The following is a 57,191-nucleotide window of genomic DNA, read 5'->3' on the forward strand; positions in this document are numbered from 1 at the left end:
GATCATTACATAATCTTCTTGTTACTATGTACAATGTTCTTTTGGTTCTGCTCATTTCACTCAGCATCAGTTCGAGCTTTTCTGAAATCAGCCTACTCATCATTTCTTATAGAACAAAATATTCCATTACATTCATAAACCATTAGATATTCAGCCATTCCCCAAGTAAGGGACATCCACTATATTTCAAGCTCCTTGTCACTACAAAAAGGGTTGCTACAAATATTTATGCACATGTGGGTCCTTTCCCCCTTTTTATGATCTCTTTGGGAATACAGATCCAGTAGAAACATTGCTGGATCAAAGGGTATGCACAGCTTTATAGCCTTTTGGGAGATTTGCTATTTTATTACGTGAATAGCACATAGACTCAACCAACCATATCAAAGCAAGGCAGGGTCTTAGTTGATTGAGCAATTTATTTTTGGGGGGTCATGACTTTTTAAAGTAGAGGAGTGGAGAGTAGACATAATAAGAATATGTATTGAGTTGCTGGGACTGTCGTAAAGATAGTCTGAGAAAAACAAGTTCCCATCAAAGCTGTCTCAAATATGCTAATCAAGACAGTCTAGGAAAACTTGAGGTCCCATCATGATTGACCATAGGAACAGAATGGGCTTGATGAGGTCCTAAATGGTGTGTTGAGCAGAGAGAAATTAAAGAATTGGTCCCTGAGGCAAGAAGGGAAAAGGCACTGATGAAAATCAATTTAGCTCCATGGTCCTTCCCTCTGGGGAGTTTATCCAGTCAGAAATCCAAGTTAAGTCAAACCCCAGAGACCCACCCTCTATAGGGGTCTCCAGAAGTCTCCCCTTGCCTGCCCTATCAGAAATCCTCCAACCTCATTTCCTTTCTACTGGGTAATTGTGAGTTCCACTGAAGAACTTGTCTTTCATATGCTCTCCCATTGTTTCATACTTACCATTCCTGGTGTCTATTTTATCCCTTTATTTTGTCTATAGTCTGTTTTCCTAAATAAATCTACCTTTTGTCAGAGAGAATGGCCATTGTGGATTCTTCACATGAACAAACCCCAACTTTTGGTACCTCTCATCATCAGGTATCTACATCACCCACATCAGGCTCTTTTAGCAATTCCTGAGAATAAACTGGGCCAGCCCACAAGCTGGTCCAGAGCTCCCATCAGCATTACTCCCTAATCACTTCACTATTTTGATTTTTCCATGGGGATTAGAGGGGTTCAAAAGAGTCAAGCCAACTCCATACCCAAAAAAATAGAGGTTTGACTAAGCAATGTTGCATCTAGAGAAGACTTGAGGATTTGAGAAGACTGCATCTTAAATGCTATGCTCTGTTCCTCTCTTGCACCCAGCCCCAGTATCCAATCTGTTGCCAAATCTTGTCCTTTCTACTCTCGCACCATTTCTTTTTACTTGCCAAGGTAACAGTCTCATTTTGGGCAGCTCATTATTAGTTTTTACAGATCTCAGGGCTAAATTTGCCTCCTGACAGCTTCCCTTCACTTCTCCTGAGTCTGGCCTCTGGAGCTAAAGGGAACTGAACAAGGCTGATCCATCTTCTAAGATCCAACCCTTCAGATACTGGAAGGTTTTCTCAGTCCCTATCTGTGCTTTCTTTCTCCTGGCTACCCGTGGCTAACCCCTTCACTGAATGGCTCCCTGACCTGGTCTCTAGTATCATTGCTTGCCTGCTCTCATTCCTTGACCAACTGCTGAGACTGAAATAGAATCCTGAGGTTCAATTGAGGAGAATAATAACCGGATTCCTTCAATAGTCATCCTGATATAATGGTGGGAACCAGGCTCTTACTTCCTCTGGGGGAGAGGACCATTGTTCTCATATAACTGGGGTTCCCTGCCCCCACCCCTCACTACAGATATATTCAGCTTTTGCCTCTAGCAGAGCTGTAGAGTCTCCCTCACATCTGGGCACAGCTGTTTACCTGGAAGCTAAAGTCAGGTGGCTGGGAGAGACTGGGAAATTCCAGGAACCCAACCACTTGCAGCTTGGAAAAGAGCCAGCCACTATGAGGTCCCCAGGGCTGAGAGGCACCTGTCCAGGAAAGGGCAGTTCCTCTAGTATTTCCCCACCTCCTCTGCTATCCCCACTTCCAATGGAACTCCAAAGTGCCCTCCCTTACCTGCCAACTGAACTTCTGTAAATGTATTTTAGTCTTTCCATGGCCCATCCCCCACAATTCCTAGGGAATTAACCTCCCCCCTACCCCCAGGTTACTCTCTGTAACTTTCCAGAATGGTTTTCTGGATAACAATTTGGAATTATATATATATATATATATATATATCAACAACTATAATTGTCCATATCCTTTGACTCGGCAATCCTATGGCTCAGAATATGCCCCAAGGAGGTCAAAGACAAAAACAAAAGTCTAGCATATACCAAAATGTTCAGGACAGCTTTCTTTGCCATAATAAAGAATGGGGGGAGAGTAGCTAGTTGGTGCAGTGGATAGAACACCAGTCCTGAAATCAGGAGGACCTGAGTTCAAATCTGGCCTCAGACACTTAACACTTTCTAGGTGTGTGACCTTGGGCAAGTCACTTAACTCAATTGCCTCAGAAAGAAAAGAAAAAATAATGGGGGGAATGATGTCCATTCATTGGGGAATGGGTATGAAAATTGTAAAATATTACATTAATGGAACATTTTGCCATAAGAAATAGTAGCTAGCTATCATTTATCTAGGAGCAGTTAGGTGGTAGAGTGGATAGAGCACCAGATCTGAAGTCAGAAAGATTCATCTTCCTAAGTTCAAATTTGGTCTCAAATACTTAACAGTTGTGTGACCACGGATCACATCACCCTGTTTTCCCCAGTTTCCTCATCTGTAAAATGAGTTGAAGGAAATGGCCAACCCCTCTAGTATCTCTGCCAACAAAACCCCAAATTGGATCACAGAGAATCCAATACAGTTGGACAATAAAAATCATTTATGTAGCACTTTAAAGTTAACAAAGCATTTTATATACAGTATCTTATTTAATCTTCACAAGCCTGGGAGGTGGATACTGTTATTTCAGCCATTTTACAGGTGAAGAAACTTCACAGGTGAAGAAGACAAGCAGAGGTGACGTGCAGGGCTACACAGCTTCTATGGATCCGAGACTGAAATTGAACTCAGCTCTACTGCACAATCTAAATGCCTTTTAAAAAGGAACCCTCTCTGAGCCCCTTCCCACAATTCAGCATTTGGAGATTACAGACTGGGTCCCTAGGGCCAACTACCACCTCAGACTCCAGGAGTTTTGTGGCACTGTGCTTTTAAAAATGGAAATCATTATGCTAGACTTAATTTTTCTCAGCAATACAGTGATTCAAGAGAATTCCAGTAGACTAGGGATAGAAAATGCCATCTGCATCCAAAGGGGGAACTGTGGAGACTGAATGTGGATCAAAGCATACTATTTTCACCTTTTTTGTTTGCTTTTTCTTTCTCGTGATTTTCCCATTTTGTTCTGGCTTTTCTTTCACAATATGACAAATATGGAAATATGTTTAAAAGGATTGTACATGTATAACCTATATCAGATTGTTTGCTATCTTGGGAAGAAGAGAGGTAAGGGAGGAAGGAAGAAAAACAAATGTTGAAAACTACTTGTACATGTAATTAGAAAAATAAAATATTATTGAAATTTTAAAAATAAAAATGAGCAGGACCAGGAGATCATTATATACTTCAATCACAATACTGTATGAGGATGTATTCTAATGGAAGTAGATCTCTTTGACAAAGAGATCTAACTCAGTTTCAAATGATCAAGGATGGACAGAAGCAGCTACACCCAAAGAAAGAACACTGGGAAATGAATGTAAACTATTTGCATTTTTGTTTTTCTTCCCGGGTTATTTCTACCTTCTGAATCCAATTCTCCCTGTGCAACAAGAGAACTGTTCGGTTCTGCACACATAGATTGTATCTAGGATATACTGTAGCCTATTTAACATGTATAGGACTGCTTGCCATCTGAGGGAGGGGGTGGAAGGAGGGAGGGGAAAAATCGGAATAGAAGCGAGTGCAAGGGATAATGTTGTAAAAAATTACCCTGGCATGGATTCTGTCAATAAAAAGTTATTAAAATTTTAAAAAAAGAAATTTTAAAAATAAGAGTGAAGTTCATGAAAGGGCAGTAAATAGAGAATGGAGAAAAACAAGACAGAAGGGGTAATGAGTAGTGTTCAGAAAGTCTTTGGCAGAATGTTTTCCCATTGGCTCTGCTGGCAACTGGGGGCGGTAGCTGGGTCAGGCTGGTGATCCTGTCTGGATCTGTTCATGGGGCAAAGCCTTTTTTCTCCTGGGCGGGGAGGGGGGTCAGGGGGTGAGTTGAGCAGCTGGTCAGTGTTAGAGAAAGAGGGCTGGAAGGCAAGGGAGGCTGCTGCCAGCTGCCTGGGATGGCCAATACACTAGCTAGATGATGGACTCAGCCACAGGTTAAAGGCCTGAGTTTGCCCAACACCATAGATTTGCAGTCTACACCAGCTGCTGGGGGGTCAGTGCTAGTGACCCAGTTTTGATAGCATCTGGAAACAGAGAAGCTTTGGTTTGATTCCCAGCTGGGCTACTTTATACCCACAGGACCTGGGCAAATCCCAGAGCTTCAATTTACTCAGCTGTAAAATGGATCCAGGGATAGGATGATATTTAATGATTAAACCAGCAACAAGCACTTATTAACACCTACTTAATGCCTGGGGAAGCACTGTGCTCAGCTTGCCCAAGCAAAGGCAAAGAGGAAATAGCCTCAGCCCTCAAGAGGCTTACTTTGTAACTGAGGAGACAATGGGTGCAACCCCCTTAGGGGGTTTCCCTCCATCCTCCCTGGAGGCAAACTCGCCACTCAGGGCCGGGGGATCAGTTTGGGGAAAGGGCCATAGCCTGGGCTGGGGCTGGCATCCTCTGAGCTAGGCCGTTTGCCTGCTGGGGGCCTAAACCCGAGGTGGTGCCGGGAGCTGTGGGGAGGAGCCGTTCCCTCTGGGGTGGGGGCCGTGGTGATGGGTCAGGTGAGCCGGAGCTGGGTCGGAAAAGGAGCCGAGTCTCCCGGGAAGCCCCCCCCCCCCCCCCCACTACAGCTGGTTTTATTTTCATACTTCGCATTTCCTGCTTCCCTGGGACGTAATTATGACCACAGAGACAGCAATGACAAAACTCTGAGGACACGTGACTTTGACAGCAGGGAGGCGGCCTCTGGGAGACACTTAGCCACTGATCCCGCGCTGCCCCGGAACCAGCGTCGGGCCCTCCTCAGGGCGTCTGCCACTGGCCTGGACATCAGGGCGGTCCGGGGCTGCCTCCGACAAGGACCGTTTCTGTCCTGTCCCTGCCTCGGGGGACGCGGCCACTGAGATAATAGCAGGTTTTCTTCCCCAGCGCGTCCTGCTCTTATTTTCCCTCCTCAGCCCACTCCCTGTCCTCTGATGAATTGGGTCATTGGAATGAAGTCATCCTAGGGATTCTGAAGCCAAGATGCTGCAGGCTGGGAGTCGGGACCCTTTCCGGCGGGGGGGCCTCAGGCTTTCCCGTCTCTGGCTCTCTCTGAAAGCTCTCTGGCTGACAGCAGTGACGGAGCTCTTCTGCGGAGTCCCTGGGCCAGGCTGGGGGAGGGGCGCAGGAGACCCCTGCCAGCGCTCGCCTTTTCGCGCTCCGCCCCTCTGCTCTCTCAGTCCCGGAGTCCCCCCGTTAGGAGGGCTCGCCTTCCCCTGCGTGCCCGGGGGCCGAGGCCAGTGCCAGGCACATGCACCCTAGAGCTTCGTCAGGGACCCCCGGCTCCTTTAGAGCACTTGGGGTACAGAGGTGGAAACCGAGCTGAGGCCGGAAGCCGGACGGATCGGTGCGGGAAAAAGCCGGGAGGTGGGGTCTCCTTCAGTGGGAGCTCATTTCCCCAAGTGCGCGGTGGAATGGACTCGAGGTCGCTTCCTCCCCTGCCCTGAGAATTCTCGGCACCGTGGGCCTCAGTTTCCCCATCTGTATCACGTGTATGGACACGGCCTCTTCCAGCCCAGAATAGAGGGTTGGGCTCCCGGAGAGCTCAGCGCAGTGTCTGGCACAAAGTAGGAGCCACAAACGCTGGCTTCTTTCTCCTTACGTAGCTCCCAGTGTCAGGTCCAGGAGCGCTTGGGGTTCAGGAACGGGATACGCGGACCCTTTAAGAAAGCTCCGCCCGCGCGCTCGCACCCGAGTGACGTCACGACAGGCGACCAATAGGGTTGCTTGTTGCTGGCAGGAGGGCTGGACACCGCGGGCCTGGGGGAGGAGCGTCGGGGCCGGGCCAGGGCCGGGGCCATGGGCTGGAAGCGGAGCCCGCGGCCGCCCGAGGCCGAACGCGAGCCGGAGCCGCAGCCGGAGGCGCCGAGGGAGCAGAGCGGCTGAGCGGCCCCCGGAACGCCCGCCCGCGCCGTCCCTCCGCGTCCCCCCGGCCGGGCCGCACTGGAGCCCGGCGGCTGCTGCTCGGCCCCCGGCGGCCCCCTCACGCCGCCCAAGAAGATGAAGAAGCGCAAGGAGCTGAACGCGCTCATCGGCCTGGGCCCCGGAGACGGGCGCGGCCGCAGCCGCCGCAGCCGCCGGGCCTGGAAGGGCGCCGCCGGCCACCGGCTGCTGCGCACCGAGCCACCCGCCTCAGGCTCCGCGTCCAGCTCGGAGGACGAGGACGAGGACGACGAGGACGAGGACGAGCGCGGCGCCGGCGGCGGCGGAGGGAGTGCCCGCGCGCGCTTCGCCAGGTGGGAAGGGGCGCCGCGCAGCGGGAGGGGAGGGGGTGTGACCCTCAGCGGGGGGCGGAGGAGGCTGCGGTGAGAGACCCGAGGGAGACACCACCTCCCAGCCCGGCGAAGGTCCGTCCCTAAGGGCACGTTTGGGACTTCACGGGTCTGGAAGGGGGTGCGGGATGTGGCTTGGGATCACAGCGGCGGGAAGGGGGGACACGGAGGCCGCATCCCGCCCCAGGTCACGGAGCTAAGGCTTTTTCAGGCAAGATTTGAACCTGGGTCTTTGGCAACCCCCAGGTCGCCCATCCCCTCTCGCAAAGGTGTTGTCCCGAAGCTTTTTACGTTGCAGGGGCCCAGCCCCACGCAGGACCCCCGCCCGGTGGGTTCTTGAGCAGGTGGACGCTGGCCGGGCTGGTGGACGCTGGCCGGGCTGGTGGACGCTGGCCGGGCTGACCGTTCCTCTGGGCTCCTTTTCAGAGGGGACTATTTCCGCTGCTGCAAGGTCTGCTACCCCCTGTGCGCCTTCGTGATCCTGGCCGCCTGCGTGGTAGCCTGCGTGGGCCTGGTGTGGATGCAGGTGGCCCTGAAGGAGGACCTGGACGCCCTCAAAGATCAGTTCCGAAGCCGTAAGTATGGGCGGCGGCAGCAGAGACCGGCGCCCCGGGCCGCCCTCTGAGGACAGGGTCCGAGCCTCTGTCCCCTGCCTCACCTTGGAAACCAAGGGAGCAGAAACGCCCTGGCGGCCGGAGAGCTTTGGGGCTTCCTGGGGTGGAGGAGGGGTGGCTTGGGGCTCCTGTTATAGAGCATCCCGGGAGGATGAGGAGACCGCAGCAGAGCACTGGGAGGAAGGGTCTTCTCTGACCTTGGGCAAGGTCCTCCCCACCTATAAAGGGGCACCTTTACCAGCCTTACAAGGATCTTTGAGAGACCCACTGTGAATGACTTTGAGCCCCATGAGAAAATCCATAGAGAAATACAGGAACTTTTCAGAGCTTCTCAGGAGATCCCGCCCCGGGCATTTTCCAGTGTGAGAGCCTAGCGGTGGGCTGTGGGCGCAGGAGGCGGGTGCACCAGATGGTCCGTGTGTTTGCCGCACTCCCTGTGTGCATTATAAGAGAGCACTCTGTTGGGTGGAAATGGAGATTAGGACATGAAGGACAGCTCTGTGTGTGTGTGTGTGTGAACAAGGAAACTTTTAAAACAAATGAGCTCCGTGGCCCAAACAAGGGAAACAACATTTGTCACTTTCTTCTGAGTAGGTCAGTGATTTTGGTTCCTTAGGTCCACCTCCATCCACCTACCTTCCCAGTCTCCTCCCAACCCTTTTAGACTGTGTTTTTATTCATGATGATCTTTTACAAGTTGTAATTAGCTTGTGGATGACACTTGTGGATGTTGACAGGCCATTTCAAAAAATAAGGAGCATATTTTAGTGGAAAACAGTTCAGTTTATTACTAATTTATTTATTGAGGGTCCTGCTAGGGGCTGGAAGGACAGGATCGTTGCTGGAAACGCAGATAGCCGTGGCCACATTTCTTTGGGAATCACAGGATGCACCCCGGGGCCTTGTCCTTGCTGATGCTCCTTTGGGAGGAAATCGAGGGCTTGTCTGGCAGAAGAGAGCAATCCCATGAGAAAGGCAGGCTGTGAGTGGGCTCCGTCATGTTTGAGGGGATCTGAAGGTGGCCTGGCCTTGAAAGCCTTCAAAAAGTGGTACAGCTCAAGTTGGACTTAGCCAAAATATCCCCTCAGTAACTCATCTGAGTTAAAGTTCTTGAGGACTGGGGACTTGCAGCAGATGGGCCTTCAGCCTATTACCAAATGGTCTAGAAATGGACTTGGGAACATAACCCTTTAAGTATTTAGGCTAACTAGTCCGGTGTGAGCTGGCCCCCTGGCCATGAGTGATCAATAGGCACACTACTACCCTCGACAACTTCCTCGTAGAAGGAAGCCACAAGAGCCGAACTTACCTGCAGGCATCAAGGACCAGGAGACGCCTCCTGCCTTCCTGTCCCACGCCTGGCGGGTCCTGCCATCTGCAGTGCTTCTATCTCGAAGCTTTTTTCTTGTTTGCTGTCCACAATCATCAGGCTCCCAGACTGTCCCAAGAAAAGCTAGCCCTGAATGAAACAACAAAGGTCCTTCCTGAAGGAGAGAATGCTGAGGGTGGCTCTGGCCCTTCCTGGCAAGGGACTTGGGGGACTTGTTGCTATTTGCTTGAGAGTCTGTATCCATCTGACCCATTCTCCTCATCTCTTTGTAGAATAATTTATGAGGGAGAGGGCTTTATGTTTGAATTAATTATCATTTTTAGACCCTTTCACTCTGAGTACCTTGTGGAGTATGATGAGCAATTGCTAGTGGTTCTGATGTGCATCAGTCTAACAATGGGAGCCCTGATCTCAACGGCAGAGGGTGTTTTTCGAAACTTCCCGAACCGTGATTACGGGGTGCGTGCTGGTGAAGTGGTGGGCATTACTGAAGGAGCTTCGGCGGGTGTTTTGTTTGTAAGTGAATATATTCATCTTTGGGTTGTTTTCCTTCTTGGAGGTGAGTAGGGAAAAACCCAAGCCTGCAGTTGTGGCCTTGGGATGGGAAGGAAGTGGATTGGGAAGCTTTAGAATCTCCCCGGTGCCTGTCCAGCTGGGGCTTCTACAAAAACCTCCAGACCAGACTCCACACAGGGCTGTTTTCCCCCACTTCTCTGGGGCCTCACGCTGCTTTGCACATAGTAGGTACCTAATCAGTGACTGTTGACTTAAACTGCAGGAGAAAGGAGAGAGCAATCAGAGCCAGAGCTTAAGGTTCCAGGAAATCCTGCTAGTCCTTCTTCTGCAACCCCTCCTTAGTCTTAAACCATCATCTTTAAAACTTTTGCTTTTGATTTTAAGTCTACTTCAATAATTAGTTTCATCTAAGTTTCAATACAGACATTTTGCTGTGGATCCTAAGTAAGAGGAGTTGTTTGTCTCTCCTCAGGACCTTCTGAGAAGCCAAAACCTCTCCCTGTCCACATATCATTAAAAAAAAAAAAAAACAGTTGATAAGCTTGTATTAAGCACCTGCTGTGTGCTGGGCACCCTCCTGAGTGATAGGGATACAAAGAAAGGCAGAAGCCCTCTGGGAGCTTACAACCTCATGCAACCAGATAAGCCACAGACATTCTAAGTTGGAAGTGGTCAGTTAAAAGGGGAATGGAGAAAGGCCTCTTAGAGATGGTGGGATTTTCGGCGGGGTTCCCTGGTCCTGCCTCTGCCCCTCGGCGGTCGGTCACTCCTCAGCTAGAAGCTGACAACTCTTTCTGTAGGGCTCACCGCCAGCCTGGAACGGCACGAGGCACAGCCTGTGACAGATGTCCCACAGGGGCAGAGAGGTCTGACGTAGGGAGCCTCCTTGGACTCCTCCTCAGGCAAGAGACCAGCCCTCGGGCCCTCTCAGGGTCCCCTCCCCAGGACCTCCCCAGCAGGTGCTTAGATGGCAGACTGGGGCTTCCTGGAGCGTCCTTAAATAGCATTTACTCAGACGAAGGGTGGGGTTGTTTGCCTGAAAGAGCCTCTGGATTGCCGGTCTCCCCAGCATGCCCAGGGATTACTGGTGGTCAAGGAGGACTCCGCAGTGGGCTGCTGGAAATCTTCCCTGCAGCTGGTCATCAATGTTGCATGAGGTGCTCTTGGTGTTGAAACCTCATGAATTAGTCATTGGGGATTGTTGCTTGCACTTCCTCCTGTGTACTTAGCCAGAGAAACTGCTCCTGCTTCCTTAGGAGGCCACACTGAGGGTCCTGCAGGGCCTGCCATGGTCCTGGGCTCAGCTTCTCCCAGGAAAGCCCCAAACTGGGAGGACTCCTTTGGTTGTCTCACTCTTCCGGTGAAGATGGGGAGATGGGGACCCAGTAATTAAGTCAGGTGGGTTCAGAAATGGTGAGGTGTCTTTACTCAAAGAACAGCTGTACACGCAATGGTAGTTCTCTGGTGAAGAACTCCAGAGACCTGTCTGGGGACCTGTGCTGCCGTTTATCAGTGACAGGGATAAAGGCATAGGTGTCCTGCTCCTAGGACTTGCAGATGACTCAGAGCTGGGAGGGAGCTAACCAACCCACTGGATGACTGGGTCAGGATCCAAAATGACTGTGACAGACCTTAGAAGCTTGCCCACAAATTCAATAAAATGAAATATCATGGGCATGAGTATTAAAGTCAGCTTCATAGTATAAAGTAGGGGAGGCACAGGTAGCAGTGATTGTTCTGAAAACGATCTGGGGTTTTCAGTGGATAGTAAGGTCTACAAGAATCATCTAGGAAGATATGGCAGCCAAAAGAACTAATGCATTAAGGCAGGTGGAGCTTCCAGGAACAGGGAAGTGGGCGTCTCTCTGTCCTGTGTCCTAACCAGATGGCATTAAAGGATTATATTCAAGCTAAAACATTTCCATAGATGGGCAAACAGGTTGGTGAAGGGCCCTCAGTCTGTGATGATGGGAATTGGTTAGAAGAAATTGGGGCATTTGACCTGGAAGAGAGATGGGGCTTGATAACTCTGCAAGTATCTAAAGAGCCGTCCTAGTCTGCCCGGCTTGGGGGAGAGTGAGCCCAGGAACCATAGAGTGGGGTCCAGCAGGCCGGGGGGCAGGAAAGTCACCTACCAGTGAGAACTATCCAGAAGTAGAAGAGGCTGCCTTGAGACAAATGAGCCTCTCCCCTAGAAGTCCAAAGTCCCTATGTGTAATATGTTCTAGTGGAGATTCTTTCGGTGATGACTTGGAACAAGGGCCACCGATGCCCCTTCCTAGTCTCAGATTCTGTGGTTTAGAGCCTTCCTTTGGCATGGCCCGAAAAGAGAGTGTCTTTGGCCCACAGAAACCCCTGTTCCCTCAAGATCAGGGTCAGCGTGGCCTCGCTAGCCCCCACCCAGCCAGGCAGTTATCCGTGTGCCTGCACGTGATACCCTCAAAGTGGGCAGCATGGGACAAAGGAAAGAAATGGTGGCCCCGGGCTCCATCTCACCTCGGATACGGACTCCTCTGTTACTTTGGGCACTTTCATTTCCCTGCCAGATGAGGAGGATGGTGTCTGCTGAGAGCCCTCCTGGCTCCAAACCAAGGATCCTGAGCCCATCTCAGAGATAGCTGGGGAGCCTTGGGCAGGCACACATCCAGGTTAATGTGAAAGAAAGGAGCTTGGCTGGTTTAATTCAGAAGGTAACTTGTGTGGGATAATATTAGCACGTCATTTTCATTGGGATTTTGTACCGTGGCATGAAAGATAAGGAATGAGCATACCAGTGCTTTTTATCATTAGTGGAAATAAACACCGTGAACCCTGTTCTGACTCTCTGTATACCTTTCCCCACCCCCACCCCATTCCCAGGTACTCATGCCTCGTTTCGCTTGGACACACACAGACACCTGTGTCTCCTGGCCCCTTCTATGGAGGGTGAGCTCCTGGAGAGCAGAGAATGTTCTTCTTTTGGTGAGGGTTCCCTTCACATAGCCCAGTGCTTGACACACAGTCAGTGCTTAATTTGTTTATTGATTTTTACTCACCTGTGTTTAAAATGAAGCTGCCTGAGAGTGCTGGTGATAGAAGGAGCGAAAGGCTGCATTGCTTTAGGGCAACTAACTTGAGCCACGGCTTCTCCAAGGTGGAAGTGACCCTTGTACTCATACTGCTCAGGGCCTGCATGTTAGAGATGAGAAACCAAGACTGGAGGGTGGGGGAGAACTTGCCCAGAGAAACAGCTGCTTCGTGCCCGAGCTGGGCGAGGCTCCCCCGTCGGCTGCCAGCCCGGTCCTTTGCTGCTGTACCGAGCTGCCTGTGTGGAGCCCTCACCTGATGTGGCTTATTAAAGGATGCTGGTAATGAAAAGCAGGGATGCACCCCCCCCCCTCCCCATCCCCTGGGCTTTCTTTAGTTTCCCTGAAGACTTTCAACTCCCTTCTCTACTGAGAGAAATGATTGTTTTTTATTATATTAATTAGGATCCAGGCTTTTTATTTCCTTATTCAGAGACCAGCCTTTATAGGTCAGTCAGTCAAGTCTCCGAAGAGCATGACAGGTAGAGGAGATTGCCCTAAACCTTGGGACATGGTCCTCAATCTTGGGTAGGATCCCACCCAACTAGGAGACCTTCTTTCTCCTTTGAGGATGCTACTTTGAAGTATAAACAGAATCTAATCTAGATAAATTCTCTGAGAATAAGCCCGTGTCCTTGCACATGCCTCTCTCTCTCCCCCTCAAATGGGGTTTAAGATGACTGAGCTCCTGAAGGAGAGATGGATGCCCTTGGCCAGAGGCCTGGAAGCACTAAGTCAAGTTTTCAGCAGAAGCCGAATCCTTTTGGCCCACCACCACCTCATTCAAACGTCTACCAATCAGGATTGATTTCTCCTGTTGGGAATTCCCTTTCAGAAAAGTCTTTAAGGTATCCTCTATTAGAGGTGAGCGAGAGAAACCGCTGACCACCAATTTTTTGATTATTAGCTAACCTAATCGATTATTACCCAGAAACTCTGTCTCTTAAATGTGTTCACTTATCACACTACCTGACCATTTGCTCCAACTCCCCATGAAGGTTTAGGAAGGTGTTTCCTCAAGTACATTAATGGCTGGTTCTTTATAGCAGTTAAGAGCTAATGTAATAATGAATGTTCAAGCAGCATCGGCATATGAGAAGGGGGTGGGGATATGTGGATTTGTGTGTTTCGTATGTCTTAGCTATTATGAGTGTCATTTGGGTAGAATGTTGTCACTTAAAGTTATAGAAACTATAGGTTCTCCAGGGCTCCTACTAGCCCAGGAATCTTGAAGGTCTCTTAAAAGAGAGAGCTCTGTATAACTGCAGCTCATAGCCTATCTTCATTGTGTAGATTGTCCAGGCCCCAAATCCTTTATGAACAGATGAATAAAGAGGACTTTAGTGTCATAACTCCCAAGCCCAAGGCCCTACCAACTGGCCTGTGTGACTCTTATAACCTGATGCCTAAGCTAAATCCTTCCCTCCCCTCCCCCAGCCAGGCCCAAATCTTCTCTGAGCTGGTCTGAGTTCTCAGTGTGCACTTTCTCAATCCCCTCCCTGTATAATTAGGGACCAGTGTGGCTGGTGAACAGACAGATTACAGTAGAGGCTTAAGGTTTTAGAGAGGAAAAGATTAGAAATGTTTAGCTTAGTCATGTGGTAAAGGGTTGGCGCTCCCCACCTTTGTTCTGAACTTAAGTGCAGTGTGATATAAAATGCCAAATGTGAATAGTGCACCTTTGAAGGCCTGGAGGGTTGAACTGTTTCCAGCTAATATCTGTGTGGTACTTTGGGGCACACAGGGTGCTTCTATAGATGTCAGATCAGTGCCCAGCAGGGCAAAGGTTTTTATCTCCCTTAACACATTAGAAAGTTGGGGCTCTAAGAGGGGATATGTGGACTAGATGCCCCCAGGGAGGAGGTAGCAGAGTTGAGACCAGAACCCCCCAGTTTAAAGACTTGGACTCTTCCCCCTCCTCTTTATAAGTCCTGCTGTCCTCCCAAATATAGATGTTCTTCACGCTGTGTTTGATGAGAACAGAACAGTACGTGTCCTTCCCCTACTTAGGTAGTTGGACATTCACTCATTTTTGGGTCACAGAGATTACTGGCTGCTGTTGCTGATCTTCTTGTTTTTGGTTTTAGTGGAATCTAATCAGAAAAGCTCATTCCAAGAGATCCCCAAACTAAATGAAGAACTCCTCCGCAAACAAAAGCAGCTGGAGAAGATTGAATCTGGAGACCTGGGCTTGAGCAAAGTCTGGATAAACATCACAGAAATGGCCAAACAGGTAGAAGGGGTTTGGATCCACTGCTCTAGAGTTCCCTGCCTATAACTAAGAGAAGGCCCAGGCCATGGAGATAGCCTTTATCTGGATAGTTCAGGAAATGCAGATGAAATTAGGTAATAGGGTGTGGTCATCTGACTTAACCCAGCTCATTTGGCAGTTGAGCCATCAGCCTGAAGTTGCCATAGGCTTGTCCTTTCTGAAGACAGGAGACAGGAATGTCCTTCACAGGCACAGGGGGTTGAGGTGAGTGCCAAAAGGCACCCCCTTCCTCAGAGGACCAATGTCTGAAGTGCCGCCTTGAGATGGACCTGCCCCAGGGTCACAGAAACAAGAATCTTGTTTGAAACGGGACAGCCAAAATCCAAAGGTGAAATAGCAAACTGAAAAGGCTTCCACTCCCCAAGTCCTCCTAGATTTACCAGGATCTGTCTTCTGAGATCAGTGTTCTTGTGATTTCTAAGATTTTACCAAAGAGCCATATGGTCTCCTATCCAAACGTCTTACCTGAAATTTAGCAGCTCTTGACTTATAGGTGCTTTCTTGAAGCAATTTAATTACCAAATAAAAGTAAATCATTAAAATTCTAGATGCCCTGCAAATGTTGAATACTAGGGTCAGACCTTTTTTTAATGATATCTTATTCTATTGCATGGACTTTCAAAAACTGCCTTTTACTAAAATAGCCTCAGGTCCCAGCCTGGACTATGGTCTCTGCAGTCTCTTCCAAATCAAAGATTCAGTGGTTCTGGCATGAAATATTAAAATGCTGGGCTCAAGCGCAGCCAAAGCTGTCCTGCCCTGCACCCCTTCCCTCAAGCTGAGATGCTGCTTCTGGCCTAGAGTGGGGAGGTGGGGCAGGAGAGGGCAGTACTCTGATTTGTTTTGTCAGAAGGGGCTGGCACCTTGTACCTGAGGGTGGGATGCAGAGCCAGCAGCTGCGGCCCGGCAGCAGGGGCTCCAGAGCAAGGGATGCCGGGTTCCATCCGGTTCCCAGGTTGGAGAATGGCATTGCCCAGGGTCAGCCCCAGGTTTGGGGAGTGGGTGGTGCTCACTGGGTCCTCAGAAGGTGACTTTCCTTGCTGACAATTCACTAAGGAAAGAAGCTTCTGTGAGGGAGGGGAGCATCCAGGTGTGTCTAACTTAGGTTTATTTGGTGCCCCCGGAGCTGAGCAGAGTCTGACATTTGGGCACTAGCGCAGGCCTGGAGTGCCAGACTAGGAGTGGGCCCCGAGGGGACAAGCCCTCCCTGTCAGCTGTCCTCCCCCGAGATTGTCCTCTAGACGAGGAATGGTTGGGGAAACTCGGGCCTCAGCCGAGCTTCAGGGAGGAACTTCTCTGCTCCTCAGTCTGGCCTTCTCGGCCCCACTATTCACGGGCACTGGGGCCTGGTCACGGAGTCAGGGCAGCCCCTCTGCCCCAGGACTTCTCTCCCCTGGGGCCAGGGCAGTCTTTGACCTCAAACAGAGCCAGCCCAGAGTTGGGAGGCCTGATGGCTCTGGGTATGGCTGGGAGAGGGTCTCCCTCTGGAGACCTGGGGTCCCTGTGCTTTTGCCTCCTCTCTGAAGCTTCCCCTGCTGTTCTGTAGGGCCTGGCTCCCCCTCGAGTCTCTCAGAGGCCGGGTTTGGAGTCACGCCACTGCTGTCCTTTACCTTCTGCCCGAGGAGCCTCAGGCCGGTTACTTCACCTTGCTGGTTTCAGTTTTCTCATCTATAAAATGAGGGACTAAGTCCAGGGGTTTTCACTTTTTCTCTGCCATGGACTTCCTTGGTGAAACCTATTGGCTCCTGAACCATGTTTTTCATGAGTAAAACAAAGTAAATGGGATTACAAGGAGAAAAGTTCGATTCAGACTCCCTGGGCTGCGGGCTGTCAGAGGTCCCTTCCCCAGCACGAGCCCAGGGTCGGCTCCACGGGCTCCCACTCCTGGCCATTTCTGAGCCTCCGGAGCAGGGAAAGGCAGCGACTCTTGGGGGCGGGCCCCTCGGGGCTTCCTCGGCCGGAAGGAGCAGAAGGCCGAAAACAGCCGCTGGCGTACGAGGAGGGCTGGCACGGGGCACAGGGTCGCCCACAGTGGCTATTTTTAGTCCTGCTCATTTCGAGCTGCCTCCTTGTGAGTGCAGCCCTTTTCTTTTAGGCAGCTCTGGCTGACTCATCCCCAGCTCAGGCTGTGGGAGCCTTCCCTCTTTCAGTTCTCAATGAGCTGCGCTTCTTAAGCCCTCCCATTCGTGGAGCTGTCGAGCAGTCGTAGCAGAAGGTGGCAGCAGGCCCCATCTTGTCCCTCCCGGCCTGCCTCAGAGTGGCACCCTGGCGGGAGACACCGGGGGCTGGCGCCGTTCTGTGGCATGCCCTGCTTCCTTAGAGGCTCTGCTGTCAGTCCTGCCCAGCAGCTGCCCTCTGTCTGCTGGAGACGCCACAGCCTTCTGCAGGCCGGGCCTGCCTTATTCCCAGGCCTCATATTTCCCCGGGGGAGGAAATGTTCCCTGTGATTGGCTGGGTTTGTGGACTAACCACATTCTGTCCCTCTCCGTTGGCACCTTTCCTCTGCTTCCTGTTTCTCCTTGGCCCAGATTTCCTTCTTGCCAACTCCGCTTCCTTCAGTTTCTCCCAGTCTTGCTCCCTCCAAGTCCCACTCAGGTCGTCCCCCCCGCATTCAGCCCGCAGTTGGGGCTCATCGTCATTGGGGGGTCTTCAGCCAGACTTTCTCCGGGCCCGCTTGGGCAGTAGTTCTGTCCTGGCTTGGCGAAGGCAGACTTGTTCCTAGTGTGTTGTAGCTCCCTCCCCGTCCCTCCTGAGCCCCTGCTCGGAAAGACCTGAGAAAGAAGGCAGAGGAAACAGGAAGGGCAGAGGCTGGTCCTGACTCAGCTCTTCTGCGTCCCCAGGGGGAGGGGCTGCTGATGGGGCAATGAAGGCTCGGAGGGACTTTCCCCTGGTCCCATAGCTAAAAGTGGGAACCTGTCTCCCCAGAGCCATCTTCAGCCCACTGAAACAAAGGGGAAAATGGGCCCTGCGTTTAAGGAGCTGACCTGCAGGGGGAGGCAGCACACACACAAGCTTCTACGCTGTCATCCACTGCATATGGACACTTAGAGGGGAGCACTAGCCACCAGGAGGTCGGGCAGCGGGATGCATCCGGAAGGGCTTTGTGCAGGCACTGGTGTTTGCCCTGGGGTGGGGAGGGGAGCGCTCCAGTTAGCATCTTGTGGGGGAGGAACAGCAAGGGGCCTTTGGGCTAAACCAGAAATAATGGGAAACTAGGTAGGGGAGCCCATGGAGGGGGCTTTAAAAGCTAGACCTGTACTTTGTATTTGGTCTTGGAGCTAATAGGCAGCCTCTGCAACTCCAGGAGAGGGGGACCAGAACCCTAACAGGCTGCCGGCCACGTCAGTGTAGAGGATGCGTAAGAAACAGGGGAGGAGGAGGGGAGCATGATTCTGAAAGGGCAGGCCTGAGTGGGCAGAAGCATGGTGCTAGCCTGGCCAGAGACGGGGGACACCAGGGCCGAGGGCTCATTCCACCCAGCCATAGCTCTGAGCAGAGGAAGGGTCTCCTTAACTAGACCCAAATTCACCTCTGCAGCTTTATCTTTTCTCCAAATTCAACCAAATTCATTCAAGATGAATCCCTCTTCTCTGTAACGGTCCTTCAGATGCCAGAAAATAGCTTTCATATGGGCTCCTCCTGCGGCTCCACGCCCCAAACCAGAGTCTTCTCTTCTCCATCCTAAACGTCCCTCCTTCCTTCAGCCAGTACTTAGCCTTCCAGGTAGCACTTCTCTGCATCGGTTCTAGTTCACGGCCTTCTTGAAGTAAAGGCCTGGAAGTGAACCCCGTCCTCCATATGGAATCTGGTGTCCCACAGACCAGAGAGGACGCTGCCTTTTATTTTGAGCCCAGCGCCTGCCCCTCAGCTCAGGAAGCTCCTTGGCAGCCTGCAGGCACATTTGTTTGAGCCACAAGGTGTTGTCAGCAGCTCCCATTGCCTTAGACTTCCAGTTTTCTCCTGCGGAGTGCAAGGGCGGCTTCGGCCGCCCGGACACCGAGCACACGTAGATCAGCGAATGGCCCGGGTGCGATTCTATGCCAGCATCGCATCTCCACCTTGCCTTGAGGCCGCACTGTGGAGACCCACTGCACCTTTGTGCTCAAGGACTGGGGGGGAAGCCTGAGAGACCCACAGCCTCTAAACTCTCAGGCCTGGGCAGCCCCACCAAGGAGGGAGCAAGTGCCCCCTGAGAGCAGGCCCTGGCAGTGGGGTCTAAGGCCAGGAATTCTTGAGAAGATCATGATTTCCAAAAGGGGCTTTCCCATCTTTTTTTTTTTTTTTTTTCAGATTGCTTCATTGACTTCTACAGTGAATCACCTCAAAGCTAACATCAAATCGGCTTCAGATTTGATTAGCCTGCCTGCCACTGTGGAGGGCCTTCAGAAGGTAAGGGCTGTGAGCCTGGGCCCTGGCTTTGCAGCACAAACTTCGGTCTGGGCACCGGAAGCTCCTGCCTCTTGGGTTTGCTGGCTGTCTGTCACCTCAGGGTCACCCCCCCCAGTAGGGGCGAGCTTCTCGTCTCTGGCATTTTTATTGAGGAGGTTGAGGGTCATCCATTGGAAAGCCGCCCAACCGCACATCAAGGAGACCTTCCAACTTCTTGAGCTTCTAGAAATGGCAGCGGTGCGATTTCCCAAAGGCTGCAGGGCACAAGCACTCAGCTGACCCCACGCCTAGTACCCAGTGCCTGGCCGAGGCTCTGCCCGCTCCTGGTCCCTCAGCAGGCACTCTTGCACCAGTTAAGGGTAGGGAAGTAGAAGGACACGGTCCCGGTCTTCCCAGAGCTCACAGTCTGCAAGGGGGAGGGGAGCCAGGTAGAAGTTCGGACATAGCTCGTTCCACGGCATCTTGCCATCGGGCTGTAACCAGCCACCATATTCTGCAGATAATTATAGCTTTGAACAGGGCATGTTTGAACACCAGGTTTGTTCTTTGTTCCAATGGGATGTGACTGGCGAGTATGTGGACAGCAGATAAGGGCCTGTGTCCCCTGAGGGGACAAGGAAAGCTTGTAGAGACAGTCGTGTCAGAACCTTCCGAAGGGGCAGGAGGGAGGCAGGGAGGCCCTCCAGGATGGGGGAACAGCCTGGGCTTTTTTAGGAGCCGGCTCATCCATTTACGGAAACGGGCACAGAGTGGCTTAAGTGCCTTGGCCACAGTCACCTCGGCAGTGAGTGGGCAGAGCCTAGACTAGCAGCCCAGGTCCCCTGACTCCACATCCAGTGCCCGGTCTTGTCTCAGAGGAAGCAGAGCTGCCAGCCAGTTTACAGGCAATAAGAGTTCAGAATGATGGTGACGGGGGCTAGAAAGGAAGGCAGGGAGGAGCAGCGGAGTTGGGGGAGGGGGGGTCAAAGCCCCTGGCCCTTCTGCTTCCCCTATCTTTGCCCGGCTGGCAGCCACATTCTCATAGACAGAAGCTGCTTTGGCATTTTCCTAGCAAGAGGTCAGGCCCTGAGGGCGAATGCAGGTGAAAGGCCCATCTCACAGACAGTCACTTGTGTGGGTTTCTGGGGATGCTTCCACCATTCTTCATGGGCCGGGCCTGGCCGCCCAGGAGCAGATGGGGAGGCTGAGGCGCGGTGGAGCCGCATGGGCTTTGGCCGAGGTCCGCATCATGCTCCATGACAGTCCTCCAGAGGTTCAGATAATACCCGATGGCGATGAAAGAGGCTGAGCACTCGGAGGTCTGTGGGCTTTCTGGTTCCGCTGTCAGAGCAGGGTTCTGAACCAAGACATCGACGGTGTCCTCTCCTGGTCCCTCAGCAGGCACTCTTGCACCAGTTCGGGGCAGGGAAGTAGGACGCAGTGTCGGTCTTCCGAGGCTATCCAGGTTATCCGGCCTCGGGCTCACCAATGCTAGACTGCAGGCTTCCTGAGCACGGGCACTTGTCTTTTTTGTCTTTATTTGTATACTCAGTGCTTGGCAGAGAGCCTGGCACAATGGGCACGTTGGCCAACTGTGGCCCTGTTTGATGAAGATGAGTGAATGGATGAATTCAATCCATGAAACTCTAGTTCTTTCTGACCAAACCTCTGCTCAATGCCATTGCTACCCCTTCCTCAGAGCACCAGGAAAAGGAGTCCTACCTCCTGCTCTCCAGCCACGAGAGGGAAGTTTGGGGGAGAAGCCGAGGCTTGGGAATTCTGGGGGTGCAGAGCAGGCAGGGAAGGCTTGTGCAGCCACGCACCCTCAGGATCCATATTGACGCTTCCCTGGCCCCGGGCTCCTGCACCCCTGGGCACTCTCTGATCCGGGCACTGGGTCCTTCCTGCAGATATGCCCAGCCATCAAGTAGGGATGGTGCCCACACAGGGTTTTAACAGGACTCCCTCCTGAAACCCTTGTCCTTGGCTAAACCAGCCACAGCCAAGTAGCTCCTGAGCTGGGAAGCCTCATCTCCCCTGGACTCGTCCAGCAGGGAGAGTCTGGGCCGGTCACTTCACTCTGTCTGCCTCAGTTTCCTCATTTGTAAAAGGAACTGGAGAAGGAAATGGCAAGTCCCTCCAGTATCTCTACTAAGAAAACCCCCAATGGGGTCATGGAGAGTCAGACCCAGTTGAACAACAAAATCAGCCACAAGCTATCATCCCTGCACGTATTCCCCAGCCATGCTGTGAGGTCTGTGCTGCTTGTGGTCCCCAATTTACATTTGAGGCAAAGCTGAGGCATCCAGAGGTCACTTGTCCAGGGCCACCAGCTGGAAGTGTCTGACTTCCCGACTCCTTTAGAGGTGGGTGCCAGGGCTGGCACGGGCAGGGATGACCAAGGGCAGCTTCTTCCCTGAGGACCCACTATCAGGCTGAGCTCTGTCCAGCTGGTTGGCAATGGTAGTGGGCCGTGCCCGTGATCCTCCGGCAGCGCCTGGCTTCAAAGAGCCACGTAGTAATTGATAAGTTGACATCATAGATTTGGAGCAGCAAGGAGCCTGAGAGTCCAAGGCCCTCGTTCCTAAAGGAAGAAGTGACCTCCTCGGGTTAGACAATTGAGTTCGTCTTTCCTGGAGAAAAGCCCCTGCTCCCTGCTCTCTTCAGGGGTCGGAAAGCCCGAGACATCGCTCGATGCTCATGATTTCCTGCCATCTGTGGGAGGCTGAACTCTGGGGTCTCTGTGGGGTTTACTCTGCTTGTGACCTCACTCCCTGGGCCTCTCTCTTCAGAGCGTGGCCTCCATCGGGAGCACCTTAAACAGCGTCCGTCTGGCTGTGGAGGCCGTACAGAAAACAGTGGATGAGCACAAGAAAACCATCGAGACCCTGCAGAGTGACCTGGTAAGGAAATCCTGCCCCAGCGGAGGCGGGCAGCCCTCCCGGCCCGGCCCTCCGGTCAGTCTCCGTATCGGCCACGCTGCCTGCCCTCAGAGCCGGCCTCTCAGCCAAACCAGGAGGCCGGCACCCTCCCCATTCCCGCAGGAGCGTCGGGCTCTGTCCAGAGCACGCCTAGATCCCTGATTAAGCCCCACGGAGCAGGCGCCCACAGATAGGATCCCGGCGAGTGCCAGTGGCCCACCTGAGGTTGGGAGGAAGGGGAAAGGGGCAGCCTTGGCTACCGGGGGTCACGCTGTCCCAGGGTCGTCACCCTGCATGGGGCTGGGAGGCCGGGTGGGCCAGCCCAGTGCCCAGTGCAGGAGGGGTCATGGAGAGGGCCTGCTGCTGAGAGCCAGGGTGGTTAGGAAGCGCCAGGGAAAGCTCCCATTCCTGTACCACCTGAAGCTTTGCAAAATGTCGTCCTCGAAGGCTGAAGGGGTGATCGTGACACTGAACATGTTGAGACCGAGGCTCAGAGCTGGGCTTGGGATGTGCTGTGCCCATAAACCACAGGAAAGCAGAAACTGGGGGAGGGAGAACTGGAGGATGGTCCAAAGGACAAGCGTAGAATGGCAAAAGGAGGAAGGCGAGAAGGAAGAGACACTTACTTAGCACCAAGTGTGTGAGCCAGACACTGCTGAGGACTTCGCATCCTCTAATCCTCGGGGCAGCTGCGGTCGTTATCTCACTGTACAGTTGAGGAAACTAAGGCAGGCATCTGTTAAGTGACTGGCTAATAAGGGTCTCCCTGCCTCCGGGCCCAGCGCGCTCCCCTCTGCCCAGCCCGGAATCCCCAGCCCCCCATCTCCCAGCACTTGCCCCCCCCCACCCCGCTTGACTGCAGTAAACTCCCTGCAGACATCGTCTGTCCCCAAACCCCACTCAGCTTCTCTCTCCCTTTTGAGGAGGCTCATGAGACAGACCAGAAAGGGGCTTGCCCCACAATGCCCCCGGCTCTTCCCTCGCAGAGGAGTCAGTGGCGGGTTCTTTGGTGTCCTGGGGGCCTCGGCCACCTCCTCCAGGCAGGCCCTCAGCCACGTCTCTCTGAAACCCTGACTTCATTATCCTTATCAAAGCAGAGGCCGAACGAATGCCCCACAGAGAGCCCCAGATTTCGGAATCCACTGGCTGCTGCCGGGTGTGTTGTAATAATTTAGTCTCTCCATCTTGGACCTGCCTGGCCATCCCTCCTTTCTCCCGGCCCTGAAGGAGGGAGGGGTGATGGATCCCCAGGGTGCCGGTGCTTGCAGAGAGGGGCCTGGGCTGGGAGAGGGGGCGCACAGAGAAGCTGGAGCCCCGGGGACCCGGAGATCGCACAGCTGGTTCGGGGACAGAGGTTAAGCAATGGCATGAGGTGCTGCCCCGGGAACAGTAAACATTGACTCAGGCCTAGGTGTGGACTGAGCCTGGCGCAGGGCCCGAGAGGAGGCGGGTTAGGGAGGGGAGGGAGCGGGGATGCCCCACCCCCACCCATGGCTGCCTAGGGTGGGCAAGGCCCAAGCTGGGACTGAAAAGTGGGCTGGAGGGGCAGGGTTCTGAGCCGGAGGAGGCCGGGCTTCTCCAGACCAAGTGGTGGCTCCATGTGCGCCCAGCTTCTCCTGATTCCCAGTCCTTGCTTGCTTTCGGGTTGTGAGCAGAAGCTCAGAATGGGGAGAGCATGGCAGGGCTGGGCATCTGGGTGCTCCTGGAAGGCAAGGTCTCTGTGCCCCTAGCCCTGGGCACAAGGCCTGGCACAGTGCCCCCTTTGACTAGAGAGGAATGAGTGAGGTCCAGTGCCCAGCCTGGGCATGGGGCGTGCTGCTGTTGGGCTGCCCCCCTGCGGTGTCCGGGGAGAGCCGTGACGATACGGCTTCAGTCGTGGCTTCTCTCTTCTCGTCCCTCCTAATAGATCCAACACCTCTCGAAAGAGAGCGGGACGGTCACTCCCTCACCCTCTGCGGCCCCAGACCTGGGCAGGAAAAACCTGAGAGAGAGCTTGCAGCAGGTACTTGTTGCGCCTCCCTGTGGGTCCCGTCGGTGGCGCCGGGCCGGCCTCGGCCCGCAAGCCGAGGACCTTTTCCTTTCGGGCGCGGGGCAGGCGTCGGAGGGTGCCCTGGAATCGCCACCACAAATGAAAGGGGTTTGTTGTGCTTAACAACTCGAGCAGGACGACGGACGGGCCCATTCAGAAATCGGAGCTTCCAGCGTGAGGCAAAGTTAACTCGGGCCTCTCTAGAACTTTGAGTTATTTTAAAAAAAGCTGAGGCTGGCAATGGGCTGAGGAAAGAAATCTGACAAATGTTGGGTTCAGAACCCAAGGGAAAGGCCGGTCTGCTCATTAGATACAGTCACATCCTCCGATTCAGTGTATTTTTTTTTCCTTTCTTTTTCCTTTCTTTTCTTTTCTTTTCTTTTCTTTTTTTTTGGTTTCAATGTATTCTTAAGCCTAGACTGCCCATCTCACAAATAGCAAGCAGTACCAGAGGCTGTCCATAAAAACGTTGGCTCTTGTGCTAAATAACGCACAGCTTATCACAGGGTGTTCCATGTCCGGTTCAGTGATTATTCTCATTCCTAGGGTGGGATCGTTCCCATAAATTAACACCCGTGGCCTCTTCATGAGCCTGCGAGCTTTGCCGCCCACCAGCAGGTGGGGCAGACGCTGAGAAATCTGTTCCCAGGCACTCTGCTCCCCGGGCTCCAAGGACTTACAAATGAGCCTCTTCCCTGGTCAGAGCCACCTGGCGAGAGGAGCCGGGCCAGAGCCAGGGGAAGGGCGGGCGGCCCCGGCCACGGCCTCCAGGGAGGTTCCTCAGCCGCACGGAGTCCGAAGCATGCTCTGTTTCTGCTCTAGGACGTGCTCCACCTTCAGAGCTCCTTAGAAGAGGTCAGCAGTACCCTCGTGGGGTATCAGAGGCAGAATGACCTCAAGCTTCTGGGGATGGACGGGACAGTCAGGAATCTGACCCAGAGAGTCAGCTCGGTAGAAAGCGGACTGGCGGCTCTGAACAAGTTAGGGAAGAGAGACAACCTGTCCTTCACCATGGTAAGAACGTCCTGGGCCCCGTGACCCCCTACGTCACGTGCTCTGCCCCCGCCGTGTGCCGTGTCCGCGTGGCTGCCCACGGGCTTCTCCCAGATGAGATGGTCACTCGAGCGTGGCAGGCGCACGGCGCTTCCCATCCATGGTCTCATCAGGTCTCGTGATGTGCTGAAGTGGGTGGAACAGGAGAAAAGGCCCCCACGTAGGCCCTAAGGTGGAAGACGCCAGCCTGCCCCTTGTGCTCCTCAGTCTGGGCTCCTGCCTGGCGTGGGCAGAGGGTGGAAGGCTAGAAGTCTTAACCATTCCCTAGACTTTGTTTGGATTTAGAACTAGGAGGAAGCGTGTTTGCCAGTGAGGAAACTGGGGCCCAGAACTCAGACTTCCTCCCCTCGGGGACCAAAGGGGTGTTCATGGCACTGAGGTAGGAAGGCGACTGTCGGCACTCCGTGTCTGACCGCCAGAGTCACCAGGGCAGTGCCCACCCAGGGAGCTGCCCAGGGTCCAAGAAGCCCGGAAAGCTCTCAGCGGCAGGTCCTGGTCCCCCTCCTCTCCACTGTGCCTCCCTTCTGAGAGGACTGCAGTCTTAAGGTGGAATGAGCTTCCTGATCCCATCCCTGGGAGGCCAGAGGGCCGTGTCCCATCCTTCCCATTCTACAGAGCAGAAAACCGGGGACAGACAGCTAGTTACTATGCTCTTCTAAGACTGGCCTCCTCCTAGTGCACCATGTTGTCTTCATCCTAGGGCATATGTTGTGCTAGGTTCAATGTTGTCATCAGTGTGTCCCCCTCTCGTCACCCGCATGTACATGGTTCTGCAGCAGGCCCATGGCTTTCAGGAAACTCCACAGACATGCCCTTTCCTGCAGCACCCAGGCTTGGCCAGTGGCCTAATCAGGCTCCTCTTCCTCTGTGAATTTGGGGGTACCCAGGTACCCACTTCTGTCCATCAGATAGAGCAGGGAAGATAAAGAGGCTCCCCTTGGGACTCCTCAAGGCATCCTGGGTATTGTGTTCTCTGGGCCTTGGTATATCCCATAGAGGTTTGGTAATGGGGCCCAGCTGCACAGCCCACCTTTAAAACAAAGTGGAGTTTTTCAGACTCCCGTGGAAGCTGCCCCTGTTACAGGCTTCCTTGTGGCCTTGCTCCTTTTCTCCTCCCACTCTCCTCTTACCCCTGCTATCCACATAACGAGTTCTCCAGCCTTCTGGTTACGTAGCTGAGATTCAAAAGGGCACGATGTTTGGGAGGCTTTGATGTTTGTCTTACAGAAATTTCTCCTCCTCATTCTCCTTCTCCACCTCTCTCTCCTCTCCCCCGTCTTCTACCTCTGTCCTTCCCCCTTCTCCCTCTCTTCATGTTCAAGATGACTGATGGAGCTTCTTCTCTGAAAAGAGACTCTCATAGGACAGATGGGGAACAAGCTCAGATCCTAAAGGTAAGGGAGAAAAGGAAACAGGCAGGCAGCACCAGACCTTCCCCGGGCAACGGCTCTGCCCCATCCTCCATTACAGCAGTCCGTGAAGGCCTCTGAAACCATGTCATCTCACCTTAATGTGCATGCTCACACACCAGCTTCCCGCAGTCCTCCACCCGTTCCTTCTGCTGGTCTTCCCAAAAAGCGGTCAGAGACCTCAGACGCACTCTGTCCATTTGGGGAGTTCAGAGGGAACGAATGTGGATGAATGCGCCTTGAAGGCAGCCATGGAGGGGTCTGTGCCGAGAATCCTGTGTCTGAAATCGGGTCCTGGTGCTGGAAAGCTTCCGGACTCGGCTTCTGTTGCCCTTTCCCTCGGCTTCTCTCCCTCTGTCTACACCGACATGGACACAGAGGCCTCCCCTTCCCCCCCGCTTGGGAAGGCGACCACTCTTGCTCCTCTGAAGCCCAGGATGCCTTTGCCTGAATTAGGGAGCAATTGGCCGTTCCCTGCGTTGTGCTTGTCTAAGTGCAATGAAGGACGAATCTGCAAGGGCAGAAGGAATCTGCTCATCATCAGCTGTTTGCTGCCCAGGAGAGGAGTGCTGCCATCGAAGGCATCGAGGCGGGGGGAGGGTGGCGATGCAGCAGAGAGGGAAGGCTGTGGAGGAGTCCAGGCTGCAGACTGGACATTGAAGGTGCCTGTCCTGGGCTGGGCACCTGCTGGGCAGTGGGGGGGAGAGGCCTCAAAGAACTGGGCAAGGTTGGGGAGGTGTGGGCGACCTCCAAGCCCTTCCTGAGACGCCCTGCCCCTGGGGCTTCCAAGCGGGGTGAGATCCTCTGCCAAGAACCCTGGTGGTCACTGCCCTCTGATCCCATCTGCTACAAGAGTCTTGGAAGTTGCTGGAGGTAGCGAGCTCGCCAACTTCAACCGTCACCAGAATGATGGCACTCTCGGCCCAGCCAGTTTGGCCTTCCACGCCGCCTTCCCCTGGCCCAGAATGAGACATTCACTCACCGCCACTAGCAGGGGCTACACGTGACGGCCTTCAGCCTTCTGGGCTTCTCAGACCAAGGTTCTGCTGCCCGAGAGATACAGGAAGTCCTAGGCCAGGTCATCCTCAGGTGGCTAGTCCACGCTCTAGAGCATGATCCCTTCCACTGTCTGAAAAACATCCTGGTGTTCCACTTTACTCTGGCCCCAGAGGAGCTGAAGCACCTCATGCCCATGATCAAGGTGGATGGAAATCAGGTCCTGCAAGATTTAGGGCGTCCTCTGTACTTCTGCAATAAGCCCTTTTAGGGCCTTGCCCTCTTGGAGTTCATCCAGCCCAGAGAGTAACCAGTTTTAATGTATACTTCATAGCACATAGGGAGGGAAGGAGGAAGGGAAGGTTTGGCCATTGTAAGTGCTTAATAAATGCTTAAGGAAGGAAACTGAGAGCACAGAGGGAAAAAGCTACTCATGTGGCCCAAATGTGTCCAGAGGCCGTGTGTGCTAGAAGTCATGCTGGAAGTCAGGAGGAATCATCTCTCAGGAGGAAGATACCTGGGGCCTCTCGCCAGGAGAGTGCTGACCAACATTTTCCACTCTAAATTTGGCTTTCATGGAGACCACAGCTTTATAGAGCAGACAAGCTCCCACTTCACTCAGCGTTTGATCATTACAAACTTCAATTTTGACTTCAATTCAGTCGAGTCAATTAAGCGATTTTTCCCTGTATGTAGCAACATTTTATTAGAATCTTAAATCGACATTACAGAAAGGATCCTGTGTAAGAACCCAGGCTTGCTTAAGGTGTTTTGTGGAGAAGATCCCTTACAGAGTCCCAAGGACCAAGAAGATGAAGCTCCTCTTCTCAGATGGCCTCCAAAATGAAATCCATAATCTTGGAGAAACATGGACTAACTTTCCACACAGGAAAAATCAACTAGATGAATAATGTCTGTGTTCTAGACTCTGGTGTGTATTTAGAGGGCAAAAATGGATCAGTGTCCATCAGTGTTTATGTGTAGTTGTTCATCTACTATAAATGGAAAAGGAATTGGACCAGAAATCCATCATTTGAGAGAAGGGGGCATAGTAGGAGTAAACAAGCATTTATTAAGCTCTGACTGTATTCTAAGAACTAAACCTACAAAAGTAGGGATGTTCTCAACAACATGCAAAAGTGTAAGCATAGACTAATATGGAGGTGAGGCATTGGTACTTGAGGGGCTCAGCAAAGACTTCTCAGGGGTTACTCTTTTGGGGAGTCTACAGAGAGCAGTTATTAAGCACATACTGTGTACTAGGCACTATGCTCTGCTGGGGATACAAAAAAGGCAAAGTACATCTGCCCTTAAACAGCTCATATGTTAATGAGCCAGGCACTGGAGGGGAAGAAGAGTGCATTTCAGAGACAGATAGGTAGGAGCTGGAGTGCTGTGTGCGAGAAGCAGCAAGAAGACCAGACCAGAGGGAATTGGGGGGGGGGGAGAAGGGGGCAAAGCAGCCAGCTTGTGTGTGGATGTGCCCAGTAAGCTGACCTCTGCTTTAGGAATATGATGGTGGCTGGATGGGAGGCAGATGAGAGGGCAGAGGCCAGTCAGAAGACTGGTGACAGATGATGGCCTGAGTAGGGATGGGGGAATGGTAGCTGCAGAAATGAAGAGCTTGGGACAAGTGGGAGAAAGGGGGGCAGAGCCCGCAGAGTTACTGCTAACCGGGTCAGGGAAGAAGCATCAAGGTGACTCGGAGTATGGTGGAGTCCTCAGCCATAACCGGAAATGAGGGAAAGGGGCATGTTGGAGAGCAAAGATGGCGGCTCTTGGACACAGAGTTTGACTGCAGATGAGGCAGGAAATGCTAGTTGGCTGTGGAACCTGGTTCAGGACAGAGAAGTGGCTGGCGGTGCAAGAGGCATCATGCAGAGCTGGCTCCCCAGGAGCTTGAGAGAGGCCCCCGTGGAAGCGGATGTCACCAGAGAAGAAACCCAGAGGATGCAGGGCACTTGGGGACTGACATGGAAGCAGACCCGAGAACCAAAGACCCCGTCTCCTTCCTGAGAACAAAATCTGCCTCCCTGGTGCTTCTGCAGAAGCCCTGGCAGTGGAGAAGCCCCCAGTGGGGCACGCCCCGCAGAGCAGGAAGTACAAAGGAGGACTTGTCAGGAATGGAAAGGCAGGCTGAGAGGTACCTGAGCACAGCCCCGGAGTCCTGCTGCCCCCAGGGCCAAGAGAACTTGGGGGACCCCCAGGGGGTGGTGAAGGGGCTGGGGAGAGCGAATTTGGATGGCAGCTGGACGCAGTCTGCTCGTTGCCAGGAATGCCTTCCTCCAGGAGAGCCCAACGGGTCCCTTTGAGATCCATGTCTATCTCAGCCCAGACATGGACTCTCCTAATGTCAACAGACCTTGTGTGCACATGGCCCCTAACAGGTTACAGATGGACCCTTTCACATCCAGGTTATTGTGAGGGTTAGGGGATGATGGGAGAGAGGCAGGAGGCGCGGGGTGTCTCTGCTTGATAAAGATGCAAAGTGTCCAGGACCACAGCCTGGTCTGGGAAGTACCAAGCAAAGTTCTTGAGCAGAACTCATTGTGCGGAGGTGTGACCACGTGTCTGTGCGTGTGCTGTGGGCGTGGCGTGTTAGCTGAGTGATGCCCTCCTTGGGACAGGTGGATCTCCTTTCAGGTTCTGAGAGCTGCCATTATGGCCTCCGAGGCTCTGGTCACTTATTCCCACAACCCTGTTTTGGTCTTTTTTGGAACAGAAAGAAGAAAGTTCAGTCTCTAAGCTGAGGGAGAAGCTCCAGCTGATCACTGCTCTCACAAGCAAGCCGGAGGCCTCCAAGGAAGGTGGGTGAGCTCTCCAACTCTGAGGGCTTCCTTCCTCAAAGGACTAGGGAGAGTTCTGGGCTTGGGGGCTCCCCAGTGCTCCGTCCTGCCCAACCCCGTCCTTCAGAGCTTCTGGGGATGAGACTCCTTCTGCTTTTCTTGTAAAGCTGGCATCTCCATAAATGCCCGGGGAGCTTCAGGGGCCACACAGTTTTGTTCTCCGGGAAGGCCCCTCAGACTCTGCCCACGGGTTGGACCTGAGAGCCCTGAGGAGAGACAGAAGTAGGTTTTTCTGGTGCCATTCAGCCTTCTGGCCCTATGAGCATGTGCAGTGATGGCTGCTCCTGCCAGCTTCCTAGCTGACTCCCCGTTGCCCATGTCACCAGCATGTTTGTCACTCCCCCCAAGCCCTAGCTCATGCTCAGCACTTAGATCCATATGAGACTTCCCAGCCCCTCTCTGAGAGTGCAAGGGACTCTTGGCCCTTTTATAGAGGAGGGAACTACAGCCCAAGGACCCTGCCACCCTTGTCATCAGCCTGCTGGGGGTTAGAGATGTATGTGAAACAGCTCCCGTGCCATCAGGGGGGACAGCAAGGGTGAACGTGACTGCAGAGTAAATGAGAAAATGGGGGGGGGGGAGGCTGAACAAGTCTGGAGAGAAGCCGAGGCCCAGCTGTGTACGGTTTTAAGTGTCTAACTGTATTTTGTGTTGGATTTGGTGGGCAACAGGGAGCCGAGAGGTGGGCAGCCAAGAAGTGGGCATGCCAGCCTCCGAGTGAAATCACGTTGGCCATTGGCCAGTGAGGCAATTTGTTTTGCCTGATTGTGTTTATTTGGGGGGAGGGGGAGTTCCCCCCATGGGGAAGGGGCAGAGTTGTAGAAGGGAGAAAAATAAATGCTTGCTATTTGCAAAAAAAAAAAAAAGTATTAAATAAATAGTAATAATAATTAAATCCATGGGGCCTGAGGAGATCATCAATGTGAGGGCAACAGTGAGAGGTTGTGGTCAGAAAAGAGGGCCCAGGCCAGCGCCTCGGGTGTCACCCGGGCTTAGTGCACTTGGTGTTGATGAAGATCAGGGAAGGAAGCCCAAGGAGAATTGGGGGGGGGGGGGGAGCATCGGGAGCAAAGGGACCTGAGGAGGAGCCCTCGGGAAGCGCTGGTCTTGGGATGCAGTTGTACTCCCCCAACATCGTCAGTCCTATTCTTTGGGCCCAGTCCCTTGGTAGCTTCCAAATCCACCAGATTGTGCTCTCCTTGATCCTGCCTCCAGGAGAGACTATCGGGAGACCTTTGCCAGGTGCCCTAATACAGCCTTTACTCCCTGTCCAGAAAAGGGCCATCCGTCTGGCGGCTTGTTCTTAAGGAACCTTTTCACAGTGGGCTTCAGGATGGAGGCCGACTGTCAGCCGGCACCTGGAAAGCTCTATCCGGCTGTCCCTTACCCACACGCCACAGGCAGCGGCAGCCCCCCCCCCCCCACGCCAGCATCCTTCGGAGCTCTTCTCCCCGCTCCCCAAGTCGCTGTGCCTAGGGTTCCCTAACCCCAGGGGAGGCAGGAAGCAGGATGAAGGCCGGGGTCACTGTGCCCCCGACCCTCGGAGCCCTTTTGGCCCTTCTGATCCAGCCCAGCCGTAGGCATGTGCCCTTCGGTGCCCTGCTTGCTGCCGCACCTCCATTTGCAGGTGACTTCAGAGGGGGCCCTTCATGCCGGCTTAATCCTCCTGTGTGTGTTACAGAGAAAAAGCAGAGCGCTGCTTCAGAGCCAGCGATGTTCTCCAGAATTTCCTCACGATCGCTTGGAAACCAGGTAGAGGCGGCTAAACACCTGAAACCCGTCATCATCCCCGAAATTTCCAGCCTGGCAGGTGAGTGGGGGGAGGCGAGGGCAGAGTGGGGGTAAGGAGGGGGCTGAAACTGCCCTTTGCAGTTGGTCAGGAGTTTATGAAGGGATCTCAGGGGAGCCTTGGAACAGTCCTGTCAGAGGACCTAGATTCAGATCCACTTTGGGACTCCCAACTCCGGCTCCTTGGAGCCTCGGAGCTGGCTCAGGGGCCTGTAGGCCGAGGGAACCGCTACCTCTGGAAGCTCTCACTGTGGGTTAAAGAACCTCCTCTCAGGCCTTTAACCCTCTCCTCGTTCCTATTCTGCCCGCTGAGGGGCAGCGTGGTTCAGTGGAAAGAGCTTGGCTCAGACATCAGAGCACCTGGGATCAAATTCTGCTGCTGTGGAAGCTTTCTGTGGGAGCTGGGCGGCCTCTGAGGTCCCTTCCTCCTCCTCAGGACACTCCAGCCGGTCAGTGTCCTTCCCAAACCGTGTTGCCCAGAAGAGGATGCCTTCCTCCAGAGTCCTGCCCAGGAGAGCAGTGGCTCCCGCTTGTCCTCACCACCACACGGCTCTTGATGCAGCCCAGGATTCCACGAGCTTTAAAGCTACCCCCATCCTGGTCACTCCCTGAGCTTGTGGTCCACTCTGACCCCCAGGTCCTTTCCAGAACAGCTGCTCTCTAGCTGGACCTCCCTGTCACCTCCTTGCCTTGGGAAGGACCCAAGTGTGAGACTACAGTTACTCCCATTGCATCGGTTATATGAGTCTTTTGTGTTACCCACTCATCTAGCTGGCAGGCAGTGGGCATTTTAAAAGTTTTTTTCGGTGCTGGGCTTTGTGCTAAGTGCTAGAGACACCACAAGAGCAAAAAGCCCCAGTCCCTGCCCCCTGGGAACCTCCAGTCTAGGAAAAGACACCACAAAAGGGGCAGGAGGGGCTGGGGGACACAGTGGATAGGGATGAAGCTCCATCTGTCCCCAGAGAGCCAGGAAAGGACTCACTGGTGGGCGAAGGGGGCCGGACAGCCAGGCCTAGGAGGCCTCTCTGTGTCCACAGTGCAGGGGACAGAGCTCAGGGGGCTCTCTCGGTCCCAGCACCCCCCCCCCCCGGGGCAGACGTCAAGCCTACATCCGCCAGCCCAGTGGGAAGAGCCTCCTGCTGGCGGACAGGGATAAAAAGGGGGAACATGCAACATCACCCCAGTTGTTGATGAGTGTGGGTGAGAAGCGTCAGCTCTGGGCTAGCTTCACCAGCTTCGGGGATCTAAGGGAGCTGCGGCCTCTGGAAGATGCTCCGTGTCAGGGGACTCGCTCCCTCCCGAGGCTGGCCTCTCTATTTCTGGGGCCTCTGCCTTCTGCCTTCCTCCAGTGTCCTCCCATTGCTCCCAGTTGGAACCAGCCCACCCAGGGCGCTTGGTCTTTTGGATGGGGGTCCCTGCTCTTGCTGTGCCAGTGGGCAGTGTGGTCCGCGTTTCCGGAGAAGGGCTCTGGACCCGCATCCTCACTTTGCATTGAGATCTGGAACGAAGTGGGATTCGTTTGGGAATCACTGGGCCCGTTCCCGCCCCTTCTGCCTGCCAGGAAGCACGCTGCCAGGCTTGGGCAACTGGGGCGGGGGGGGGGAGACACAAAAAGCTTTACATATATTTGCTTTGACCCCCACAGCAGCCCTGTGAGTGAGGGAGGTGTTCTTGTTCCGTTTTACACATGAGGGGACTGAGGCAGGTGGGTTAAGGGCATTGCCCAGGGTCCCACTGGCAGCATCTGAAGGGACCCAGCAGCTTTCTCGTTCCTCCCCTTGGGCAGATAGGAAAGCCTCCAGTGCAGGGAGCTAGGCAGAGGGCCCAGAGGGGCCCATACGGTCCCCATCGCCTCCACCAAACGGGCTTGGCTCCAAACCTTAGCCAGTGACTGGCACTTGAGCCAAGGGGAACGTAAAACCCTGCGTCCCCATCCTCGGGAGCCAGGGTGAAGAAAAGGGAGCTCTGGTGTCTTGTCCCCCCACCCCCTTTGGTGGGGCTTTGGTAAGGGAGGCGCCCTGGCCGACGGCCCCCGCTTCTCTGCTGTGAAACAGCGGGAGCCGCACAGGCCCCTCTGCTCTCCCACGGCCGCTGCTCCCCCCCGCAGTTTGCCCAGAAGTGAACTGGTCATAACCGAGTGCCTTATTTTAACAGATCTCCTGGATTTGTTCCAAAGGACGGGCCAGGGGCCCGAGGGAAAGCTCTCCTACCAGGATCTCCGGAACCTGCTTGGCTCTGCCCTCCCACCTGCCCAGAGCATGGCAGAGTTTGATGTGGACAGAGATGGGACGTACTCCTTTCCGGAGCTGAGACTGGCTTTAGGCATTGAGCACATGGAGCAGAATTAGAATTGGGAGCCCAGCCCCGGCCTTCAGCTAGCCATCGCCTGCCGCGTCAGCCCTCCCTCAGCCCAGCAGCCCCCGCGTCGTGAAAGCTGCGTAGCCCCCCTCATTTGGAGAATCTAGATAACGGTTATTTTTTTAAAGAGGAGAACATTTCCTTCTGGAAAGTAACTGCTTTCAGGGCACCCACGGAACGTCGCTTTTGAAACGCCCGCCAATCCAGGGAGTCTTCCTAACTCCGGTCCCTCTCAAGAGGCAAGACCATGTCTTTAAACTGAAAACCGTGTACATAGAGAGAAACCCCTATTTTCTATTTTACATAAATTTGCCTTAAATTAGCTGCACTTTATAGAAACCCAGAAAAATCTTGTCTTTTCTGTCCAAGAGAGGCCTTTTCCAAGCATTTATCAGTTGACATTGAACGGGGAATTATGCGCATTGGGGAGATGTGAGAAAACAGTTCTGCATCGGCCACTGGTGTCCAGACCCTTCACGCAGGACTCAGGCGGGAGGGCTGCTGCCTCTCCGGGGTTTTCTCACTAAGCTGTCACCCCGCTCCCATCTCCGTCCTGACCAGCAGGTCAGAAAAAGGGCCTCGTGGGCCCCTCCAACCTCGTTGGAGGCTCTTCAGGTTGTCGAGCTTAGCTAAAGTGTTTGCAGGAAAGGATGGTGTGAAACCCTGGAGCCCAGCTTTTGTGGCTTCTCCTCTTCCTGAGATGTTGCCTTTCCCTCCCTGCCTGCCCCCTCCTCCCGCCGATGGGACAGACACAGACTCATCCCCTCCGTGTGGTCTCTGCTTGGTCACCGGGGCCGCCAGCCAGTGTCAGAGCCTCCCCCGGGAGGTTTCCATGGGCAACAGAGTGAAAATGAAATGTCAGACATGCCGGGCCCTTGCATGACACAAGAGGCCAGAAAACTCCAGAATCTTAGCAAGTGCAATAGCTTTCTTTCTCCTCCCCCCCACAGTGGGGCTGGTGGTGGGCGTTCGGGGCAATCAGCTCCAGCCACGTCCGGAAGCGTCTGAGGAGGAAGCCTCTGCAGAGTCATCTGTGGGGACAGGGAGCCGGAGAAGTCATGGGGCAAACGCCTTTATTTAGCGGGGTTTGGCTGTTGGCCCCTTGGCAGCCTGGCAGTAAAGCATCGCCCCTGCTTGAGTGGGGGCTGTTCTTTGGCGCGATCCTTAAGTTAGATTCACAAAACCCGTCGAGGCAGGTAAAGGTCAGCGGGGGACGGGGGGGCCAGCGCCCCGGGAATGTGTCCAGTCTGCGCGACGAAGGCTTCTCCCTGCATCCCCCCTCCAGCCGCACCATGTCCCAGTGGGAGGACATGATCCGCTGACCACTGTCCCGGCCTTGCCTGTGACCCTCTTTGGTACAACTGTCCCTGTCAGTACTCTAACAACCAAATAAAATTCTAGCAATAAAACTGACCACTCTAAGAGCTGTATATATTGTCCCATGAGGCTTATGTCTACATCTGTGAGGGTTTTTTTGGTTTGATTTTTTTTTTGAAAATTTTTCCGTGAAACAGCGAAGGGGACGGGCCGGCCGCCCTTTTTAACTTCAGAGCAGTTCGGAGATCTTGGAGAGCCTTTGGGCCATTTTAGTTAAAAAGTCTGTTTCTTTTCAAGTTTGGTTTAGGTGCTTACTCAGGAGGAATCCCAGTGGCACGGGCTAGGCCGGGGCCAGCCAGGTCATGAGGTTTTTTTTTGCTGGCCAACTCCCAAGGGTCCCGGGATCGAGGCACCTGCCTGACTCCCTGAAGCACAACGCACTGACTGGCGGTGCTGCCCGGGCACTCGAGGCCCGAGTGACTGTGCCTCCTCCAGGCCCAGCGGCCTGGGACGGCCCTCCCAGGGATGGCTTTCTCCCAGCCTCTCTGGCCCCGAGCAGCCAACCCTGCTGGGCTCCTCAGTCATTTCACCTGCTCTCTGTGGCCCCGCTCTAACTCCTGGGACTTTCTTGCTTTCAGTTCCCTGGTTGTGGGGGCGGGAGTTGGCCAGGGAGCCCCCCAGGATCTTGCCCAAAACCGGCCAACAGCTTCCAGTGCCCAGAGTGTGGCCCAGAGGAGAGGTGGGGGCGGGGCATCAGAGGGAGGTGTAATGAGAACCTAAGGGAGAGGGGATCCCTTCTTCATTAGCTGTGAACCAGCCCCTCCCAGTTCAGGGTCAGAGCATCTGTGTCTAGGGACTGAATCAGGAGCTGACCTCCCCCATCGGTCCTTTGTCTCTTGTCTCCCTCCTCATTTCTGTCTGTCTGTCTCTGCATCTCCCTTTCTCTCCCCCTCCTCCGCTCCCCCTGTTTTTCTCTGTCTTTCCCCCTACTTCTCCATCTCTCTCCCTTTATCTTTTCTCCCCGACCCGTGTCTCTGTCTCTCCCACCCTTCACCTGGAGATGCTCCCTTACCCTCCTGTTGAACTACATTTTGTAGAGCATGAGCCATCTTGTCCTTGGTCATCTACCTTGTCGCTGTCTCATCCTGAGGCAATAGGTGGATCTGTCCTGTCCTGGGACCCGATTGGTCCACACCCAGAGAGGGGATGGATGTCTCCTGCCTGAGAGGAGCTTTGCACTTTATTAACATGTAACAAGTTTGAATTTCTCTAAATAAAAATTTCCTCTTTTTTTCTGATTGTGTCTGTGATTAAAGCTTATTGATGTGGGTCAAGGGATACAGCAGAGAGGAAAAGGCTTCCTTCTGGGAGATGGGGGGGGGGGGGGGCGAGATGAGTGGAACAGAAGCACCACGTGAAAAAAAGTGGGGAAGAGACCCAGCACATTGGCAGAGGAGTTTGGTCTGGGAAGGGACAATTAAGGACAGTCTGCAGCCAGGCCTGAGAGCATGGAAAGGTTTCCCAGGGGCTTGGGACAGGGTCATGGTTCTCACGCCTATCTCTGTCTCTCTTTGTCTGTCTCTCTCCTTTTGCTAAGTGGGCAAAATAAGAGTTGCCTCCACTTCCTTCCCTCCCAGTCAGCCACTGGGAAAGAACTTTCCAAGATTTAAGGGTTAAACTTTGTTGTATGATTATTATTGCAGCTGAAGCCTCTAGCAAATCCTCCTCTTCACCCTAAGTTAGGATGTACTGAAAGGATGAGAGAAGCAGGGAGGGAAGGATCGTTGATTTGGGTCTGAGTTTAGGGCTCTGACCTGCTGTGATCCCGGGTACTGACTACTTGGGGAAGGAGAAGCCATATTCCCCTGGGGGGAAAGTGGTCACAAGTAGTCTCAGTAACAGGATGACTTGGAGAAGCTTGGGCCCATCGTCTCGGGGTACCCTGGGAGCATGAGATTGAGAGCCAGAAGGAAAGTTGGAGATTGTGGAACCAACCCAAGTCCTGGCTCTTCCGACGAGGAAGCAGGCCCTGAAGGGAAGTAACCGTGGCTGCCCCTCACCCCGAGATGAGGGACGCTGCCTCCCGCATCTGTCATCTCTGTAACTGGGCAAATGACGACTTAGGCGTGGTCCCGGGCTCAGTTCCTTTGTTTGCCACAGCCCTCAGCCCACCCTCCATCTCCAAGACCAGTGGGTTGGGTTTGTTTTTAACATTTATTTTAAAAGTCTAATATCAGACTTGTTTGCCAAAGGTGATTTGGCTGGGGATGGGCAACTAAGGCGATTGAGAAGACAGAAGCCACGAACTTTAAGAAAAAAGATCGTCGCATGGGTGTGAGTCCAAAGCAGGCCCTCCAGGTCCCCTGCCCCACACCCCTCCCCATGCCTACATCATAGCTCATAGGCCAGGCCCTTAGGGTTGAAGCAATAGTCCCGACGGGCCAGAGCTGGCAGAGAATGAAACTGGACACTCCTCTGAGGGCAAGCGGCGAAAGGGTAAGAGGCCGAGTGGTTCACCATGGGGGGCACGTTGCCCAGAGAAGGGGCAAAGGCCACCTCCTGAAAGACGGGGTTGTGGGGCGCTGGGGTGGGGTAGCAGACCAAGGGTGGCGCAGAGGCCGGGCACATGAGGAATCTGGCTTGGGGCGCGTCACTCTTTCCTTCCGGGATGCTAGTCAGGGGCTTGGGGACCTCTGGCTTGGGGCTGGACACTGGAAGGTCCACCTTGACTCCGGTGTTCATGCCGTACTGCCGACGCTTGTTGATCCAGTAGAGGAGGGGGCTGTAGGTGAAGGTGGCCGCCTGCATCACCTCCACCCACTCCTGAGCCTGCTCTTCCCTTCGAACCTTCTTCCTCCAGTGGAGAAAGACCATGCAGCCGCCAGTAGCCACAGAGCACAGCCCCAAGACCCCAAAGTATAGTGGGAGCCAGACTTGGGAAAGGAGATAATAGGGCTAGCATTAACCAGCGCCCGGAGATGGAAGCATCCCACCCACCTGACCCCCAGCAAGCCTCCCTCCCCCTCTCTGGGAAACTCACAGGAAGCACAATCCCCACTTGAGGACTCAAAACCCTCAGACTGGCCCTCAGGGAGCCTCGGGGCCAAGGTGGAAACTGCCCCCCCCTCCCACCACTCAGCCCCCATGCCAGGGCCCCCACGCTCTCCTCTGACTGCTGTTTGTCCTCCGTTCTCAGAGAGCACCCTGACGTCAGGGAGGGGCCATGGCATGTGGGCGAGTTGGACAGAAGTGGGGGAGGGCTGCGCAGTCACCAGCCCCCCTCCCCCCCATTTTCTAGAGCCATCAGGCTCGGGGCCAGATCGTGGGACGACCGGAGACGGCCCTGGATGCAGTGGGAGGCCTTGGCCTTTTCCTCGCTTGAGGGAGGAGACAAGAGGCACCTACCACCAGGGATGCTCAGCCGTTCTCCTCGGGAGTCCATAAGGGCAGAGGGCTGGTGGTGCTGGGCGAGCCTCAGGAGGCTCTCCAAGGGAAGGGCCTCTGTCCCGCCCTCCTCCAACAAGATCAGAACCCAGCATTATTGCTCCTCAAGGTTGCCAGGTTCCAGAATCTGAACATTCTAGAGGATGGGGTATCCCTGAGGGCAGGGGCGAGGGCAGGGACAGCCCTCCCGAGACATTTGGGGCTCCACGGGGAGAAAGGTACCTTCTCTCCAGCCTTCCCCTTCCTCCCTGCCCCCCACCCCCTAGAACAATGCTTTTCACATCATAGGCCTCGTAAATGTTTCCAGGATAAGAGAATGAGAGAGTAAATGGACAAGAACTTCCATTCGGGTTTCAGGGGGGTTCTACCCGCACCTTCACTTCTCTTAAATAGCCCAGTTTCCCACCTCTATTTCTTGAACTTGTGATTTCCTGTTGACAGCTGCCATTTTCCCCATACTGGGGACATCTGTCTGGGAGACCAGAGTCCAGCAGCCTCTTGGCTCCCAGCAGGGCCTGAAGATCCAAGCCCACCGTGCGCTCCCTTGTTAAGTGTAGCTGTGTTTTATCCCCCCTGCCTCTGAGCTCCCCAGGCAGAGTGGATTCGGGCAGAGCCAAGCCCCATGCCCTGAAAATGCATCAATAAATGCAGAGTTAAGCTTCTAAAATAGAGGCCTGGAAGGAGGACGTAAGGGCCTTCAGGAAAATCAGTGAGAAACACTGCAGACAAAACCTCCTGGGGCTTCCCTGGGCACCTGAGAGTGATCCTGAGCCTCCGTTTCCTCCTGTAGGAAAGACGCCCTTTAAAAGTTCCTCTAAAACTGTTTTCATGTGTCATCCTCGCCGAGGGCCTCTGCTTCTGGCCCAACCCTCTTCTAAACCCGGGCCCACAGCAGGCCGTGCATAGATGCTCCTTTCCTTTCCTTCCCCAGCCCGCCTCCATCTGGTGCGCACGCACTCAGGGTGCTCTCCGGTCAGACCGGGGGCTCCCTGAGGGCAGGGACCCCGTTTTTGCCCTCTCTGTATCCCCTGCAGTGCCTGGCACAGTCGGCGCTTAATAAATGCTTGCTGATTTAGTCTGACCTCTACGTTTTAGAAATAAGAAAACAGGCTCAACTCCCCGAAGGCGCAGGGGTCAGGGCAGGATTCAAACCCAGGTCCTTACACTCCAGCTGCCGGTCCTCGGACTGGCCAGACAGCTGTGCGGGAGAGCTAGGGTTGCCTCGATAGGTAGAGAGTTTCCCATTCGAGGAAAGACTCTTCGGGGGCCGGGAGTCGGCCTCGAGTTCTAATTCTACAGGTGTCCCCGGGTTCGGAGCATCCCAAGGCCCCTCCTCTCTCGAGGCTGCGCAGAAGAGGCCCCGCCCGTTAGGCAGGAACGTTGCTGCGGCGGAACCTTGGACGCGGGGGCGGGGCGGAAGCAGCGGCTCCAGGGGAGGGGGATGGAGGGGCGCGCGACGGCTGCGGCGGAAGCGGCGGCGGCGGAAGCAACTGTGGGGGCGGGCGCACAGGTGGAGGACGAGGAGGAAAAAACTATGGCGGCGGCCATGGCTGCCATGGCAGCGGGAGGCGCGGGCCCAGCCGTGCTGCAGGTGGCCGGCCTCTACCGGGGCCTGTGCGCCGTGCGCAGTCGCGCTCTGAGTCCGGGCCTCGGCCTAGGCCTTGTGGGGACCGAGCAGCTGCGGCTTTTCTCCGTGCGCCGGGGCGCCGGGAGCGGCGAGGCCGAGCTCGAGACTAACCCCTACTATGACAAGTACCGGGACAAGATCCAGCAACTGCGCAGGTGCGGAAGGACGGGGTGGGGCAAGGAGGAGGCGGAGCTTCTCCCGCTAATAGAGATCATTGCGCGGGTGCCAAGGGGCGGGAACGGAAAGGCGTCTCCCACTGACTGCGCAGGTGCCGAGGGGCAGTCGCAGGGCTAGGAAGCTGACATTGAGCAAAGGTCTCAAAAACTGCGCAGCACCGGGAGGCTGGAGTAGAGGAGGCGGGGATACCAGAATTAGATCCTGCGCCTGCGCAGTGGGAACCTAGAGTGGGGTGTTCGAATCCCGACCCGCCGCTGAGAGTCCGTTTTCCCGTGTGGGATTAGAATTACAGCGGCATTGGCTCCCGATCCCCATGTCCCCAGGCTGTTATTGGGCTTCGCCCTCCAATCTCCCCGCGTTCACTTCCTGTGTCTCCAGCCAGGGAGGAAAAGTGCTTGGCTAGCTTGCCCGTCTGTAAAGTGAGGTTGGATGGCCCCCGATCCAGACCTCCGATCCTCTTTAACCGGCTGAGGCCGGATTAGGATTCCATCACTGAGCCTCCCCAACCCTGGGCTCAGAATTCAACGCCCTGTAGCCTCACAATGCCAGGTACATAGTAGGTGATTAATAAATGCTGGCTGGCTCCTTGGGTCAGAATTCTGCGTCCCTGTAACACTATGATGCCAGATATGTAGAATTTGATTAATAAATGCTGATCAGAATCCAGTGTCCCTATAACTTTACAGTGTCAGGTATCTAGTAGGTGACTAATCAATGCTGGCTGACTGACTTGGGTCAGAATCCAATGACCCTGTAGCCTGATGATGCCAAGTATATAGTAGGTGATTAATAAGTGCTGGCTGGCTGAGGTTGGAGACCAACCCCTCCTTTGTCTCAGAGGCCCGGGCACATGACACAGGAGTTTCTGTTTTTCAGTCATCGGGCCCTGGTGGCTCCCATGGACAGGCCCATTCTCGCCTGGCCTGGTCACAGAGCCCAGTGTTTGGCCCCTACAGGGAGATTGCCCCAGAGCCCCGAACTTCCTGCCCTGGGAAGGAACGAACAGGGGCTGCCCTACAAATATCCTCCAGACCAGCCTGTGAGGGCCTGCTGCAATAACCCCCCTTTTACAGTTGGGGAAACTGAGGCACAAGGTCACAGCTGGGAAGCCGCTGAGGCAGGATTAGGATTCTGAGCTGCAATTGGAGGCCTTTTCTCCCCGCCCCTTGCCGGACCTCACAGGGGGCAAAACAGGCAACCCGGCCCTCCCTCCCCTCCCACAGGTCCGACCCCGCGGCCTTCGAGTCCCGCCTGGAGAAGCGGCACGAGCTGCGCAAGCAGCCCGTGGGACACTCCAAGCAAGCCGACTTTATCAAGTGTGTGGAGCAGAAGGCAAGCGAGCTGTGGGGGGCTGCTGTGGCAGGGCTGGCCACGGCCTGGGGGTGGGGCCTCTGCCGGGGTGAGGAGGCCCTTGCCAGGCCAGGCTGCACCACCTTTTGGACTCCTCCCTCGGCAGAGATCGGAGCTCCCTTGTCTCCCTGCAGGCTTCTTTGCCAGTACCCAGGACCCCCGACATCCCTGCCTCTCATCCCCTCACCACCCCCTCCCCTCCCTGAAGTTCTGGTTCGCCAGCTGGGGGGGCCAGAGCAGAGTGGGCTCGGGGTTCTGGGGGTCCCCAGGCCCCGAGCAGGGCCTTACCAAGGGATCAGGGAAGGGCTCGGGTGGATGGAGACGCGGCGAGTCTGCTTGGTCACGGGGAACTCCCTGACCGCTCCTTGCCTTCCGGTAAAGCCGAGACCAAATGACTGATTTCTTTCCGTAGGAAGCCCTGGGGAAGCAGTCTTCAAAGAGAGGATTCACTAAAGACAAGGTAGGTCTGGGGCCCGGGATCGGGGGGCGCCTCCTTCCCCACCCAGAGGGCCCGTCCCCGTCTCGGTGGGTCCCCTCCCCTCCCCCCACCGCACGCACAGCCTGTCACTCAGACGCCTCCCCGACCCTCCGCATCCCAGAGCAGCTCCCGTTGGTCCTGGAGGGAGGGGAGAGCAGAACCTGAGGGTCCAGAGGGCTGGGGTCACTTGGCTACTCCCAGAAACCGGGGGCCAGAAGGGGAAAACGAAGAGCAGCCCAAGTTCCTTCCTGAGGAAATGGAGGCCAGAGGCCCCCGGTACCTCAAGCTTCCTTGTCTATAAAACGATGAAGGGCCGTGAGCCTGGGGTTCATGTGGGCGAACCTCAGGGCGTCTGCGAGCCTCTGCTGTCGCTTCATTCTGACCAATATTTGGCATTTGCTTCCTCTGGTTTGTTTACGCGTCTGTCAGAGGGGCTCCGGGGGCGTCCCCAGAGGGGTCCAGACTCCTGGCCTCGATGCCCCCCCAGCGCCGCGGGTCTGTGGGTCCCTGGCTGCGAGCCCAGACTTTGTCCGGCCCTGCTTGGCCCCTCACCCCCAGCCCCACCCCAGGGCTGAGCCCCGAGGCCTTGGTGACAGGCCCGGTAGGAGCCCCCCAGCCCTCCTGGTCACCCGGGCCGGGGCCTTCCCTGAGCTTCGCTTCCCCTCGGGGACGGCTTCGGGAAAGGAGCCCACGCCGGCCCTTCCTCCCCTCCCAGGGCCCGGAGCTGGCGGCGGGGGGGGGGGGGGGGGCGGGGAGGGGGTCCTTCCTCTTGACCGCCCTCGTTTCCCATTTCAGACGCTCAGCTCATTCTTCAACCTCGAGATGGTGAAAGATAAAACTGGAGAAGAAATCCGGCAGGTAGCGCATCTCCCCTCCCCCCGCGGGGGGCGCCACAGGCCCAGCAGGAAGGGCTCCAGGTGTTGCTGGGGGGGAGGGGTCCCTGATTGGTCACCACTGGGGGGGTCCCTGGTCCTGCGATGTCTGCCCCGACGCAGCCTGTCTTTGGGGTTTCTTGTCCCTTCCAGCAGCTTCAGGGCAGGATCTCTGCCCACCCCCGGCCCGCCACGTTCTAGCTGCAGGCCCAGGCAACCTTGCGGAAGCCCCGCTCCCAGCCTGTCCCAGGCCTGCTCCGGGTACACTGCTCAGCTTATTGGGAATCGGAATGACTTCCCTGGAGCACTGTGGAACTGGGGGGGGGGACCCCCGGGCCTGGGCTCAGCTGCCCCTCAGACACTGACTGGCTGCGTCACCCGGGCAGGTCACGTCCCTCTGCCTCAGTAACACAAACTCCTGCCTGCCGGCCTCAGGAGGGCCAGCGAGGATGTCCGCAAAGCATTTGCTCGCTTTAAAATGTTGTACAAAGGCTAGCTAGGAGGAGGAGCACCAGGTGGAGGAGGAGGAGTGCCAGGAGGAGGAGGAGCAGTACCAGGAGGAGGAGGAGGAGTGCTAGGAGGAGGAGGAGCAGTACCAGGAGGAGGAGGAGCACCAGGTGGAGGAGGAGGAATACTAGGAGGAGGAGGAGCCCCAGGTGGAGGAGGAGGAGTGCCAGGAGGAGGAGGAGCACCAGGTGGAGGAGGAGGAGTGCTAGGGGGAGGAGGAGCACCAGGTGGAGGAGGAGGAGTGCTAGGAGGAGGAGGAGCACCAGGTGGAGGAGGAGGAGTGCTAGGAGGAAGAGCAGTACCAGGAGGAGGAATACTAGTAGTAATGTCCAGAGTCTTTGTTCTGGCATTTGGAGCCCCCCCAGTCTGGCCTCCAGCTCGGCCTCAGCGGCCGCTGCTGCCACATTCGTGCTCCGTGTGCAGTGAAGCTGGGCCCCAGAAATGGGGGTCACGAAGCTGTAACGAGGATCCTGCAGGTGCAGGAGACTTAGGAGGCTCCGTGGTAACACGCTTCCTTTTGTTAGACTTGCTCGGGAAAGATTTAACAAATAAAAAACGGAGAGTCTCGCGGTCCAGAGGCCAGTCAGGAGGCGCTGGCGCAGGAGGGGAGACCAAGCCGGGGCCTGGACGGTTCCCGTCACGGAGAGAGCCCTGTTCACCCCCAGACCTTTGCCCTTTTGAGAGGAGCCTCTGCCCTGGGGGCCCAGTGACCCTCCCCAGCTGCTGTTGTGCCATTCTTGGGAGCGGGGTTCTAGAGCTCTGGGTGCCCTGGTGAGCCTCTGCCCCATGGAGCGAGGCCCTGCTTGGGCTTGCCGTCCCTTCCTCCCCCGGGCCCAAGGGCTTTGCTCATCATGAGATGTAATTGTGCTGCCCCGGGAGCACTGGTGGCGAGTCTGACTCGGGGCTGGCGAGGACTCCCCCCGGGGCCCCCGTGACTCCCCCTGGTCCTTCTCATCCCTCCCCAGATTTGGCAGCAGTATTTCTCTACAAAAGACACCGTCTATGCCGTTATCCCAGTAAGTAGTTCGGGAGGAGGAAGGAGGGGCAGTGGGATGTCTGGCCCTGAGCTCCCGCGCCCGGACCCCATCCCTGGGGGGCTTCCCGCTCCTGCCCAGCTGAGCACCCCTTCGCCCTTGTGCCCTTCCCCTTCCCCCATCCCGAGACCTCCGTGTGCCGGGTCCCGGGCCGAGGCCGCCACGGCTTCCCAGAGCGTCCCCTCGGTTTGTTCTCTAACGGGAGCTGGGAGGCCTTGGGCTCTCGCGATGCTGGGGGAGGTAAAGGGGCTTCAGGCCCAGTGACTGCTGGGAGGGGGAGCCCAGGGACTGGCCCGGCCGGAACGTTGGGGGAACCTCCTTTGATGCCGAGGGAGGCGTTCCCAGGTGGGGCTCGGAGAGGTGCCTGGGGGCAGCGTGTAAGGGTCTGGGCTTCCCAAGAACGGAGGGGGGGTGGGCTCCGTCTCCTGGTGTTGGAGGGCCGGCAGCCTCGCCCCCGGGGGAGGGGGTCTCACTTGGAGGAGGCCCCTGGCGGTGGATGCTGGCGGGGCTGGAGGCTCTGGGTGCCCTGGTCTGTCCTGGCTCCTCTGGCACTTGGGAGCCGCTTCCTGGGGATGATGCGGGTCACAGGGGGCGACTTCAGGGGAGAAGGGCGGTTTTCCCTTGGACGGTCAGTGTTTTCTTGTTTCCCACCTGCAGGCGGAGAAGTTCGACTTGATCTGGAGCCGGGCCCAGAAGTGTCCGTCTGTAAGCGCGGCTCTCTGCCTGGGGGGGCGGGGCGCGGGGGCGGCCAGAGGGACGAGTCGCAGTGCACCGCGGGAGGGGGCGGGGCCGAGTCCCCCAAAAGGGGCAAAGCCTTTCCCCAAGGCAGGGACCCTTTCCTTGGCCCCCAAGAGCCCAGAGAGCCAGCTCGGAGACCCGCAGACCCGGGTCTGCCCCCGGGGTCAGTCGGCAAATACCCGGCACCTGGCACGGGCGGGCACTGTGGGGTGCCAGGGACGAAAGGAAGGCAGGAGTCGGTCCCTGTCCCCCAGGGGCTCCCATTCATTGGGCAAGAAAGCAGAGCCCCGTGTGCCCCCGAGCTGGGGACCAGAAGAATTCCCTGCAGGAGGAGGCACCGGCACTAGGGGGCGCTAGGAGGGAAAGGCCGGGACGCGAAGCGGCTCCCAGGCCCGGGAGGGGGCGCCCGCTGAGGACACAGCAGCCCCCGCAGAGGGAGGCCACGGTCGGACCCGGGCCCCAGGAAGGTCATTTCCACAACCGAGTGGGAGGGGGCCTAGAGCCGGGGAGGACTGAGCAGGCCCCCCAAGGCTGCAGGGATGAACCACGGGGGGGGGGCGCAGCAGGGAGGCTGGGCAGGAGAGAGTGCTCTGAGAATTCTGGCGGCTCCCCCAGTGAGAGAGCAGGGGGAGAGAAGGGGCCGGGACGGAGCCCGGGGGGGGGAGACGGGCCGCGGCCTGGCCCACATCCCGCCCTCCCGGCGCGCTCCTGGCAACAGTCACCATAGCCCGACCCCATTCCCGAGGCCAGGGTGAGAGGGAGGCCCTTAGCGGTCTGCGCGGGTGGTCCCTTCTCGGGGGAGGCCCCGCTCAGCCCCTGTGCTCCCTCCTGCAGTTCCTGTGTGCGCTGCCCAGGAGGGAAGGTTACGAGTTCTTTGTGGGACAGTGGTCAGGGCCCGAGCTCCACTTCACTGCCCTGATAAACATCCAGGTAGGTGAGGCCCAGGGCGGGGCTCCCGGCCACGGGGGCGGGGCTTCAGGGGGCGGTCAGTGGCCGGGGTGTCTGCCCCCGGAGGCGGGGCTCTTCCCAGAAACAGGCAGGGAGGCCCCAGAGAGGGAGTCTCTGAAATGTCCGCCTCCTCCAGGGGTCCTCCCTGACCCTCTGCCTCTGGATGCTCACGTGCTTGGACAGAGAGCACTTGTGAGGGGCTGGGCGTCGGCGACCTCGGGTCTGAGTTGCCTGTTTATGGCTCCTCAGCACAAGCGCTTCCCGCGCTCCCACTCGGGCGCACGTGGCTGTGCCCCGGCTCGGAGCAGGCGCACCAGGGGCCGTTCAGGGTCTTGGACGGGGTGGGCGCGTTCCCGTGGGTCAGGCGGCATTTGGGGGCGTCCCGCGCCGGGCCTGGACGGTGCCGTTCTCTTTGCAGACTCGGGGGGAGGCGGCGTCGAGCCAGCTCGTCTTATACCACTTCCCTGAGCTCAAGGAGGAGAAGGGCATCGTGCTGATGACGGCAGAAATGGACTCCACGTTCCTGGTAAGCAGCAGCTGGGCCGGCCCGCCTTGACTGAGTGCCGGGGCTGCGGTTCCCCGTAGGGCCCTGCGACCCCCGCCGGCCCGTGACTCCCACCCGGGCCGGCCTGGCTCCTCCCCCTCGAGGTCCCGGTTTCCATTTGTTAAAACAAAGGGGAGATGGGACGATTTGCTGTGGAGCCATTGGACGTGCTGAGGGTCCTGGGGCAGCTGCTGCTGATTGTGAACGGGAGGAGCCACACCGCGCAGCGGCTCGGGATGCTAGAACCAAGGGACTGATGCTCTTAGTCTGGTCAGAAAGTGAAATTTCCTCGGCAACCCTAGGCGGGGATGGGCACGGTGGGAGAAACAGAGGAAGCAGGAGAAATAGAGGCGGGAAGATGGAACCCGAACCAGCAGTGGGAGGGCGGAGGCGTGGGGGGGGGGGGTCACTGGGGGAGGGCGGAGGCGCTGGCGGGGGGAGGGGGGTCACTGGGGGAGGGCGGAGGCCGCTGGCGGGGGGAGGGGGGTCACTGGGGGAGGGCGGAGGCCGCTGGCGGGGGGAGGGGGGTCACTGGGGGAGGGCGGAGGCTGCTGGCGGGGGGAGGGGGGTCACTGGGGGAGGGCGGAGGCGCTGGCGGGGGGAGGGGGGTCACTGGGGGAGGGCAGAGGCCGCTGGCGGGGGGAGGGGGGTCACTGGGGGAGGGCGGAGGCCACGGGGGTCACTGGGGGAGGGCGGAGGCTGCTGGCGGGGGGAGGGGGGTCACTGGGGGAGGGCGGAGGCCGCTGGCGGGGGGAGGGGGGGGGTCACTGGGGGAGGGCGGAGGCCACGGGGGTCACTGGGGGAGGGCGGAGGCCATGGCTGGTGGACCCACTGCAGGGGAGGTTTCCCAAAGCCACCTGAGACACGGAGCCCAGCCGCTGACCAGCAGAGCAAGGCTGTTTCACGGACAGTTGACGGAGCGTGTGTAGTTCCACATGCGAGTCATCCGGCGGGAGTGTATTTGGAGCTGGGAGATGTTAGCATTCGCGCACTTTTCTAAACTGTTTTCCTTGGAGTCAGTCAGGGTGAGGGGACTGCCGAGTGTCTGGGGCCGGGTCTGAGCCCCGCCCCCGTGCGGCCTCGCTGCCCCTCCGGGCACTTCCAACACTGTGGGCACTTGTAGTGTTGTTGTTCCTTTGCCTCACGGCCAGGAAGTGGTCGCGCTTCCCATCCGTCCCCACTATGCGGCGCTGGGCCTTTATTGGGGGCACATTGGGGGGGCCCATGGGGACATGGAGCCTCCTACCCAAGGGTTGCCCCTCGGGCCCCAGGGGGGTTGGCTAGCATGGGAGGGGGCGGGTTCTGCCCTGAGAGCGCCCGGCGCAGGGGCGGGGGGGGGGGGGGGGGGGGGGGGGGCGGGGGGGGGGCCACTCCACACGCAGCGCAGAAGGATCGCGGACATGTCAGACTTGCCCAAAATCACACAGGCAGCTCACAGGCGGAACTTGAAGCCGGGACCTCCGGCTCCAGACCTGCCGCTTGCTCCACCACATCCCTGAGACGAGCTTTTAAAGCCAGTGGGAGGGCGCGGTGCCCCAGGATGAGCTCATGGTTCACACTGGGAGCACGGGCCTGTGGGCTGGCGTGGGGGTGGGGCGGGGGAGGAGGGGCTTCTCTGGGAGTCGGGCCTCGAGCAGCCGCCGTCACCTCCTCTAGGCCGCCTGCCGGGATCGCTTCCCCTCCTCTCGCCGGGCACTTGGTCTCTGTCGTGCAGTGCCGGGGTAGGAGCGGACTCCTCTCAGGCCCTCCCCATGCCAGGCCCTCTTTGCCCTCCTGGGGGCCCTCCCAGGACGGGGCAGCCCATCCCCAGAGGGCCCCCGAGGAGGGGGAGGCCTTCACCCCGTGTCCTTCCCTTTCAGAAAATCCCTGAAGCTCAGTGCATCGCCAACCAGGTGCAGCTCTTCTATGCCACTGACCGCCAGGAGACCTACGGCCTCGTGGAGACCTTTAACCTCCGACCCAACGAGTTCAAATACATGTCTGTTATCGCAGAACTGGAGCAGAGTGGGCTTGCAGCTGAGCTGAGACCCTCCCGAGAACCGGACACGGCCTAGAGCCGAGCCCATTGTACTGAGGGTGGTGGTCAGTCGTGGACAGGGTCCCGAGGACATTGTGCTTCTAACACACACTCTCACTCACACACACATACTCACACTCACTCACAGACACACACTCACACTCACTCACACACACACACTCACACTCACTCACACACTCCACACTCACACTCACACTCACTCACAGACACTCACACTCACTCACACACACACTCACTCACAGACACTCACACACAGACACACTCACTCACAGACACTCACACACACACACTCACTCACACTCACACACTCACACTCACACAGACACACACACACTCACACTCACTCACAGACACTCACACACACACACTCACTCACTCACACACACACACTCACACTCACTCTCACACTCACACACAGACACACTCACACACACACACTCACTCACTCACAGACACACACTCACACTCAGACGTGCTGAATTCCCTCGGTGTGCTCCCCAGTGGGGAGGGGATCCCAGAGTCGGCCCCTGCTGCTCGGCCTGCAGCCCGCCTCAGGCTCCCTGGGTGTCCTTGGGAAGCAGGGGGAAGCCGGCTCAGAGACCCCCAGGCCCCTTGGCTTAACATCCCTCCCCCAGAACGGGACCGCGTCGCATGCCAGCGTGTGGGCTCTGCAGGCCCGCCGTGCTGGGCGTCCCGGGGTGGTCGTAGGAGAGAGGGCCGCCCTGCAGCCGGGCCCGGGGCCCTCCCCGTGGCAGGCCGGGCCGGCACCTTTCGTCCGCAGGTGTCCGCGTGGCTTAGCTGGCACTGCGTGGGCTTGGCCGGGCGCCCTCTTGTGACCTCCAGGGCTGGCACTTGGTGGAGACAGCAAGCAGCGGCCCCTGGGCGTGCCCCTCCCCCACCGCGGCCGGCCTCCTCCTGCTCCCCTGCCCTGTAGGAGTCGCTGTGCGGGCCGGGCCCTGCTCTCAGAATGATGTCCAGCAGCGCGGGGCCCGTCGGGGTCGGCACACAACAGCGGGCACGATCCTGGTCAAGCAATAAAAGCGCTTCTGGCTCTCCGTCTCACCTCCGCTGTGGTCTCCCGGCTGGGGGGGCACCGACCGCCGGCTGTAGGGTCCGGGACGTCACCAGAGCAAGAGGGGGCCTTGAAAGTGGGGGACCCGTCCCCGCTGCGCTTGAAGGGCAGCCGGGATAGCCAGGGCACGGGGAGCCTTGTCAGGGTCAGAGGGACTGAGCGCGCTGAGCTTGGGGAAGCTCTGGGAGCCGAGGGTCTGAGAGGCCCCAGCAGGAATGGGGACCGGGTCCCAGGGTCCTGGGGCACCGAGCACACTCTGGTTATTTAGTCACTAGAGCATTAGCACTCGCTGAGAAACGAGGTGCGACCCCCAGAGGTCTAGGCTCAGAGAACAGGCCCACGAGGGACTTGCCCAGGCTGCAGCTAGGAAGCCTCTGAGGAGCCGGGACTGGGATGTCTTGCTGGCGAGGGCTGCCCCCGGCTTAGTCCTCAGTGGAGGAGGAAAGGCTCCCCAGCAGTCGGGGTGATCTCCAGGGGAGGGTGACCGCCGTTGGCAGCAGCGCCCAGGGATGTCCTCGGGCTGGGCTGGTACCTCCGGGGCTCTTCCGCTTGGCAGGGATCGCCCTCTCCGGAGCTCGGGCACCCGGAGGGGGAGGAACAAGCTGGCAGGAGGCCTGGGCCGGTGGCACCGAATCTCTTAAAGGGCCCTGGAATGGCCAGGGCCAGGGTTCTCCCGCAATCCTCACAACAGCCCAAGGGAAGGGGCCGGAGCCTTATAGAGATGAGGAAATGCAAGCCAAAGGCAGCCCTGCCGAGCTCCGGGCAGTGAGCCGCCCGAGGGTTAGGGGACGGGTGAGGGAAAGTGGCCCCGGGAGCCCCACGGGCGGGAGGTGGGGGAAGAAGGGCCGAGAAATCCCTAATAGCAGAACGGACTTTGGGCCGTCACGGAAGTATGTGTGAGGGGCTGGAGTGGCCCAAAGATGTTCCTGACCACGGGCTAAGACAGTGGTCTCACACTACAATGGCTGCTCCCCGTCCCGGGACACTTCTCAGGTGGGGGAGGAGGAGCAGCTGCCCCTGACAAGCGTTCCTGTCCGGAGCCTAGCTCCCACTCCCACGGCTCTGAGTGGCCCGGGCGGCAGCCTGGAGAAGGGAGGGGTGGCTGTCGAGGTCACTGCTTGGGTCAGGAGCAGGCCGGACCAGAAGCCAGCCCTCCTGCCCTTGTGCAGATGGACCAGGCCAGCATGGAACCCGTCGCCCTTAATTTCCACTTTTGGTAGACTGACCTTGGATGGAGCCTATCGCAAACTCCCCAAGGAGAGCCCGCGTGCTGAGCGCTGTAACGCTTGACATTTATATAATACTTTAAAGTTTGCAAGGCTTTTTTTTTTTTTTTTTTGCAAGGCTTTTTACATGCATTTCATCCTATGACAATCCTGGGAGGTCACTGCCATCACCACAATTTTCCAGATGAGGAAACTGAGGTAAATGGTTCCATAGCTGGCCCAGGGTCACACAGCTAAATGTCAGGGCCAAACTGAACTCCAGTATTCCCGACTCACTCCTTCCCTCTCCCCAGACAACGCACTGCTTCTCAAAGTCCGGCCAGGGCCTGCTGGAACTCTTGTCCGTGGCAGCTGTGAAAACCCACGCGCTCCGTTCTTGGCTACGAGCCACGCGAAACGTAAGGCACAATCCAGCTGCTGGACCCTAGCATTTTCCGGTAACTTGTTTTAATTTAATTTTAATTTTATCGGTGTCTTTTACTTTAGAATCACACTTCTTTCCTAACAGCAAGCAACAAAGCTGGAAAATGAAAAATAGTTCAAGGGAAGAAAAAATCTTCATGTCAGATATTTGTGACAAAAGTTTGCTTTCCATGATACACGGACGACAACAAATCCAAACGCCATTTCCTACTGGATAAGTAATCAAAGAACAGATAATTATCCAAAGAAGATTACAACCTATAAAATGATCCTCCATGTTATTAAGAGAATTTTTTTTTTAAATCCAATCCTGCATCTTAGAGAAAGCTACAAAAGATGGGAATGGTATTTGAGGAAAAAGCACACTAATGCATTGTGGGTAGAACTGAATTGACATAACCACTCTGGAGACTTATTTGGAATTATGCAAATAAAGTCATTAAAACATCCTCACTTTGATTCATAAATTCCACCAATTACTCTAAGGAGACTATTGACAAAAACAAAGTCTCCCTATACACCATTTATCGCAGCGCTTTTGATGGTATGCCCAAAAAATGGTGCCCCTCAGTCGGGGAATTTAATGAAGTGGAATCTTCTTCTGCATATGGTGAACACAAAGAAACAAGAAGACTTAGCTGAACTGATGCAAAGTGGAAAGAGCAACCACCGTGAGACAACATCAGAAGTTCACTCCCCTCCCCTACAATCCCCTGCTCTTATTTTAAGGAAAATGCCCCAGTTGGTCATGTATTCCTCTGGATTCCGCTCCTCGCTCTCTAGGCTTTCTCTAACATAGCCCCAAGTAGGCACCTTCCCACCTGCCTTTTCAACTTTATTTGGGGGGTTAGAGGACAGAATGAGTCATAGTTTTAAAAAAAATAGAAATTAAAAAAAAATCAAAACAACATTAAAAAGAACAGAAAAGAATGGGAAAAGGCTTGAAAGGAAATATAAACATGTTTAATGTTCAATTAATTTTTAAAAATTCAATCTAATTTCTTCAATTATCAAACATGTTTCTATCTCCTTCCCAATGTCCCCTGCCACACCCCTCCAAAAGAACCCTGTACCAAATAAGCATAGACAAGCAAAACAAATTCCCATCTAGGTCATATCCACAATATATGTCCCCCTCTGCATGTTACTCCATCTTTCTATCAATAAATCAGTTGTTCTGGTTCTGTTCACTTCCTGCCTCAGTTCCCACAAAGTCTCCCCAGATTTCTCTAAAATCCTTTCCCCAAGGGGACAGCTAGGTGGTGCAGTGGTTGGAGCATTGGTAGTGGGGGGCAGGAGGATCTGAGTTCAAATTTGACCTCAGATACTTGCTGTGTAACCCTCTAGAAATCACTCAACAAAAACAAACAAAAATAGATTTCCTTATTTCTTACGATACAATAGTTCTCTGTTACATTCACACGCTGTAATGTGGTCGGCCATTATACATTGTTTTGCTGCATATTCGAGAAAATACACTTTGTTCATTGTAGAGATGAGGAGAAAAGAATGACGGGGTAGGGACTGGGTTTAAATGACAAGTCACGTGCCAGTCACTCCCCCTCTCTCTGAGGCCCCTGTTTCCTAAGTGAGGTGACCACTGATGGTGGATCCTCTGATGGAATGATCTTGGTCCCCAAGCCAAGGACTTTCCCAGGGATCGACATCCCAGTCCTGTGACATCAGGGTGAAAAGTCAGGAGCAGGCCGCATGTGCAGGGAGCCTTTGTCCTGGAGGGGAGGGGGGTCCCCTCCGCCCGGGCTCCTTGAAGACACGTCCTGAGCTCATGGGTGAGTGAGCAAAGGCAGATGATGTATGAGAAGTCCAGCGAGGGCTGGAGATGGCAGACACAGCCATAGATCTTAGCAAAGAGACTCACACCCCATTGGGGATGGGATTGATGGATTGTGACTTTTCCACCGCTGCCCACATCCTCATTTTAGAACCCGGCAGCCAGCTGTCCGAGAGTCCCGGCTCCGGGGCAGCCACCGAGAAAACAACACGGTCAAGGTCATCTTGCTCGCTAATCAACCTGCTCCTGCTGGAGTTACTTTCCGAGCCCGAGCCTCCAGGCTCCACTGCCCACTCCTCCCTAAGATCTCCCCCACGTCCGTGGCTGGAAGTGAGCATTCTCCCTCCAAACTCCCAAAGAGCTTGAATTTCCAGAGGCTCCCGGGAAGGTCTTTACATTAAAGCTGTCCTGTGTCTGCTTCCAAGCCCGTTAGAGTAAGATGAAGCCAGAGTTAGTTCCCCGAGCACTGCGTGTACCCATCCCGAAGTTTCTCCCTAGGACCTGAGTGAGAGGGGCTAAGCCACTTCCCCTCCCTGGGCCTTATAAGTCACTAGGCAAGGTCATTTCCAACTAGGATATCCCGGACATTATGACTATGGTTTCCATCAGGGTAAGGGCAATCGCTTACTCATTTTTCTACCCCCAGCATTAAACACTGGCCCTACACACAGGGGATGCTAAGAAACTGGGGACTGAATGGAAGAGGCAGGAAATTTTACACAAAAGTCATGGTTTGTAATGGTCTTTGGGTAACGAGCATTTTTTGGTGAGAAGGGGTCAGATGTTTAGCTCTAAGTTCGAGGGAGCCCTTCCTCTTGAGAAGGAAGCGATCGAGCAGCTCTTAAGTGCCTGTTATGGGCCAGACACTGCTGAGCACCTAACAAACGCAGTATCATTTGCCCCTCACAGCAATCCTAAGAGAAATGCTGTAGCCGTTTCATTTTACAGTTTTAAAAAACTCAGACAGAAATGACTTGCCCATTGACTCGCAACTTGTGTCCGTGGCTGGATTTGAACTCAGGGCTTCCTAGCCCTCCAGCACCCACTGCATCTTGCTGCTCGTGTAGTGATAGCCGTCAGGAAGGCACCCTCATCTAAGAGCGGGGGAAATTATTTCTAGAAGGGCCATAGTTTTAGTCGGGTATCTCTTCTCCAGGAACCAGTTTCACGGCCCTTCTCCTGCTCCTTTCCCATAAGAATCACCGCTTCCCTTGGAAAGGGATGGCCAGGGATCCAGAGATATCCTCCATGTCTCTCCAGGAGCCTTATCTGTGAATCCATGTGGACGCCCCAGGCAACGCCCCTCCCTCATAAAGCTGCCCTCCCTCTCTATGGAAAAACACTCCTTAGATGAGAAGGTTCCTATGCTTTGGCTCATTGTGGCGAGCTGACTGCCAGGTCGGGAGCCACGGGTCCTTGTTACTCTTGGGGCTGCTGGGACGCCTGAGGGAGGAAGACTTTCCTCAAGTCTCGTTTTCTCAAGGAGTCAGCTCTGCCTTTCTTCCCTTACTCTCTCAGAAGCGCCACTATCCAGAAGACCAAAGTTATCCGAGCAGAAAGATCCAGGGACGTGGCTCTTTTGAGTAGGTGAATACGGGAAGAGGATGTGGAGTTCGGGAAGGGAAGGGGCTAAGTGAGACAAAGAAGATGGGGGTCGCTGAAAGGATAGCAACTCAGGGAGAAAATGGCACGTCCAAATAGCCCCAACTGGCTGTGCTCATCCCTAGGAATTCAGAGCGAGTCAAATCAACAAGCACCTACTGTGCGCCAGCAACATGCTAAAGCATACTATGTGCCAGGCACTACGCTAAAATGATAATAATATGTTTTAACACATTAAACATGTATTGGTCAACCTGCCATCGGGGGGAAGGGATGGGGGGAAGGAGAAAATTGGAACAAAAGGTTTGGCGATTGTCAATGCTGTAAAATTACCCATACATATAACTTGTAAATAAAAAGCTATGATAAAAAAATAGCAAAAAGTGAAATAAAATAAAATGATAATAATAATTGATTGTGAAGGGCAGCTGGGTGGCGCAGTGGATAGAGCCCCAGCCCTGAAGTCAGGAGGACCCAAGTTCAAATCTGGCTTCAGACACTTAACACTTCCTGGTTCTGTGACCCTGGGCAAGTCACTTAACCCCAATTGCCTCGGAAAAAATAAAATAAACCATATGGTCCAAAGATGAACTGAATAGTCCAGATGAGGTCCGATGACAGCAAAGCCCAGATGGAGCCCAAGCTGGCAGTAGCGCTGATGACTCTTGGTTGAGCTCGTCCATTAAAACCCCAGACATTTTCAGAAAACTCCTGTAGAATCTTGTAAAGTCCATATCTGAACCCCTCTATGAGACAAGTGCTCCTTCCTAAAGTTCCCCTTCTGAGGCTCTAGCTCCATCAAGATCTCTTCTGGGACCCCGCTCGTGTCATGCGCTGTGTCGGCCGTCCCTTCCGGCTTTGGGCCATCCACAAATAGGACAGATGGAGCATCTGTCTTTACTCCCATGCTGGACAAAAATGGTCAACCTGAAGGGTTTGACAGGTGGCCACCAGGTGGCGCCAGAGTGCACGGAGCCCTGGCCCTAGAGTCAGTCACTAAGATGCTCACAAGGAGCCTCAGAAGTGTCTTAATTATTAGTCACTTACCCTCCACCCACCTCAGTTTCCCCATCTGTAACATGGGAACATAATAGCCCCTATTTCCCAGGATTGTTTTGGAGATCAACTGAGGAAAATATAAATGACTCTACAACCGTTAAAGTTTTATGTAAATGTCATTATTATGATTAGGGCCAGCCACAGATCTCTGGGATACTGTACTTCGGACCTCCTTCCGCGCTCACATGGAACTATTAACAATGGCTCTTTTGGTCTCCTCATTCAACCACTTCCGAGTGCACTTCATTGTCCTATTGTCTGGCCCGCCCCTTTCCATCTTTTCCGCAAGAACAGCACAAAAGAATTTATGAATTGGAACCAAGAAAACACATCCACAGTGGCAGCCATGGAAATGAAAAGAACAATAAGCCTGAAACAATCCCGAAGCGATGCTGGGAAATTACCAAGGACAAGTTTGAGCCCAAAGAAGAGAGACGAGAAAAACCAGCTCCCCTCACTCCTCGAACGACCGGTCCAGGGCTGAGGAACGGGGAGCAGATTATCAGCTTTTTTTTCAATGTATTACCTTGTTTTGCTGGATATTTTTTCTTGTATTCCTATTTTTATTATTTTTTAAATTTTGTGGTAAAAATGATGGATCAAATGATACAATAGTTGTAAA

At 55.4% G+C, this 57,191-nt stretch overlaps 3 protein-coding genes and 1 long non-coding RNA gene across 10 annotated transcripts; 2 read left to right on the forward strand and 2 right to left on the reverse strand.

Moving 5' to 3' along the window:
• Positions 1-6,270: 6,270 nt before the first annotated feature.
• Positions 6,271-36,936, forward strand: EFCAB14 (EF-hand calcium binding domain 14). Of its 5 annotated transcripts, XM_051999784.1 has the most exons (11): positions 6,272-6,720; positions 7,183-7,331; positions 14,369-14,514; positions 18,844-18,942; positions 21,714-21,824; positions 23,749-23,844; positions 24,694-24,885; positions 26,247-26,318; positions 30,052-30,136; positions 31,857-31,985; positions 34,118-36,936. In XM_051999784.1, exons 1-11 carry the CDS (start codon positions 6,485-6,487, stop codon positions 34,309-34,311), a joined length of 1,509 nt encoding a protein of 502 aa, XP_051855744.1. In that variant the 5' UTR covers positions 6,272-6,484; the 3' UTR covers positions 34,312-36,936. The 5 variants fall into 5 exon arrangements, with proteins under 5 accessions (XP_051855746.1, XP_051855744.1, XP_051855745.1 ...); XM_051999786.1 differs by lacking the exon at positions 23,749-23,844 and having other exon boundaries at positions 6,271-6,720; XM_051999785.1 differs by lacking the exon at positions 26,247-26,318.
• Positions 7,348-14,362, reverse strand: LOC127563372 (uncharacterized). The gene is made up of 3 exons (XR_007953951.1): positions 12,252-14,362; positions 8,680-8,829; positions 7,348-8,315 (listed from the first exon to the last, which is right to left on the reverse strand). It is a non-coding gene; the product is annotated as an uncharacterized LOC127563372 (long non-coding RNA).
• A 902-nt stretch (positions 36,937-37,838) lies between the features above and the next one.
• On the reverse strand, positions 37,839-40,394 carry TEX38 (testis expressed 38). 3 transcript variants are annotated; one of them, XM_051999793.1, is made up of 2 exons: positions 39,044-40,394; positions 37,839-38,420 (listed from the first exon to the last, which is right to left on the reverse strand). In XM_051999793.1, exons 1-2 carry the CDS (start codon positions 39,175-39,177, stop codon positions 38,030-38,032), a joined length of 525 nt encoding a protein of 174 aa, XP_051855753.1. In that variant the 5' UTR covers positions 39,178-40,394; the 3' UTR covers positions 37,839-38,029. The 3 variants fall into 3 exon arrangements, with proteins under 3 accessions (XP_051855753.1, XP_051855751.1, XP_051855752.1); XM_051999791.1 differs by having other exon boundaries at positions 37,839-38,492; XM_051999792.1 differs by having other exon boundaries at positions 37,839-38,571; positions 39,044-39,161.
• Positions 40,395-40,478: 84 nt separating this feature from the next.
• Positions 40,479-50,457, forward strand: ATPAF1 (ATP synthase mitochondrial F1 complex assembly factor 1). Its single transcript, XM_051999790.1, has 9 exons — positions 40,479-40,864; positions 42,110-42,218; positions 42,649-42,696; positions 43,510-43,572; positions 45,059-45,109; positions 45,785-45,832; positions 46,700-46,795; positions 47,232-47,339; positions 49,217-50,457. The coding sequence occupies exons 1-9, from the start codon at positions 40,524-40,526 to the stop codon at positions 49,409-49,411; spliced, it is 1,059 nt and encodes a 352-aa protein (XP_051855750.1). The 5' UTR covers positions 40,479-40,523; the 3' UTR covers positions 49,412-50,457.
• Positions 50,458-57,191: the final 6,734 nt, after the last annotated feature.

The sequence above is a fragment of the Antechinus flavipes genome, chromosome 4 (assembly GCF_016432865.1).
Source record: "Antechinus flavipes isolate AdamAnt ecotype Samford, QLD, Australia chromosome 4, AdamAnt_v2, whole genome shotgun sequence".
Classification (NCBI taxonomy): Eukaryota; Metazoa; Chordata; class Mammalia; order Dasyuromorphia; family Dasyuridae; genus Antechinus; species Antechinus flavipes.

Bases quoted from the DNA above. Each gene is read 5' to 3' on its own strand.
- EFCAB14 (XM_051999784.1), top strand. From the start codon at position 6,485: ATGAAGAAGCGCAAGGAGCTGAACGCGCTCATCGGCCTGGGCCCCGGA. The intron at 7,332-14,368 runs GTAAGTATGGGC...TTTTGGTTTTAG, and splicing joins CAAAGATCAGTTCCGAAGCC to TGGAATCTAATCAGAAAAGC. The intron at 14,515-18,843 runs GTAGAAGGGGTT...TTTTTTTTTCAG, and splicing joins TCACAGAAATGGCCAAACAG to ATTGCTTCATTGACTTCTAC.
- TEX38 (XM_051999791.1), bottom strand. From the start codon at position 39,177: ATGCTGGGTTCTGATCTTGTTGGAGGAGGGCGGGACAGAGGCCCTTCC. The intron at 38,493-39,043 runs GTAGGTGCCTCT...TCTCCACTGGAG, and splicing joins ACGGCTGAGCATCCCTGGTG to GAAGAAGGTTCGAAGGGAAG.
- ATPAF1 (XM_051999790.1), top strand. From the start codon at position 40,524: ATGGAGGGGCGCGCGACGGCTGCGGCGGAAGCGGCGGCGGCGGAAGCA. The intron at 42,219-42,648 runs GCAAGCGAGCTG...TTCTTTCCGTAG, and splicing joins TCAAGTGTGTGGAGCAGAAG to GAAGCCCTGGGGAAGCAGTC. The intron at 47,340-49,216 runs GTAAGCAGCAGC...CTTCCCTTTCAG, and splicing joins AAATGGACTCCACGTTCCTG to AAAATCCCTGAAGCTCAGTG.